This window comes from Sorex fumeus, unplaced genomic scaffold (genome assembly GCF_029834395.1).
Source record: "Sorex fumeus unplaced genomic scaffold, SorFum_2.1 ptg000111l, whole genome shotgun sequence".
NCBI lineage: Eukaryota > Metazoa > Chordata > Mammalia > Eulipotyphla > Soricidae > Sorex > Sorex fumeus.
This window is the reverse complement of record NW_026606168.1, coordinates 6,537,630-6,609,718: the sequence shown is the minus strand read 5'-3', so window position 1 is coordinate 6,609,718 and position 72,089 is coordinate 6,537,630. Positions and strand designations below refer to the sequence as shown.

General features: G+C 41.2%; 1 non-coding gene across 1 annotated transcript; it reads left to right on the top strand.

Moving 5' to 3' along the window:
• Positions 1-408: 408 nt before the first annotated feature.
• On the top strand, positions 409-512 carry LOC130043124 (U6 spliceosomal RNA). Its single transcript, XR_008795319.1, has one exon. It is a non-coding gene; the product is annotated as a U6 spliceosomal RNA (small nuclear RNA).
• The last annotated feature ends 71,577 nt before the right edge of the window (positions 513-72,089 follow it).

Sequence of the window (72,089 nt, the reverse complement as noted above, 5' to 3'; positions counted from 1 at the left end):
CAGGTGGTTTTGAAGGACTGACTTACTGGGGAATCAGGAATGAAAGAAAGTGACACCTTTGGACCTGAGGCCACTTGGTTTTTAGAAGTCTGAGAAGCTGCTTCCTTTCTGGGGTTTTCAAGACGGGGTCATTTTACCCAGTACCTCCCTCCCCATGACTAAAGGCAAAGATAACGCTTGTCTTTGTTAGTTATCAAACAATGACCCTAGCTGTAGGAAAGAGAATGCTAAGGGAGGAGAACAGGAGGGTCAGGAATGAAGATGCAGTCTGCCTTTGAGCAAGGCTTTTGGACGTTTTGGTGGTTTGTAGAGGAGGCAACTACATACAATAAAACCAAGAGTCAATACTGTTGTGCACGTGACCCAAATGATAAGAAAAATATTTTTTTCCAAAAGAGATAGTTTGCTGTGCTCGCTTCGGCAGCACATATACTAAAATTGGAACGATACAGAGATTAGCATGGCCCCTGCGCAAGGAGGACACGCAAATTCGTGAAGCGTTCCATATTTTTTTTTTCAAATTTGCTACCAGTGTACGCAGTAATTAGACAAAGAAACATTCAGTAGAACATTGTATTGCCTAGTAAACAACATTGCTTGAGTGCTGGTGGTTCTATTCCTTTGACACTACACAGTTTTCTAATATGTGTTAATGCTACTATATGACAAAATGCCCTGATTCCTAGTGCCAAAGCTTCAAGTTAATGTATATACCTGAAAACCCATGCATTTGTGCTCTTTTTATGGTGCTTGAAGTAAAACAGCCCATGCTCTGCAAATTCTTTTTTGTTGTTCTTTAGGCATTCTATCTTTGTTCAAGTTGTTAAAGGTTGGTGATTTGTTTCTTGGTTTTTGTATTTGAGTCTAATGCATGTTCTAATATGATAGAGGCAATGCATTATTGTATAGCCACAGTTTTCTGGAGAAGTGATATTTTAGGAATTGTATTTCAGATCTTAAATAAAATTTGTTTCTAAATTTCAAAGCAAAAGAAAGATCGTTTGCTAAGGAGGCAGAATGGGGAGACAGAGGGGGCTTGGGTCATAGGTTAGGGGTGCAAACACTACTGTGATAGGTTTGCAGTGGAATTCTGAATGCCAGAAACTCTGTTATTAAAAGCTTTGTAAATTACTGTGTCTAATAAAAATTAATTGAAAACAAAAATGCCATTGTATTCTGTTGTTGGAAGTGTCTGGCATGTTCTTTTCTATCTTGTTTGGGAAGGCTAGGCTGCAGCCCTCCTGTCTTGCAAACTGTGTGACTCTACCTGCATCATTCCATTACTTCACCATCAGATTTGTAGACATTCCCATGTGAAACTGAAACTCAAAGCATAGTTTGCACACATTTAAGATCACTCAAGTTCAGTGGGGAGTCTAGGAATGATATAACTATATCTATCTATCTATCTGAACTAAGGACCCTAGGTACTTTATTTTTACTTATTTATTTATTATTTTGTTTGCTGAATAAACATACTGAATCATATTCAATTGATGGTCTTGCCTGACCGATGTCACTATTGTCCCAAAATTCCAAACAGGATCGGACCATCGTCTCCTTTGTGCAAAATTCTACTTCACAGAGCGGGGAGAAAGGGCTGCAAAGTTTAAGTTTAAGAAGAAAACTCCCAGAACAACCACCAACTGGGAGCTCTTTGGCACTATTGCTGTAACATGAGAAGATGCCATTGTTGACAACATTGATGAGGCATATGATTGACTGGTTCAGCACCACCATGATTGTGTGAAGAACATTGAGAGAGAGATAGCCACAAAAAGACACCTGTCTTCGAAAACTATCTAGCTCATTTGCCAACATAGCTTGGCACATGCCTCAGGCAACCACAAGTGAATGTCCGAGCTTGCAAAGCAGTGCAGAGAAGCGATAAAGGAAGACCTCAAAGAGAGATGAGCAGCAGTGCTGGCAGATGGTGCAGAAGCCAGGAAAAGCATTTGCAATGACCGACTGTCCTTCACCAACTAGAAGACCAAGGTAATTGCCCTCCAACGTCCTGATGGATCTATCACATCTTCCAGAAGGGCAATGGAGAAGATTATCCATTATTTCTACTTGGATCTCTTTGATAGCCACTTCCACCTGCCCTCATACCAAATTCCACAGGATGGATATGTCGTTCCCAACGTACTCCCTTCCAAAATCCGACACACCATTTGTTGGTAAAAAAGCGAAAAGCACCTGGTCCAGACAAGGTCATACCTGAACACTTGAAGAACCTGTCATCAGTACTCATCAATACACTGGTTCAGCTCTTCACACGCTATCTGTCTGAATGCAAGGTTTCATCCCAATGGAAAACAGCAGGACTGTACTACTGTACAAGAAGGGAGACATCCATGACATTGTTAACTATCGCCAGATAGTTAACTGTTGTCTGTTATCTACAAGCTGTTCACTCGAGTCATCCTGAATAGGATTGGCAGAACACTAGATGAAAGACAACCATGCAAGCAAGCTGGTTTCTGAAAAGCATTTAGCATAATCGACCATATCTGCACAATAACCAAGCTCATTGAGGTTTCTCAGGAGTTCAAGATGCCTCTCTGTCTAACATTCATTGATTTAAAGATGGTCTTTGATTCTGTTGAGATTGAAGCGGTCATCGAAGCCTAGGCCAAACAGGGTATTCAAACTCAGTACATCAGGATCCTCCATGGGCTATATTACGGATTCACTACCAGGATCTCACCATTCTACTGGGAGGTGTTCATTGATGTCAAGAGAGGGTTTGACAGGGTGATACCATTTCACCAAAACTCTTCAGTGCCACCCTTGAGAACGTCAAGCAATAACTGGAATGGGGAGGAATGGGAGTGAAGATAGACAGTCGGCAACTACACCACCTCTGCTTTGCTGTTGATATTGTTCTTATAACACCAAACATCAGCCAAGCAGCACAAATGCTGGCCTACTTCGACCATTAGTGTGGAAAGGTTGGACTACAGCTGAATCTCACAAAGACAATGTTTATGAGACACAGTCTCGTTCCTGATGTTCCATTTGCTCTCAACAGGATGAGCATCTCCGAATGCAACAGTTATGTGTACCTAAGTCGAGAAGTCAACATGACGAATGACCTGGCAGTTGTGCAGGAGGAAGAGAGTGGCTTGGAACACCTTCAAGAACACCAAAGAAATAGCTAAGAGGATGATAAAACTCCAGCTCCAGGCACATCTCTTTGATTCCACTGTTCTTCCTGCATTAACATATGCCTCAGAGATGGGCCCTATGAAAACAGGATGAGAATGCCATTCGGGTCTCCCAAAGAGGAATCAAAAGAATACTTGGAGTATCATGCTTCACTTAAATGAGAGAAAGAATCTGGAGTTCTAACCTCTGTCGACGGTCAAGAATTAGGGATGCTCTCTCATTTGCCAAGGCGTTGAAGATCAGGTGGGTTGGACACATAATGAGATTTGCAGAAGACCGCTGGACTAGAGCCATTACCGACTAGATTCCATGGGACATCAAAAGATCGCATGGCCGCCCACCTATGAGATGGTCAGACTTCTTTGTCAACACCTTGAATGATCGGTTTGAGGATGCTCATGTTCCTAGAATGAGCAGATGTCATTGGGCTACATTAGCATATGACAGGGACGAATGAAGACTTTACTGGTGCCCACTTGAGCAAATTGATGAGTAACAGGATGTCAAGTGATCAAGTGATTTTGTTGATTGAATCATGGTGAGATATGGCATTACAAAACTATTCATGATTGCTTTTCAGTCATACAGTGTTCCAACACCCATCCCTCCACCACTGTAATTTTCTAGCACCAGTGTCCCTAGTTTCCCTCCCACCCCTTCAAGCCATCTCCCTCCATTGCCTGCCTTTATAGCAGGCACCTCTCTTCTTTCTCTCTCTCTGTCTCTGTCTCTCTCTCATTTTAGTCATTATGCTTTGTAGTATAGATGCTGAAAGGCTATCATGTATCTTTATCTACTTTCAACACTCAGTTCTCATCCAGAGTGATTGCTTGCAACTAGTATTATCATAATGGGCCCTCCTCTATTTTAACTACACTCCATCCCCCACATCTTTATGGTAATTGGGAGTGTGTATTTTTGCAGATATAGGGGCCTTACAGCAGTGCTGGTAGAGGGAAGGGGGTATAAAAGGGAGGACCACCGGCACCACACCCTGAAGTGCTGGGTAGAAGGGGCATATTTGGGGCCTCACATGTGCAAGGCATGGTCTACTCATGTGCTCCAGCCATTGGAGCTGTTTCCCTGACTTAGGGAATGGATTCTTTTGTTATTCAAGCTTCTGCAATTTTCAAAAGACAAACTGACCTCTCCTATTATAAAGAATCAGTAGACACTAATTTATAGTCACTTAACTTCCTATCCAGTAACCATTAGAAGCAATAAAAGACTCGGATAAAGGTCATTCAGAAACTCTTAAATTGGAAGTATCTGTGACCAATTGTCTTCAGACTTTAAAATCCCAGTTAGCAGCTGGTAACCATTCCTGTGCATTATGTTAGATGTATTCCCATCATTCTGTGCTTCCTGAGAATTGAACACACTGATAGAGATAGACACAGACCTATATAGAGGCATATGGTTTACTCAAAGTTGAGTGAAAAGAGCTGTTTGGTAAAACTGCCAGAGTAAGGGTGAACACGCATACTGAGCTGGGAGAGATTTTCCCAATACAGCTTTTCAATCTTGACTCTTCCCCTTGCCTTAAGCATCCTTTCATGGGCACACCATGACCTTGGAAAGGTTATAGTACTATGGGCAGCAAGGCGTGGTCTCCCTGCAGTCAGGGCTCCTCCCTCCCTCCGAAGGCCAACTCTCTTTGCTGGGAGAGTCCTTGGGCCTGGAGTGCAAGGACAGGAAAGCAGGAAGGTGAGAGAAGTGGGAGGACATTGATATTCAGCAAGCCTCGGGCACTGATTCTAGCTGACAGGATCATGGGCAATGCCTAGGTACAGCCCTGCAAGCAGGGTAGGCTGAGGAAGACAAATCACATGGGCACCTACGGCTCACTCTTCTTCGTTCACTTGTTTCCTTTGAAACAAGTGTGCTCATTGCAGGCACACTCCTTGCTGCTTCTGAATCTGAGGCCATGAGGCAGGAAAAGCAAGGCTCTGGGGAAAGATTCTTGAGGATTAGAGGATGGGTGGAGAGGATTAGATTGAGGACTAAGGGCAGGAAGAGTATTCAAGAGAGATGAGACATGTGAGGCATCCAATACATTTGGATTTTTTTGGGGGAGGTGGCCAGGGAGGAGGAAGGAGATTTTTTGGGGGCGGGGAGGAGATCTTCCAAGCAGTGCTCAGGGGAGCCACAGGGCCTTCCTACACTGACCAGGATTCAGTGTAAAACTCAAGCATGCAGTGCTGCTTCGATTTCTGCATGAAAAGCATTTGTCTTAAGCCCTGGACTATCTCTTGGGCTCTGGAGATGGAAATCAACCCATAGGTAACTTCAATAATGACAACTCAGGGCAGTCTGAAGAAATCCTGGGCTGAGGGTCTAATAGCTGTTTCTCTCTCAGATATTTCTTATTTGTGTAAACATGAACAAACCATGTAGCATCCTTGAGCCTCAATCATCTGAAGTATAAATACTCACCAATAATAGTATTCCACGATATTACTGTAGGAATCAATGATATGGTGCAGAGCAAAGTATTTTGTAAAATCAGAACATGAACTAATGTTAGGGATCGTTGCTTACCTGCTAAACACTCATTATGTACATGAATCTTATTAGAGAATGGTTGGCATTACAGTTTCCCCTCAAGAGTGAATATTAGTTAGTTACTACTTCCTAGTAACTTGGACTGTATCAGTCGTGTCACATGCTGGATAATCTTGAACTTTTCTCTTAAGGGTGGTAGTAGACTTTACTACCATAGTCAAAAAATGTTAATCTTCATGCTTCATGAGTAGTTTTAAAGTTTTGCTGTTCTCATTGACATCATTGGTTTACAACATGAAGATATTTCAGAGGTGTAGCTTCATTCATGTGAATATGAGTATAACCTCACCATTTCTACTCCCAAAGTTCTAAACTGAGCTCACCACCAAAATATCATATTGCCCCCCTTACCCCCTTCCCTCTGTTAATCATCACCAAGTCTAAGAGTTAATTTGCACGTGACGTATTCAATATGCCAAACACAGTAACAACAAAGTCTCCAATGGAGACGTTACTGGGCCCGCTCGAACAAATCGATGATCAACGGGAGGGCCTTTACCTTGACCTTTACCTTTGTTGTAGTAGTAATTGTTCATATTTGACATATGAGCGAAACTCTCTGCTGATTGATTTTTTTCTCTTATTTTGTTGAGCATCAGCACCTCGAGATACCACCTAGACTACTTTATGACATGCATGTGTGGAAGCAGTGATATTCTGGCACAGTGAAGGACTGAGTTCAAGGTTACCATCACACCAATTTCCATGATATCTGGAATATTGGTTTTACTCTCAGTCATCTTACATGGAAGCTGGGGGACATTGGGAGTGACTGTACTTTCGCACTCCATGGTTTGTGAGAAGATAAATGAGAAAGTGCAGTTGAAAGGGTTGGGAATTATGTCATGCAAGGACAAGTGTGATGGGCATATTGCTATTGTAGTTCACAGTGGCATATTGTTAAAGTGGAAACAAATGAAATTGTAGTAAGAAGGTCAGATGTTAAGTCCTTACTCTGTTGCTGTCTTCTTGCATGACTTCAGACCAATAAAGGTTTCAGGTCACAAGGCCTAAGATGTGTTACGAATAAAAGGCAGAAAATGTGGGAAATGCCTTTCTCACAACCACACAGAATGTGGGATGAGGAAATGCATGAGCATGGGTTTTCAGAAGAAAGGGTTAAAATGATGTTTTGATTTGATTGGGAAGAACTTTGGCCATCTAATCTCTCTCCTTGTGGTCCACACTATCTCTCTGGGAAAGCCTGTTGTGTCATTTTGTGTAGTGTCTGTGATTGGGGGACTGGAGCGATAGCACAGCAGGTAGAGCACTTGCCTTGCACGCAGCCAACCTGGCTGGGTTTGATTCCCAGCATCCCATATGGTCCTCAGAGCACTTCTTCAGTGAAGAGTCAGGAGTAACTCCTGAGCAAAAAAAAAAAAGTCTGTGATTGGGTTACATTGTGTCTGAATCCCAACAACTTCTGACTGATGATAGTTGTGATCTTTAAATCTTTCAGTGGTTTTTATAGGCCAAAAGGCCATGAAGAGGCAAGGGTGTTGTATTGCTGGGTGGAGCTCAGGCTCTAGGGGTAGTTCAAATGAACTTTTATCATCTTTGTCCTTGAATACCTGACGATACATTTTCCACCACTTTCATGCTATCTTCATAGTAATTGCAGAGCTCTGGTTAAAGAATTTCTTTCCCTATTCAAAAAGATTTTAGTGGCACTGTTCTTCCTTCCACCATATAGTCAATTTTCTTCCAGACCTCAATACATGAATGTCATCTTTTGAACCTAAATACTGCCTTTTAAAAGTCTCTCAAACATGAACAAAAACATTTGTTCCCTTTAAAGTATGAGATTTTCCATGGGCTGGCCTAAATTTCTTTTATGTCTGTTTCATATTAGCCAGTCACAGAATATAATTCCTTTTCCACTGCTTCTTCTGGAGTATTCTGCATGGTTATCAGTTCAGGTACCCAGAAAAGTGCAGAGCTAGTTTGATGGACAATCTTTAGGAACTTTCAGCCCAGCATTTTAAATGAAATGGAGTTGGCATATAGTATGATGTCACACAAACTGGTGAAAATTCGTCTTAATATGACCCATTATTTGTACTGAGAAAATACAATGACTTTGAATATTTATGCCATATTTCTTTCTTTTTAAAACTAGTACCCACTGGCAAATACTATTACTCAGCTGATGCAACATGAGAGAGTAGAGAGTCTTTTGTTTTGCAGGGCAGATGATCCTCTTTTGAGACACATGAGTGTTATTTTTCATAGTGCTCAATTTTTAGAATTGGTTATAATTATACACTTGAAATGTTAATTTAATACCATTATGACATAAGTGTGATTTTTTTCTGCTAGGCAGCAGAATGTTGTAAAGTGAACCCTTGTTCTGAAATCCGTAGATCTGAAGTTGATTCCGAGTTAGTCTACTAATTAGCTATCTGACCTTGGACTAGACATTTGACCTTTGTAAAGTCAATTTTTCTCTTTTCGAAGTGGAGAATAATAAGGATTGCTGGAATTTCAAATGAGCTAATGAATATGATTGTGAAGTTATAGATTAGTAAAAAGGTATCATAGAATCTTAAAACTTGCAAATAGGAGTTGGAGGAAGGTGCATTTTGATTTTATTAAATTTGGCTTATAGCTTTTCAACTATCTTTGCTCTTATAATTTCAGAGGGTGGTGAGAATTTTCAGTACTTCACACCAGCTTCTTTCCAACCTCCTTTTTCAATGGGGTTGCTTGATGACAAGAAGGTAGAAAAGATTTCTTGATAAAGGAATGTTCACTGATTTAGATGATTTCCTAAAATCCCTTCAACCTTGATTCTTCTTATTATAATATTCTAGTCCTAAGAGGTACAAACGTCTAATAAATTCTCAGAACTTGGATATTTTTTTCATTCACTTACAATGAATAGGTGACTCTTCATTCAGAACATGACAAATCATTATGCTTTTTTGTTTCAGTTGACCACCTATCAAGGTAGTCTCTCCTTAGGCCTTTTTGTGTCAATACAGTTTAGTTGATATTAATGTATGTAGAGTCCAAAAGCTAATCAAGATGCAAAAGTTAAGTCTCTGTCCTCTTGTTAACAAGTATGTTAATTCCTTCCTTTGTGCCATCTCTCTCCCATATGTATTTCTGTCTATGTATCTCTCTGTGACTATGATTGGATCTATCTCTATCTTTCTTAATGAAAGTGGAGTGTATTATGAAATCTTTAGAGAAAGAGTTCCACTGCTTCCAGAACCTGACCCACAAGGAAACAAGTCTCTCTGGCCTCACTTCATTGGTTGTGGTAAGGATTGCATTCTGTAATCTGAAAATGTGGATTAAATGAGATCATTTTCAGTGTGTGCTTAGCTCAGGGGTGGATTGATGGAAGACAGGGTAACTCCTGCTTTGGAATCAGGGATTTCTCTTCTGTGAAGGCCCATCCTGTGACAGGTGCAGCTCAGCATCTGCTGGCAGGCAAGACAGCACCTTATGCTTCGCACTACAGGTTCTGTTTCTATCATATAAGAAAGGGTTATGATGCAGTTCCTGATGCAGCTACAACATCAGGCACTGTCCCCACAGAGTCATGAATGTCTCCAGTTTGCTCCTTTAGTCATTTGGTCTTCGTTTGTCTGATCATTCAACGTGTTAAATCATAATAAACAATCTAATGTTTATTGACTGTCTTTTCTGCCAGTGTCTTTTCAACCTAGTATGAATAAAACGGTGAGCAAAAGCAAATAAATCTTTGAATTAATCATGAAAGAAATACCTGGCTAGAAGTTAGTTCCATGATGCACATACTATAGGCACCAAGTGTGGATAAAAAGAGGAAGCAAGATGTCTTGAGGGAGAGACTGAAAGGAGTTGAAGGGGGGAGTAGTGAAGTGAAATGGGCCACGAAGATCTCTCTGGCAGAGGAAACACTTCATGCTGTGATTGAATCTTCGTGCATCTGCAGAAAGACAGTGTCATGAGGGCTGGGAGTGAGACTCAAAGGTGAGAAGAAATGGAAAGAAAATGGCCTTTGCAGTTCGGGGTTGAGATTTCAGATTTTAATTTGATAGGCAAGGAAAAGACAGAAGTTTTTTGGTCAGCAGTGGATAAGGTCAGATTTGCATTTGGAAACCCTCTCTTTCTGCATCATGGCAAAGGACCTGACTTCTCAGTAGGGCATCATGAGGGGACTCATTCCTGGGTCCTTCCTTCAGTGCTGAGTCCTACCTCTTCTGGAATGTGACTTTCAGGGCTGCCTGCACCCTTCCCCCAGACCCTTTCCTGACCATTCCATTCTACGTGCACTCACCCATGACCTAACAAGTCTAATGACCCCTGAAAGTCTTTCTAGTTTTCCTTTCCAGCTCAATGGCTGTGTTCCCCTCAGGCCCTTAGTTTGGCTGATTCCTGGCTGACCAAACTTGACCCTAGGGGTACTGTCAGGAATTGGAGTGGGGAGTGCACTGCATTCACAGTTTGCCCATTCAATTAAGACAATACAGAGTTCGGTCTATGGAAGTTCCAAATAGTTCTACAATGTCCATGCTTATTTACATACTGTAATTTGGGGCATATTTAGTATGAATATAATTAATGCCCCTAAGTTGTGTATCTACTAACCTAATTAACATAATGCCCCTAAGTTGTGTATCTATTAACAAAATTAACATAATATCTATTAACCTAATTAATATAATGCCCCCAAGTTTTGTATCTATTTATGCAGTGATCATCACCAAATATAAATTTATTGATCTTTATATCTTTGTATGGACTGTATCCTAGGGAGCGATACAAACCTGAGGCTATGTTAACACTGATAATATTAATATTAATTAGTATTAATCACTGTCACTGTCCTCCCGCTGTTCATCGATTTGCTTGAGCGGGCCCAGTAACATTTCCATTTGAGAATTTGTTGTTACTGTGTTTGGCATATCGAATACATTACGGGTAGCTTGCCAGGCTCTGCCATGCGGGCGAGATACTCTCGGTAGCTTGCCAGGCTGTCCGAGAGGGGTGGAGGAATCGAACTTGGGTTGGCCATGTTGGCTGCATGCAAGGCAAACGCCCTACTGCTGTGCTATCGCTCCAGCCCATTAGTATTAATATTAATATAATAATATTTACAATGAATAAGACCTTAATAGGCAATGCTTCTTCAGCTTTTCTGGGAAGGCTTCTGATGATCAGAGAAGTTGAAGGAAAAAAGGAGGTAAATCTTGACAGTGGCAAGCAGCATAAGGATTGTCTTGTCATGATCCCTTTTTGGTATCTATTTAAAAGTTCTGGCTTTTCGAGAAGAAGGATAATCATAGATTCATACCACTTATATTTGGTATTCAGAATAACTGGTTGAGGAAATGCAGTTTTTTAAAGGGGGGGTGCCCATATCAAGCTTAGTCCCAAAGTAGAGGGAGGAGAAAGAAGGAAAGAGTAGAGGGGAGGTGGAAAAGAGATAGATGAAATACAATCGGGACCAGGTCAGGGGATTAAGTTACAAAAATGGTGTTAAGGGATGATAGGGCCAAATATCCAAACCACAGCGTCAAAAACAGTGAAATTAAGAGCCCCGAATTTTAAAACTGAACTTAGAAAGGTTTCTGTTAAGAACGCAGGTTGGAGAGAAAACATTGGTGGAAGGAAGTTGACACTGGTGGTAAGATCAATACTACAATGTTGTGTGTCTAAAACTCAACTATGAATAACTTTATAAATCATGGTGCTTTTTTTTTAAAAAAAGTTTTGGCTTTTGTTGAATAAGTCTTGCACATTTTTCATTTGTGTAAGCAATTCACCCATACTTGTTTGATATTAAATAGACCTACAACCTAAAATGAAGATTGTTGCTCCAAATAGGGCATCAGATTTATCCTATATATCCTTGTGATATGTAAATATTTTGTAATATGTAAATATCATGAGAAAGATGAGGCAAATAACTCAGAGCATCCAAACACATGCTCAAAATGATATGCACAGGTGAGGGAATCACAGAGCAGACAACAAACAGGGTTATAAGAAAAAGATTCCCTGTTTTAAGGGAGTGGGGAAAGAGATAGTCTAGGGCATGATGATTGCATGTTTGTATTGAGATTTGAAATAAAATAATTTGTGGAGGGAATGGTAAGGTTTCAAGTGTTCAGAGTGAGAGGAGGAAGAAGCTATGGAAGTGGATTATAGCCAGATTGAAAAGAACAGGGCACTGATTGCCACTCTGAGAATTTGAATCCAAGCCAAAGCCGTTGCTTCAGAAAGTAAGAGATGCTTTTCAAGTTTGTATAGAAGCAAGGTAAGGTATGGCAGAGTATGGAACTTTAGGACTCTGTGATGGGTTGGTTGAACGAGAGTGCAGCCCTGAGGGCACGCTTACCAGAATTCTTTGCCTCACTCTCTGACCAGAAGCAGCCATAAGATGATGGGTGGCCATTCATGCCTGATGCCAATAAATACTGGGCTATGCCTGTAATTTTCATGACGAAATATTCCACTTTAAAGTTGAGTGAAATTAGTCAGGTTTGAGGCTGAGTTGCTGCAGTCATCTATGGGTATACATGTAAAGATGGAGGTACCAGAGAATATGATCTACCCAACTCCTGCGTTCACTAATTTATGTGAGAACAAGGACTCAAATCTAGTTCTCTGCTCCCTAGATATCAATGGTAATAACCAGCCTCGGTTTAGAATTTTGACCAAAGTTAGAATTTCTCTGCTCACTTTCTCCTTTGCTCATTCCGTAGTAGCTGAAAGCATGTGGGCACACAGAGTTGTTTTGCAGGACACTGGAAGTTTTGTGTCCCAGACAAGGTCAGTTCAGCATTCTTATTAACATGCTGTATATAATGGCTATCTAAAAGTCGGAAGGCATAAATATTCTAATGGAGCCATACCATGTCGCTGCTTCTTTCAGACTTGCTCTTCCGTTTTTATTTATTTTTATATGTTGCTGGCATTGGGCCACGGGGTTTTCCATCAACAGAAATGGCTGCTGATGGCAACGATTTGCTCTCTCTTCCAGCTCCTAAGAGAAACCCATTCTCCAAAGCAGGTGTTTTTAGATCAAGATGGGCTGTGGGATGGCACAGTGGGGAATACACTTAGGACAGTGATGCCATCAATGGGACTGGTGCCGGCTTTCTGATTTAATGCCTTGCTTTATTTTGTCATGAATTATATATTTTTTCTTCAGATTGATCACTTCTCCTGCTGATAAAGGGACAGGGTTCTACCAAGTGGATTGGCCCCTAACCTAAGAAATTTACTGATGCATCAACATTCTCTGAGCTGACAGCTTGGATGAACTCTGGAGACTGTAAATCTGCAAAGGCAGAGAGGGGGCAGGTAACCCTTCCTGAGAGAACTCTTGTCTCACTTAGTAAGCAACGACTACTGGGATGGTGGGCAATTCCTTGACTGCTTTTTACCCAGTGTAATTTGCAAATTGATTGTGCTTCCTTGGAAGTCTTTCTTAATTAAATAGGAACTGCAGCTATTACCCACCAACAAAGGGGGCATTTTAATGTCTTGGCAGAGGATGCATTGGCTCAGTGAATTTTCATTTGCTGAAGTGCCCACCGTGGACTGTGCGTGTGCAGAAATCAATTGGATGTCTCCTTGAGAGCTTTCTGCTCTCAAAAAACCAGAATTGAGCAACTCAACCAAAATGCTGGAGGAGACACCATGTAGAGAATACCTTTGCCTGTTCGATGCACTTATTTCCAACATGATCCCATCTTATTATTTTGCTTGGTCTGGAAAACACTTTCAGTCATCACTGGTCATATGAGGAAACTGAAGGAGACAGAATTCAGCTGTTTGACCAAATCTGTATAGAAGAGTAGGAGATAGCAGTAGAACCAAGATGACCTGTCTCCCTACCTGTTCCCATGCTGAGTTAGGTCCAAAATTTTCACTCAGTACCATGTGTCAGCCATGACTGAAACAGTGGTATTATGTAGATAGCCACATGTGAATAAGGGTCTGTGAGGGAAATCAGTCTTCTAACCAATGATCTCAGTTCTTGATACTAATCAGAAATAGTTGGGGAACCCATTAAAAAGTGCACCTACCTGGGTCACAGACAAGGGTTTGAACAAGGCTAAGATATGACCCCAGGATTTCTTTTTCAGAAATTCCCCATGTTAAAAAGATGGTCTGGAGATGGGAAACCAAGAAAAGAAGGCTTTTATTTTACCTTGGATTATACAAGAAAAGGTGAAGTAGAGCCAAGACATCCAACACATGATCTATTACAGAAAGAGGGCCTTCAGGGTCCTGAGAGGGGTCAATACAGACTCTCTGCAAATGTAGCAGAGCTCTTTGATGAAGTTCACCTGCATAAACCATGTCCTATCTATCAGGTAAGTATTAAGAAAGTCTCAGGAGCCTGGAGGTATAGTACAGTGGGTAAACTTCTTGTCTTGCATACATCTGACCCAGGTTCCATCCTTGGCACCCTATATGGTTCCCAAAGTCCTGCCATAAATGACCCCTGAGCTCAGAGTATGGATAAGCCCTGAGCACTGCCAAGTGTGACCTAAAAACCTAACCAAACCAAAGTAAAGCAGAAAGGCTCTCTCTATCACTTTACTAGTTATTTCTTTCCCACTCTCTTCCAATACACACTTAAAAATCTTTTCCTTCAGAAAAATAGTTCTCATTCACCCAAGACCCATTCGCAAACTGCCTTTTCCATTACAGCTTTAATTTCCTTTCTCAGAGTGACTCCTTGTCTTGGTTCTCTGAGGATTGTCCCTGCGTGCCTTTTACTTAGACATCACATGAGGGCAGATTTCTGACATAGGGATAGATAAACTATTCATTCTGTCCCTTCTTGTAAGCTAATACATGATCTGACCATGTAGGGGACCACTCATGGACTGAATTAAATTGACTTCTTGAAGTGTTGCGACTTCTGGGCCTATCACAAAATAACAGATGGTTCAATTATAACAAATATTCCTACCAATAATTTCTATACTTGGACATTTACCCCCCCCCCCAAAGCCTTCCCTCTAAGATTGGGTACAAAACAAGTTTGCCCACTTTCACCACTCTTATTCAATATAGTACTGGAAGTCCTGGCCATGGCAGTTAAGCAAGAGAAAGGTATCAACGGGATAAAGATAGTAAAGGAAGAGGTCAAACTGTTACTATTTGCAGATGATATGATACTATACTTAGAAAACCCTAAATATTCTACAGAAAAGCTCCTAGAAACAATAGGTCTGTTTAGTAACGTGGCAGGCTACAAAATCAACACCCCAAATTCCATGGTTTTCTTATATACAAATAAAGAAAGAGAAGAAAGAGACGTTTAAAAAATAATCCCGTTCACAATAGTACTGAAGAAAATCAAGTACCTTAGAATCAGCTTAACCAAAGAGGTGAAGGATCTATACAAGGAAAATTACAAAACACTACTTCAAGAAATAAAAGATGACACTAGGAAATGGAGACACATCCCCTGCCCATGGATAGGGAGGATTAACATTATCAAAATGGCAATAATGCCCAAAGCACTATACAAATTCAATGCAGTCCCTATCAGGATATTCATGACATTTTTCAAAGAAATAGACAAAACACTCCTGAAATTTATATGGAACAATAAACCCCCACGAATAGCTAAAGCAAACCTTGGGGAAAAAGAAGATGTGTGGCATCACCCTCCCCAACTTCAAACTGTACTACAAAGCATTAGTAATTAAGACAGCATGGTACTGGGCTAGAAGCAGACCTGCAGACCAATGGAACAGAGTTGAATATTCTGTCACAGATCCCCAAATATATGACCACTTAATCTTTGACAAAGGAGCAAGAAATATGAAGTGGAACAAGGAAAGCCTCTTCAACAAGTGGTGCTGGGAAAACTGGATAGCTACCAAGGTACATGAAAAAATGCTCCACATCGCTAGGCATCAGGGAGATGCAAATCAAAACAACAATGAGATATCATCTCACACCACAGAGACTAGCACACATTCAAAAGAACAAAAGCAAGCAGTGCTGGCCTGGATGTGGGGAAAAAGGGACACTCTTTCACTGCTGGTTGGAATACCTTTCTGGAAAACAATATGGACAGTCCTTCAAAAACTAGAAATTGAGCTTCCATATGGCCCTGCAATACCACTTCTGGGAATATATGTCGAGGATGCAAAAAAAAAAAAACCACAGTAGAAATGACATCTGTACCTAAAAATTCATTGCAACACTGTTCATAATAGCCAAAATCTGGAAACAACTCAAGTGCCCTAGAATAGATGACTGGTTAAAGAAACTTTGGTACATCAAACGTTCCACTTAGCACCATTTCAAGTGTCACACAACAGCTCTCCCAAGAAATACTATTTATAGAAATTACTTTTTCCTGTAAAAATGATAAGATTTGTTGGTAGTACTGGCAACATTTTTATTTGGAATATTGATTTTAAATTTGCTAAATTCCAGTAAGCAACAAGTGACTATCAAATATGTAATGTCTTGAGTATTTTCTCTATATCCAAGGACTATATTTTTCAGGGCTTCCAAACAAATAAATAGAATGCTTATACGTGTGCATATGGTATGTAACATTTTTTGAAACTGAATAAATGTCAAAATGCCATAATTTACATGAGTCTGTAATACACTGTATTTTGTTACTGGCTTGCTTCTCTGAAACTACTAGATTTTCAAGTCAATAAATAATACAAAAATCTTTTTCTTTGTTTGTGGTGATAATTTTTTTAACATATTGATATTTACATTTATATATTTACTCATATATTGGAACTGATCTTATTTTAAGTATAGGACCATAGTAGTGATAGTTCTCTACATCCTAAGTATTTTTATTAAAACATGCCACATAGATCTCTCTATCATTTGTAATTATTCCATATTTTATGTTTTCATGAATATTTTGTAAAATACTATATGCTATAGTAAATAAACTGGTTGTGCAATCCAAAAAAAAAAAAGAAACTTTGGTACCTCTACACAATGGAATATTATGCAGCTGTCAGGAGAGATGAGGTCATGTACTTTGCTTATAAGTGGATAGACATGGAGAGTATCATGCTAAGTGAAATAAGTCAGAAAAAGAGGGACAAACAAAGAAGGACCGCACTCATTTGTGGAGTATAAAACAACATTATGTGGGGCTGACACCTAAGGATAGTAAATACATGGGACAGGAAGATTGCTTCATAGCTGGAAGCCTGCCTCATGAGCAAAGGGGAGAAGGCAGGTGGAATAGAGAAGGGATCATTAAGAAAATGATGGCTGGAAGAATCGGTTGGGATGGGAGATGTGTGTAGAGGGTAGATAAAACACCAAACATGATAACATCTGAGGATCTGTATTGCAAAGTATAATGCTCAAAAGTAGAGAGGGATTATGGGGAATCATATCTGCCATGGAAGCAGAGGGAAGGTGGGAAAGGGGGGTATACGGGGGATACTGGTGGTGGGGAATGTGCACTGGTGGAGGGATGGGTGTTTGATCATTGAGTGACTCTAACCCAAACATGCAAGTTTGTAACTATCTCACGGTGATCACTTGATCACTTGACATGACATAACTCATCGATTTGCTTGAGTGGGCGCTGGTAACATCTCCATTTGTCCCTGTCGTGTGCTAGTGTAGCCCAGCAGCGTCTGCTCAATCTAGGAACATGAAGAGCCTCAAACCAATTGTTCAGGGTCTTGACAAAGAAGTCTGACCATCTCATAGGTGGGTGGCCACGTGATCTTTTGACTTCCCATGGAATCCAGTCAGTAATGACTCTAGTCCAGTGGTCATATCTAAATCTCATTACATGTCCAGCCCATCTGATTTTTGATGCCTTAGCAAACGAGACAGTGTCCCTGATTTTGATCATCAACGGATGTCGAAACTCCGAATTCCTTCTCTCATTTGAGTGAAGCATGATACTCCAAGCATAGCTCTTTCGATTTCTCTTTGGGAGTCCTGAATAGAATTCTCATCCTGTTCTCATAGGGCCCAGAACTCTGAGGTATATGTTAATGCAGGAAGAACAGTGGAATCGGAGAGATGTGCCCAGAGCCAGAAGTACTTCATCCTCTTAGCTATTTCTTCGTTGCTTTTGAAGGCATTTCAAGCTGCTCTCTTCCTCCTGTGCAACTCAGGTGCCAGGTCATTCGTCATGTTGACTTCTCGACCTAGGTACACATAACTGTTGCATTTGGAAATGGTCATTCCACTAAGAGTGAATGGACCATCAGGAACAAGATTGTTTCTTATAAACATTGTCTTCCTGAGATTCAGCTGTAGTCTGACATTTCCATACTCACGGTCAAAGTAGGCAGCATTTGTGCTGCTTGAATGATGTTTGGTGTTATTAGAACAATGTCATCAGCAAAGTGGAGGTGGTGCAGTTGCCAACCATATACCTTTATTCCCATTCCTTCCCATTCCAGTCATTTCTTGACGTTCTCGAGGGTGGCATTGAAGAGTTTCGGTGAAACGGTATCACCCTGCCAAACCCTCTCTTGACATCAATGATCACCTCCCAGTAGAATGGTGAGATCCTGGTAGTGAATCCGTAATATGACTCACAGAGGATCCTGATGTATTGAGTTTGAATGCCCTGTTTGGCTAGGGCTTTGATGACTGCTTCAGTCTCAAAAGAATCAAAGGCCATCTTTAAACTGATGAACGTTAGACAGAGCGGCATCTTGAACTCCTGCGAAACCTCAATGAGCTTGATTATCGTGTGGATATGGTCGATTGTGCTAAATCCTTTTCAGAAACCAGCTTGCTCACGTGGTTGTCCTTCATCTAGTGTTCTGCCAATCCTATTCAGTATGACTTGAGTGAACAGCTTGTGGATGACAGACAACAGGCATATCTGGTGATAGTTGACAATGTCATGGATGTCTCCCTTCTTATACAGTAGTACAGTCCTGCTGGTTTTCCATTGGGACGGAACCTTGTATTCAGACAGGTAGCATATGAAGAGCTGAGCCAGTGTATTGATGAGTACCGATGGCAGATTCTTCTGGTTTTCGGGTCTGAGCTTGTTTGGGCCAGGTATTGTTTACTTCTTTACCAACAAATGGCTTGTCTGATTTTGGGAGGGAGAACATTGGGAACGACATATCCATCCTGTGGAATTTGGTATGTGGGCAGGTGGACGTAGCTATCGAATAGCTCTGAGTAAAAGTCATGGATAATCTTCTCCATTGCCCTTCTGGAAGATGTGATAGAGCCATCAGGACATTGGAGGGCAGTCATCTTGGTCTTGTAGTTGGTGAAGGACAGGCGGGTGTTGGGAATGCTTTTCCTGGGTTCTGCCACATCTGCCAGCATTGCTGCTCTTCTCTCTTTGAGGTCTTTCTTTATTACTTCTCTGCTCTACTTTGCCACCTCAGATGTTCGCTTGTGGTTGCCTGAGGCTTGCACCAAACAATGTTGGTGAATAAACTCAAGAGTTTTCGAAGACAGGCATTTTTTTTGTGGCTATCTCTCTCTTGGCATTCCTTGCACAATCATGGAGGTGCTGAACCAGTCGATCGTATTCCTCGTCAATGTTGTCAATGACGGTATTTTCCCATGTTTCCACAATCGTGCCCAAGAGCTCCCAGTTGGTGGTCGGTTCTGGGAGTTCTCTTCTTAAGCTTTGCAACCCTTTCTCCCCTCTCCGTGAAGTAGAATTTTGCATGAAGCAGACGGTGGTCTGATCCCATTTGGAATTTTGGGACAACACCGACATTGGTGAGGCAAAACCGTCGATTGAATATGATGTGGTCAATTTTGTTGTGAAACAGTCCACTGGGAGACTCTTAAGTCTCCACGACCTCCGCTATCTCCACTACCCCCACCCCACCGTCACACTCCAGGATGCTTTCCAGAAACTCGGGCCAAGACTCACGCATGAGTGAAGCCTCACAGAACCAGGTAAGCAGAACTCTGAGACCTTGGACTTCAGGCTCAATGGACCCGGGAACAGAGATCCTCTGCCTGCTCCCACCAACCTCAGGTGACAAAGGGATTAAAACCAGGATCCCCAACCTACCCTGCCCTGTCTGCTTCCACCAACCACCAGTGACCCAGGGATTACACACAGAAGAACAACCCTACCGATTCCAGATAAATACCTCACCAATAGACCTCCACTGCCTCCACTAACTCCACTACCCAGCCGCCTCCACGCTCTAGGATGCTTTCTGGATCACGCAGCCGCAAAGCAGCTGCATGACACATCATAAAACATTTAATACTCATCTTCCAAAATTACTGCACCATATTTGATAGGGTTCAAATATGGTTTTAATCATGGGTACACCTGCAAGGTGATTAGAGACTGCTCTAAAAGCCTCTATTCCTCTCAGAGAGCCTGGCAAGCTACTAAGAGTATCCCACCTGCACGGCAGAGCCTGGCAAGCTATCCGTGGCATATTCAATATGCCAAAACCAGTAAATACAATGGGTCTCATTCCCCTGACCCTGAAATAACCACCAATATGGCGGCATTAATAAGGATGAGGAAGGAGAGGCTGATAAAATCTCAAGGTCGAACTAGGTTGCCAAAATAAAGAAAGACAAAAATGACTGTCTCTACTTTCAATGCAAGTACCCTGGCATCGGATGCATCCATCAAGGATGGTACAAGCTTGAAAGATCAAGTATGACATCATTGGTCTGATTGAGATGAGAAGGCATCAATCACATCATGCCGTTTTCAACACTGGAGAAGAACTCTTCCTCAGAACATGCGACAAAAGAGGTGTCAAAGGTGTTGGTGTCCTTGTGAACACGAACTTTGCCATAAGCATTGATTCATTCGAATGCCTAACAACCCAAATTGGATGATTACACTTGAATATATGTGACACATTGCCGGCAGTTTCTATCTTCATTGTCTATGCACCAACATCCAATTATGATGAAGGAGAAATTGAGAAGTTCTATATGGAGCTGGAGAAGTTCTGTAAAGAAGACCACACCTTCTACAAGATCATTGTCGGTGATTTTAATGTAAAGATAAGACCAAGACGATCAGCCGAGGAACTCCACATCAAGACCCATGGCCTAGAATGGAACGAACAGGGTGAGAGACTGTCTGAGTCATCATCTTGACCAAGACCATCCATGGTAACTCACAGTTCCAGAAGGCTGAATCTAATCTCACGGTGATTCAATAAAATTTAAAAAAAAAACAAAAATATATTTAACTCAAAACACTAGAAGAAGGAATGGTTGGTGTTGACACTGATGAACCCAGTGGTAAATTTGCTCAGAGTATGGAGGTAACTGGATACTGTAGCTGTTAGTGTGAACAAAGGTTGTCCTGCTTGGCTCCTTGTAACTAAGTTCCACTGCTTCTCACAGGCAAGCTGTTTGTTGGTTCCTTTGCATCTAGAGGTGACTTTGGTCCAGCCTTTCCCACATCAGGAGAAGGGACATATTTTGTATAGTCTAGCCTCCTACCTTGACTCCCTTTCCATCTTCTAACTCACTCTGACTCCTCTGTCTGCCCTCACTAACACCTCACTGATCAAGAACTAGGCATTTAGCAGAATTTCAGCATGGAGGTCGAAGTCCAGATGAGTGCTCCTTTTGGGAGAAGAAGTTAAAGTTCAGTTCCAGTGTCAGGAGAAAGCCCTCCTTTCTTCCTGCTCCTGGAGACAGGTTTAACGACCTGCATCTGGCTGGCATGCACTTCTCGCACAGAAGGACAGGGCCAGGAATCCTCAAGTTCATGTACAACCAGGGTTCATGTTCCATAAGTGATCTGGTATGCTTTCAAGTTGAAGCATTCTACTCAGCAAAGCATCCACAGGGAAATCATTTCAACAGAAGAGAGGGATTCACATATTCCCATGCCCATCATACTACAACTGGTGGGTTTCCTTATCATCAGGATGGTGCTGAATACAGGATACAGGCAAATGAGATGCAATTGAGATTTCAAGAAGCATAAAGCTCTCTGTTAGAGAATTATCAGAGAGTTTCTAGAGGAAAAAAGCACCAAGGTCAAAGTGAATTGAACTTAACTTGAGAGATCATGAGTGCAATCAGTTCACAAATTCAGTTCAAAAGCTACCTTCCTTCTCCAGGCCCTGCCATGCTGGACATCCAGCTCCACATACAGTCACTATGACTGGAGTATGGTTTCTGGATAACAGTAACCCTCCTTTGGGTAATAGCTTCCCTTTCCCAGAGTCAGAGACCTTAAACCCTTTAGCCCAGTGGGTTTTTAATCACTGTTATTCAGATCAGTGTGAAAACCACTGGTTGAAAACCACTTCTGTAGGTCAGATACTCAGAGGTACTGGTTCATTCTTTGTCATGGAGAGCTTGTGTATTGTACAGACTCCTTGACTTCTACCCACTTGATGCTGGAACCATTCCCTCAGTTGTGACAATAAACAATGCCAGGTTTCCAGGGATATAGTTAGGAGCTTGTCTTTCATATGGAAGACCCTGGTTTGATCACTGGCATTACATAAGGTCCCCTGAGCACTGCCTAAGAGTGATCCCTGAGCTCTGACCTAGGAATAACCCCTATTCACTGCTTCTTGTGTCCCTAACCAGCCCTCTACGAAATGTCTCTTTGGGCTGGGGAGATGGCTCAAAGGGCTGATCACATGCTTTACATGTAGGAGACAATTGACTTCCTAGTTTTGTGACATGGATTCCCATTTATGCTATTTCACCTATTGTCCCTTGGACTATCCCGGGGTTCCTCAGAGACCTTATAGGCCCTTGTTGAGATCTGCTTGTCTTGATGACTATGCCCAAGCATGGTCCTGTGCCCTCTCTCCCTTCACAGCACAGAGCCTAGTGGTTCCCAGGGCCTGAATCATGTGTCTTCTTCATTTCTACTCTCTGGTGGCAGTAATGGCCTCCAGGTTCTCTGTCCTCTCAACAATTTGAGACCCATGACCTATACTGCTGAATATCAATGATCATTTTTTATTCCACTTAAATACATTGCAAATGCACTTTTCCCCAGCTGGGCTTGGAAGAGATGTCTGAACTCTATTTCTACCAATTAAGGAGGAATTTTTCTTAGAAGATAAATTTCCTCTACGACAGAGTAAACTGGAATTTATGTACTCCGGCAGTGGACTCCTTTTCTTGTAAATGACACAGTGGTGAGATGAATTGACTGACTTAAACAGGATTTGGGGCAACACAAGCTGTGCACACACAAACTGTTACCAACTCCCACAGGTGACTCCATTTTCTTGTGCCTGGCTGGGTCTGGGCCAGGAAGGGGTCACATGCTGAGGTCGTCATAGAGGAGATCTCAGCCTTTAGTGGATGATCTTGGAGGTTCCTTCCGGTTCGGGAGTGAGTGGAATGTGGGCTTGCAGCCAACCCCATTGTGGGTAACTAATTAAATCACAAGGAAGAGGCCAAGTGCCTGCAACACAGTCAGGTGCTCCGTGTTCCCAGGAAGGGGTACAGAGCCAGGGTGTGACCTTTCAGTGAGCTAAAGGCCCATGAATATGGAGTACCCTTTTCTTTCCTTTCTCCTCTCCTCAGAGGTCATATGACTCATATTCTCAGGGACAGGGTCATGCTTGAATGGTTTAGAAAATACACTTCCTCCTCTCTGTGCCCCTCTGCACAATAGCACGGTGGCCCTCTATGGTGCAGAAAGGGAAGCCCACTCCGCTGACCAGAGCAGGAGTTGCCTGGGGCCACGTTCTTAGACTTTGAAGGTTACAGCACATATGATTTATTGCTCTATTTTCCTTTCCCTGTAACCCCTTTTCCAATGGGGCAGAGAACTGTAAGCAGAGACAAATGGATGTCCTCTAGGCCCAAGCTTGCTTCTCAGGACTTGGGAAAATCTGCTTCCAGTATGGTTGGCTGTGAACTTGTGTGCCTGGCACAGTGTCTTCACTCACAGGCACCATCTCATTCCATCTGCATATCCTGATGAGGGAGGGGCACTGAATTCTCTTTCAATGAAGCAATGGCAGCAACCTGGCCACGTCACATTTCTAGGAGCCAAGACCCTGGGGCAGAATTCATCCATGCCTGAAGTTGAAGGTGAAAGCCTTCCACTCTGAGCTTCTGTTTCACAGTCCCTGGGTGTGGGCACATGAATGTGGTAAACTCCTTGAACCCAAATGCTGGCTGCTTTTGTAGCTGCAGCTTATGATTGTGCCATGATTGACTTGAGGATGCATTGCAAATCACTTCCATCTCTGCGGCCCATTCTCCCTAAATCATTGAACTTTTGACTTAAACACAGTGCAATGAATGTGTGTATTAAGTTTTCTCTAGAAATGAAAACAGAGGAAGTAAAAGCTGACAAGGACAAAGGAAAGGACAATGAAACTCAATCAAAAACTGGAAGATGATGGGTAAATAAATGATCTGGATTAGCAGCATTTTGTTTTGTTTTGTTTTTGTTCGGGGGCAAGACCTCAGTGTGCTCAGGGCTCACTCCTAGCTTTGTGCTTACAGGACATTCCTGATGGTGCCAGTGGACCAAATACTCTGAAGACAATATGATGTACTGGGGATAAAACTGGGTTAGCCGTGTACAAGGCAAGGGCCCTACTTGCTGTTACTTTTTGTCTCTTTCTCTCTCGTGCCCTTGGCAGTAATTTGAACCCAAAATGTCTCCAACTAGGGTCATAAGGGTGGCGTTATTGGATTGTACAGGAGTGACAGGGCAGTCAACTACCACTGCAGAATCTCTGAGAATAAAGCAAGAGGTGATTGGGGCCAGAGTGATAGCACAGTGGGTAGGGCATTTGCCTTGCACGCGGCCGACCTGGGTTCGATCCCCGGCATCCCATATGGTCCCCCAAGCACTGCCAGGAGTAATTCCTGAGTGCAGAGCCAGGAATAACCCCTGAGCATTGCTGGGTGTGACCCAAAAAGCCAAAAAAAAAAAAAAAGAGCAAGAGATGATAATTATTGTTGAGGATAAGAAAAAGCAGTGAGGATCCCCAGTCCTGTGCATCTTCCAATTCTGGAACTTTGTAGGCTCAACAAACTGGCAGAAGATAAATATATTCTGCAGAAAATGACTCAGGAACACTTCGGATTCAAACATGCCAGGTGTGGTGGCATAAGGCTGAAAAGAGACTCTGATCGTAGCAGAGCCTTAAAGTTTGTACACAGAAGAATAAGGTCTCACTAGCTCCTTTCTACTGATTGGTTCCCAGATTTCTGCTAGTCAGACCACTACGCAATACCCCAGGTAAGGAGATTGGAAAAATCTTCTGAAGGGAAATGGACCTAAGAATAAATAACTAAATGTGTGCTCATTTCTACTCTTTAATCGAAGATCATAACCATTTCACCCTATTAGGTGGACCATGTATCCATGGGTGAATGAGATTAATCCAATAACGCAAACCAACTTGTTAGTGGTTAAGATCCTCACTAGAAACACTAAGTATCTTAGGAGTCAGGAGTACAAGCCTTGAGAAATTCAGTCACTGACAGGGTCCCTGAGCACTGTGAATCCCGCTACTTTAAATCACCTGTCCATCCATGTTGGCCGAGTATAATTGGGAGAGGCCTTGGGGTCTCCTCTCTGAATCCTTCCTGTCTTCTCAAAAAGGATCCTAATTAGAGGGCCAAGGATGTAACTCAGCACTTGCTCTCCATTTGTGAGATCCTGGGTTCCATCTACAGTAACACACATATCCCTAAAAGATCCTCATTAAAGACCATTAAACTATGATGTTGATAAAATTGGATTTTTCTTTGTTACCAAATAAGAAAGATAATTATTACTGAGATGTTTCTGCACACTTAATATTGGAATTTGTTCATCTTCCATTCTTGTTCTCTTATAAATTTCAGACTCTTACATACAAAGCTGGTTTTGTCTCCTACTTTCTACCCGATGGTCCAAGAGTTGAATATATTTGTTTTTTATTCTGTTATATATTAAAGCTTGAATGCACTTTATGGGGCTAACTGATTCTGATTTTATGTTGCTTAACTCTAGTTAGTTCACTAGCTGTTTTTATTGGATTGTTCTTTTGTTTGTTTCTTGTGTTTTATGCCAATTTTTCTCATTCTACTCCTAGAATAGTCTGATCCTGGTATCCTAGGAATAAATAAGTGCTTTAGAGCCTTTTGTACTGTTGCCAGATACCATTATCTAAAAATATGTTGGCATCTTATATAAACACATATTTAGATTTCTATAGCTAACTGTATTCTTATATGTGACTTATTATTATAATTAAATGCATCTATCAAAACAAAACTTTATTTACAGGTGTTACTATAAGTGTCTACATTTTCAGTGGATACACGTGTCCAACAAAAAAAGTGTCATTTTTCCTTAGTAATAAAATTACATTACTTGTAATAACTTAGTAGAGTTTAAAGAAATACAAACAATATTTACCTTATTAAGTAGGTAATCTCAACTCTCCTTGCCACAGGCCTATATATTCAAGGATAATGTAAGATATGTCAAAGTGACCTTTCCAGAGCTAAAGCAAATTAGGTGATGTGGTTAAATGTTGTTGATACTTTTTGGTACTTTGCAAAAGAAAGCAACGTGGGAGCGGAAATGACAGAAGAGTGAAGCCAGAGAACCGGGCTTAAACTCTCTTTATAGTTTGTGCAATCTTGGGTCTCTTTACCCAGGAATGAGACTTAGGTAAAGCAGGGATTATATTTATCACTTTGAGGTCTATTAAACATTGAGTTAATGTGCATGAGAGCACAACTGTAAATTGTTAGGCATATTTAAATTGTTGTATATCCAAGTCAGTTTTATCACTCTGCTGCCTACGGTGCCTTGGGCATAGTACTCATTCAATAAACATTTATGATATAATAAATTAATGAATGAGTTTGTGAGCCTGGGTTTTCAGCATATTTTTGTACCCTTCTGAGTCATTTATAGACATTTATAAAATTGAGAATTATAAGCTGCTCCTGGATAAGCAGATATCTTGATACAGTGGCAAAAGGAAACTGTACAGGTTTTCATGTCTTTCTTGCATATGAGACACTAATTGGCAGTGCCGACTGAGAGAAATTGTCATCATTCTGCTCAAATTTAACATCATGGATATGGGGAATCTTGAGATAATCGCCTTCTTCTCAAGTGTGAGTAAAATTGAAACCTAGAAGCTCTTTGAAATCAGTGAGTTTATCTATAAAATCTCCCCCTTCTATTTAGACCCCTAGAGCTATCAGTGATAAATGGGTCGAAGGTACATTTTTAAAATATATTTTTAAAGACTGTGCTAATCACTGGGGTAATAAACCAGACAACACCCCTCTTCACAAAACTCATAATCTTTATAGATACAGAAACAGTTATGTGTATTATTCTTTGTTAATGATAATATCATTAGTATTATACTTAATACTAATAGTATAATAGTTAATAATACTATCTTTGTTAATAATAATTAATGTTATCGTGGCACCATAGGGGTGGAAGGGAGCTACCAAAAATCAAACAAACAAAAAACTTTGAAGGAAGATGGTATTTCTACCGTTTTCCCTAGAAGGCAATCCGAAGGTGAGTGTCAAGTGGTTCATTAAGGAAAACCTGACTTAATACTTCAAGGAAAACCTAAAAGGAAGTGTAGAGGGGAAAAGAACATTAGGAAAAGTCCCAAGTGATATCAACATTTCTGGTTAAGTCCCATGTAGAGTGTGTTACCTTCATCCTCTAGGATCTCATAGAACACATCACATCTCATCTTTTGGCTCTGGCTTTGAGGCAAAAAACAATTGGCCATTTACATCTTACATTGGTGGGCCGTTGGCTATGAACTATCTTGGGCAGGGTTGGGATGATATGTTGGTCCACAAGATACTTCTAGTCTTTGAAGTTACAGTTCCTTTAGTCAAAGGGTACACCACTGGAAACAGTAACTGTATAGAACATTAATTAGACACAAAAGAAGCTGTAGTCAGCTGTACAGACATAAAGATAGGAATTGAGTAGAGCATCGGCAGTGTCTTCTCCACCTGAGGCCACCTAGAATGACTAGCACGAACAAAAGTCTGGGGGCAAGTGGCTTAGGATGATTGTAGAAAGTAGAAGAGGTTGAGATATCCTATATCTGATAAAAACTAAGAAGGTGAGATATGAGTTAGAAAGGTCCACTTGAGTCAGATTACTTTTGTTATTGGTAGTGAGATCCATTCAAGGCATCTCAAATAGTAGATGACTTAGTGTAATGATTCATTTGCTCATAAATCTGGGAAAGTCCTCATCCAGAAAAGAAACAGGCTTTAAGGAACTATTATCCAGAACATGCAGGACTCAGGAATCTGCCCTAAAGCTGTGCTCCACATTTCTGCTTGAATCTACCTTGCATAGCCCATTCAGAGTCTGGACCTTTCTCCTCGTATACTGTATGCCTTTTATATATTTGGCTTTTGTGTCTATCTTCTTGCAATTTTAATTTGCCTAAAAGAGCATCTGGAATAATTAAAGACCTCAACATCAGACTGGAATCCATAAGGTTCATTGAAGACAAAGTTGGCAAAACCCTCCATGACATTGAAGCTAATGATATCTTCAAAGATGTCATGACACTGGCCGGGCAAGTGAAAACAGAGATAGACAAATGGGGCTATCTTAAACTAAGAAACTTCTGCACTTAAAAGAAACAGTGACCAAAATACAAAGACAGTCTACAGAATGGGAAAGGATATTCGCACAATATACATCTGACAAGGGGTTGATATTAAGGATATACAAGGTACTGGGTGAACTCCACAAGAAGAAAACATCCAACCCCATCAAAAAATGGGGTGATGATTCTGCCTATTGTAAAGAGTGCTGCAATTAACAAAAAAGTGCAGATGTCACTTCGACTATACATTTTTGCCTCTTTGGGATATATTCCCAGGAGTGGTATTGCTGGGTAAAATGAGAGCTCAATTTCTAATTTTTTGAGAATTGTCCATACTGTTTTCCAAAAGGGCTGAACCAGTCGACATTCCCACCAACAGTGAAGGAGAGTCCCTTTCTCACCACATCCGCGCCAGCACCGGTTGCTTTTGTTCTTTTGGATGTGGGCCAGTCTCTGAGGTGTGAGATGGTATTCATTGTGGTTTTGATCTGCATCTCCCTGATAATTAATAATGTGGAGCTTTTTCTCATGTGCCTTTTAGCCATTCGGATTTCTTCTTTGAGAAAGTTTCTGTTCATTTCAATGCCCCATTTTTTGATGAGAGGCCACCCCAAAAGCCTCTATCCGTCTCGGAAAGCCTGGCAAGCTACCGAGAGTATTCTGCCCGCATGGCACAGCCTCGCAAGCTATCCGCTGTGTATTCGATATGCCAAAACCAGTACTTACAATGGGTCTCATTCACCTGACCCTGAAGGCTTCATCAATATGGCAGCATTGAGAAGGATGAGAAAGGAGAGGCCGATAAAATCTCAAGGCTGAACTAGGCTGCCACAATGAAGGAATACAAAAATGATCATCTGTACTTTCAATGCACATATGCTAGCATCAGATGCATCCATTGAGGACCTGATGGTACAAGTGTGAAAGATCAAGTACGACATCATTGGTCTGACTGAGACAAGAAGGCATCAATCTCATCATGCTATTTTCGACACTGGAGAAGAATTTTTTCTCGGAACATGCGATAAAAGAGGTGTCGGAGGCGTCGGTGTCCTTGTCAACACAAACTTGGCCATGAGCATTGATTCATTCGAATGCCTAACAACCCGAATTGGACGTTTACATTTGAATAGATGTGGCTCACTGCCTGCAGTTTCTATCTTCGTTGTCTACGCACCAACATCTCATTATGATGAAAGAGAAATTGAGAAGTTCTACATGGAGTTGGAGAAGTTCTATAAAGAAGACCACACCTTCTACAAGATCATTGTGGGTGATTTTAATGACAAGATAAGACCAAGAAGATCAGCCGAAGAACTTCACATTGGGACCCATGGCCTAGAATGGAACGAACAGGGTGAGAGACTGTCTGAATTCATCATCTTGATCAAGACCATCCATGGTAACTCACAGTTTCAGAAGGCCGAATCTAAACTTTGGACATGGGAGTCTCCCAGTGGACGATTCCACAATGAAATAGACCACATCATATTCAATCGATGGTTTTGCCTGACCAATGTCGCTTTGTCCCAAAATTCCAAACGGGATCAGACCACCGTCTCCTTCGTGCAAAATTCTACTTCACAGAGCCGGGAGAAAGGGCTGCAAAGTTTAAAAAGAGAACTCCCAGAATGACCACCAACTGGGAGCACCTTGGCACTATTGCTGCAACATGGGAAGATGCCATTGTTGACAACATTGATGAGGAATACGATCGACTGGTTCAGTACCTCCATGATTGTGCAAGGAACACCAAGAGAGAGATAGCCACAAAAAAAAACAAAAACAAAACAAACAAACAAAAAAAAACGCCTGTCTTTGAAAACTCTTGAGCTTATTTGCCAACATGGTTTGGCTCATGCCTCAGGCAACTGCAAGCTAACATCCAAGCTCGCAAAGCAGTGCAGAGATGTGATCAAGGAAGAGCTCAAAGAGAGAAGAGCAGAAGTTCTGGTAGATGCGGCAGAAGCCAGGAAAAGTATTTGTAACCTCCGCCTGTCCTTCGCCAACTACAAGACCAAGAAGATTGCCCTCTGACATCCTGATGGATCTATAACATCTTCCAGAATGGCAATGGAGAAGATTATCCATAACTTCTACTCAAATCTCTTCGATAGCCATGTCCACTTGCCGACATACCAAATTACACAGGATGGATATGTCGTTGGATGGATATGCCATTTTGTCAGTAAAGAAATGAACAGCACCTGGCCCAGACAAGGTCAGACCTGAACACCTGAAGAACCTGCCGTCAACTCATCAATATGCTGGCTCGGCTCTTCACACACTACCTGTCTGAATGCAAGGTTCCATCCCAGTGGAAAACCTGCAGGACTGTACTACTGTACAAGAAGGGAGACATCCATGACACTGGCAACTATTGCCCGATCTGCCTATTGTCTGTCATCTACAAGTTGTTCACTCGAGTCATCCTAAATAGGATTGGCAGAACACTAGATGAAGGACAACCATGCGAACAAGCCGGGTTCCACAAAGGATTCAGCACCATCGACCATATCCACACAGTAACCAAGCTCATTGAGGTTTCTCGGGAGTTCAAGATGCCACTCTGTCTAACGTTCATTGATTTAAAGAAGGCCTTTGATTCTGTTGAGATGGAAGCGGTAATTGAAGCCCTAGTCAATCAGGGCATTCAAGCTTAATACATCAAGATCTTCCATGAGCTATATTATGGATTCACTACCAGGATCTCACCATTCTACAAAGAAGTAATCATTGATGCCAAGGGAGGGCTTTGGCAGGGTGATACCATTTCACCGAAACTCTTCAGTGCCACCCTTGAGAACATCATGCGACGACTGAAATGGGAAGGAATGGGAGTGAAGATAGATGGTCGGCAACTACACCACCTCCGCTTTGCTGATGACATCGTTCTAATAACACCAAACATTAGCCAAGTGGCACAAATGCTGGCCGACTTTGACCGTGAGTTTGGAAAGGTCGGACTACAGCTGAATCTTATGAAGACAATGTTTATGAGAAACAGCCTTGTTCCTGACGCCCCATTCGCTCTCAACGGAACGACCATCTCCAAATGCAACAGCTATGTGTAGCTAGGTCGAGAAGTCAGCATGACAAATGACCTTACACCCGAACTGCGCAGGAGGAAAAGAGCAGCTTCGAACGCCTTCAAGAGCGTCGAAGAAATAGCTAAGAGGATGAAGAACCTCCGGCTCTGGGCACATCTCTTTGATTCCACTGTTCTTCCTGCATTAACATAGGCCTCAGAGACCTGGGCCCTATGCAAACAGGATGAGAACGCTATTCGGGTCTCCCAAAGAGGAATTGAAAGAGCTATGCTTGGAATATCATGTTTCACTCAAATGAGAGAGAGAGTCCGGAGTTCCAATCTCCATCGACGATCAAGAATCAGGGACACTGTCTCGTTTGCCAAAGCATCAAAAATCAGATGGGCTGGTCACGTAATGAGATTTAAAGACGACTGCTGGACTAGAGCTGTTACCGACTGGATTCCACAGGATGTCAAAAGACAGCGTGGCCGCCCACCTACCAGTTGGTCAGACTTCTTCATCAGGATCATGAACGATTGGTTTGAGGCTCTTCATGATCCTAGAATGAACAGACGCCATTGGGCTACACTAGCACGTGACAGGGACAAATGGAGACGTTACTGGCACCTGCTCGAGCAAATAGGTGATTAATGGGAAGTCAAGTAATCAAGTGATTTTTTGATGGGGTTGGATGTTTTCTTCTTGTGGAGTTCAACCAGTACTTTATAGATCCTTGATATCAACCCCTTGTCAGATGTGTATTCAGCAAATATCCTTTCCAATTCTGTAGACTGTCTTTGTATTTTGGTCATTGTTTCTTTTGAGGTGCAGAAGTTTCTTATTTTAAGATAGTCCCATTTATCTATCTCTGTTTTCACTTGCTCAGCCAGTGGCGTGACATCTTTGAAGATACCATTAGCTTCAATGTCATGGAGAGTTTTGCCAACTTTGTCTTCAATGTATCTTATGGTTTCCGGTCTGGAAAAAACCTGAGTGCCCAAGAACAGATGACTGGTTAAAGAAACTTTGGTACATCTACACAATGGAGTACTATGTAGCTGTTAGAAAAGATGAAGTCATGAAATTTACATACAAGTGGTACTACATGGAAAGTATCATGCTAAGCGAAATGAGTCATAAAGAGAGGGATAGACATAAAAAGATTGCATTCATCTGGGGGACATAAAGTAACAAAATAGAAGATTAATGCCCAAGAATAGCGAGATCAGTTCCAGGAAGATTACTTCATTGCTTAGAGGTCAGCCGGGCATTCTAGGGGAAAGTGCAGCCCAGATACAGAAGGGAGCACCAAATAAAGGGTGTTTGGAGGATCCTCCCAGAATAGAAGATGCATGTTTAAGGTAGACTATGAACCGAACATGATTGCCACCTGCCTTGCACGCAGCCAACATGGCCGACCCGAGTTCGTTTCCTCCGCCCTTCTCAGAGAGCCCAGCAAGCTACCGAGAGTATCTCGCCTGCATGGCAGAGCCTGGCAAGCTCCCCGTGACGTATTCGATATGCCAAACACAGTAACAACAAAGTCTCCAATGGAGACGTTACTGGACCCGCTCGAGCCTCTTTTGCAGACCACAACACCTAAAAGGAGGGAGAAAACAAAAGGGAATGCCCTGCCACAGAGGCAGGGTAGGATGGTGGGGATGGGGGTGGGAGGGATACTGGGATCCATGGTGGTGAAAAATGGGCACTGGTGGAGCGATGGGTACTTGATTGTTGTATAACTGAAACCCAAGCACACAAATTTGTAAGTCTACAACTGTACCTCATGGTGTTTCATTAATAAAAATAAATTTTAAAAAATGTAATAAAAATTGGGGTGATGAAATGAACAGAAACTTTCTCAAAGAAGAAATCCAAATGGATAAAAGGCACATGAGGAAATGCTCTACATCAATAATCATCAGGGAGATGCAGATCAAAGCAACAATGTTATATCATTTCACACCACAGAGACTGGCCCACATCCACAAGAACAAAAGCAACTCGTGCTGGCACGGATGTGGCGAGAAAGGGACCCTCCCTCACTGTTGGTGGGAATGCCGACTGGTTCAGCTCTTCTGGAAAACAGGATGGACGATTCTCAAAAAATTAGAAATTGAGCTCTCATTTGACCCAGCAATACCACTCCTAGGAATAAATCCCAGAGAGGCAAAAAAGTATAGTCGAAGTGACATCTGCAATTGTTTGTTCATTGCAGCACTCTTTACAATAGCCAGAATCTGGAAATAACCTGAGTGCCCGAGAACAGATGACTGGTTAAAGAAGCTTTGGTACATTTACACAATGGAGTACTATGTAGCTGTTAGAAAAGATGAAGTCATGAAATTTACATACAAGTGGTACTACACGGAAAGTATCATGTTAAGTGAAATGAGTCAGAAAGAGAGGAATAGACATAGAAAGATTGAACTCATCTGGGGAACATAAAGTAAGAAAATAGGAGACTAATACCCAAGAGTAGCTAAGATTAGTACCAGGAATTTTGCTCCATGGTTTGGAGGCCAGCCACACATGCTAGAGGAAAAGGCAGCTCAGATAGAGAAGGGAGCACCAAATAAAGGATGTTGGGAGGATCCTCCCAAGATGGAAAAAGCATGCTGAAAGTAGACTATAGACCAAACATGATTGCCACTCCATGCCTCTTTTGCAAACCACAACACCCAAAAGGAGAGAGAGAACAAAAGGGAATGCCCTGCCACAGGTGTAGGGTGGGATGCGGGGTTTGGGGGGTGGGAGGGATACTGGGATCCATGGTGGTAGAAAATGGGCACTGGTGGAGGGATGGGTGCTTGATCATTGTATAACTAAACCCAAGCACAAAAATTTGTAAGTCTACAACTGTACCTCATGGTGTCTCACTAATAAAAATTAAAAAAAAATAAATAAAACATGTTAGTGATATTCTAAAGAATGTCTTAATGGCTGCTGCCAAAATGGAACAATCTTCACACTGTTTCCTCTATGGATACTTTTCTGTAGCATTTTCAGCAATTTTTCATAACCGATAATATAAAATATATTATTTCAGTTATGCTTTGGGACAGAGATTGGGGCTTGGGATGGAAACATCCCAAATTTGGTGGTTGGAAGGTATAATGGTGGTAGGATTGGTGTTTGAATATTAAATGTAATCAAATATTGTGAACTACCTTATGAAATAAATTTTTTTTTAAAAAAGCATCTGGAATAAACCAAGTTTTTCTCTAAATTAACCACCAACTTCTTCTTCCATGACTATCCACTTACTTCTTTCAGTCTGCCTTATTTCAAATCTCCAGGATGATGGGATGATGTGAATTGTGTGAACTAGAAGACTTTCATAATGGCCCACAGCATATTTTACTGTCTAATATCTGAATTTAATTCTGCTCTAGGTTCACATATACATCATTCCAGTTGGCCATGTCTGGGTCAAAGAGTAGTAATAATATTATGACAGTAGCTAAGGTTCACTGAATAGTTTTTAAGTAAATGTAAAGTAAAGGCCCTCCCTTTGATCACCGATTTGCTCAAGTGGGTGCAGTAACGTCTCCATTGGAGACTTTGTTGTTACTGTGTTTGGCATATCGAATACATCACGGGGAGCTTGCCAGGCTCTGCCATGCTGGCGAGATACTCTTGGTAGCTTGCTGGGCTCTCCGAGAGGGGCGGAGGAATCGAACTCGGGTCGGCCATGTTGGCTGCGTGCAAGGCAAACGCCCTACTGCTGTGTTCTATAAATATTATTTTATTTCATGATAGCATGAACTCAACTACTATTCATTTCATTTACACTTAAATTAATTTTATTAACCCATGAGGCTCTTGTGTGATGATTGCTTCAGTTTATATATGAAGAAATTGGGTGTTATGAACTCACCTAACTAATACAAGATGACGTTCTGAACCTCTTCTCACCAATGGATGAACCCATCACCTTTGCTTTGAAGGAGCTGTGGATGAGAACTCCCATGTCTGGTCAATAGCTTTGCTTCTGCCTGGAGAATGTGGAGTGTTTTTAATGATATTCAGTAAACATGGGTCTGTAAAGATCACTCTTAGGTGTGATCTTGTGTCACACACTGGATAAAGTTGTAAAGTTGATTAAATCTTCTAAGTACATTATATATATATATATATATATATATATATATATATATATATGTGTGTGTGTGTGGGGCTGGAGCCATAGCACAGCAGTAGGGCATTTGCCTTACAAGCGGCCAACATGGCCGACCCGAGTTCGATTCCTCCACCCCTCTCGGAGAGCCCGGCAAGCTACCGAGAGTATTCGATATGCCAGACACAGTAACAACAAAGTCTCCAATGGAGACGTTACTGGGCCCGCTCGGGCCTTTATATGTGTGTGTGTGTATTCTAAGTACATTATATATGATATTATGTACTTTTAATATTTTTTATATATAAATATATATACGATATTTGTATATATAATCTACTTAGAATATACCAGAGCAACAGCACAGCGGGTAGAACGTTTGCCTTGCACGCGGCCAACCAGGCTGACCCAGGTTTGATTCCTCCACCCCTCTCAGAGAGCCCTGCAAGCTACCAGGAATATCTCGCCTGCACAGCAAAGCCTGGCAAGTTACCCATGATGTATTCATATATGCCAAATACAGTAATAACAAGTCTCACAATGGAGACATTACTGGGCTCACTAGAGCAAATCTATGAACAATGGGAGGACAGTGCTACAGTGCTATATTATACATATATATTATATATACACATACATATATCATTCCAACCATGTTCTCAATCAGCAATCTAATTTAATATAAAACAATTGAGTGCAGAGGTTTGGGTACAAAGATTGGGTACAGACCAGAGATCATATAAAAGTTAAGGCACATTGCTAACAAAAGACCAACCTGCTTTGATCCTTGATCCCTGGCACCACAGTTCCTGGGAACTGTCAAATGTGGTCCTGGAAACCCTGGAGAATGGGGTTGTCTGGGTAATCCCCAGCACAAGAGGGCTGAGCAGCATCACCAACATTCTTGATGGCCAAGAATCACTGGGATGCACCCTGGGCCTCCTGAGGCCCCTCCCATGAAATGAAATGAAATGAAATGAAATGAAATGAAATGAAATGAAATAATCAGGCAAGAAGCATGTGTCTCCATCAGCAGAACAGGAAGGTCATAAGGTCCACACAGTGGCCCTGGTTGCCATCAACAAAGGCCCTAACTTATGAGATACCTCTGCATTTCTAGGTTGATATGCAGATATACCTGGCTGGATGCTTGAAACTAAAGATTTGGTGGTGTCTTTCTTGGGTGAAATACAAAATTTACAGGACTTGTGGGAATGCTAAGCCTACTTATTCTTGGTAACCTGGAAAGCGGAAGATGGGTGATGGTATTTTTATGCTTTTCCTTTAAATGATTGGCTGAGTACTTTTATTTCTCATTAAGAGGAGGAATCACAGGGAGAGAAGACTGCTTGGGACTAATTTTCTCATGTTCTCAGTCTTAGCTGGCTGGTATAGCATTAACAGTGCCAAGACTATTAGGGAGGAAGCAAGAAAGACCCTAACCTGATCTCTCAGAGTAACTTTTTCCTCAGGAACTCAGAGCAGCACTCTTTCCCACCAGAAACTGCATCCTTAATCTGAGTCTGGACATGCATCTGAGATATGAACCAGCTAGTTGTTCTCCAAGTGGACTTTCTATTTATTTATTTATTTATTTATCTGCACAGCAGAGTCTGGCAAGCTCCCCGTGATGTATTCAAATTGCCAAAAGCAGTAACAATAATGGGCCTCATTTCCCTGACTCTGAAAGAGCCTTCAATACGGCAACATTCGGAAGGACGAATAAGGAGAGGCTGCTAAAATCTCAGGACTGGGGTGAATGGAGACATTACTGGCTCCTGCTCGGGCAAATCAATAAACAATGGGATAACAGTGATTCAGTGATACAGTGATTTATTTATCTATTTATCAATACATCAGAAAGAAAAGCTAAGAAAAAGTCACTAAAGAAACTTTGAGAAAACCATCCTGAGTACAGAGGAGAGTATGAAAATTTTGTTTTACAGGTTTTATGGGATTGGGTGGCAGGAGACTGTTTGGAAAGAACTGAAATGGGATAGTTGACCTCTTCACAGATCTCAGATTTGTTCCACAGCTCTGGGTCTCAGTTTCTTTTTATGCAAAATTAGACTTTTGGACTCAGACTCTAAAGTCCCTCCAGCCATTCTGTTTGGTGACTAGGGGCAACACCAATATCCTAACAAACAATGAGAGCTGCAGAGAAATGGGAGAAAGTACTGCTAAGACTGGTCTAGAATTTTTCATACTTCAGCTTAGACTTGGGGTGATTATAGTGGAAAGCCTTGAAATTGCTTTATGTTTTTGTTGAGTTCTGCTAGTCTCTCTCAGGGTTATATCGGTTCTTTATGGGCCACTTTGGGTCTCAACACCCACTTTCTAGCTCATACCTAATACAGTCTAGTACATATGTGCATACATACTACACCCAAATCTGACTAAAGCATTGGAAGTCATTCTTTGCAAGTGGAGGTGCTAGTTATTAAACCCAGGGTCTCTTGCATGGGAAACTTGTGCCTCTATACTTGAACTATAGCCCCAACACCCAACCAGGTAAGGGTGCCACTTCTCATTTCAACAGAAACAAAGAACCAACTCATAGAATTTGCAAAGGTCTTTCCAAGGTTCTTGTGGTTCTAGAGTCTTGGGCTTCCTCCTGAGATGTAATTAAAAACACAGTTGGCCTCTATTTTCTGTTCACTAAAGCTCTTCCCAATATAGCCTCTGGGTATGGATGGTTCCCGCTCCCCAGAGGACAGAGAAGACAATTTGAACAGATCCACATATGTCTTTGTGTGACCTCCACTGAACTGGACTTTTCCCTAAGGCAGGAATTTTTTTATACTTCCTCTCCTCATTATTATATTGAACCTTGGTGATTTCTCTCTGGGAGCCTGTAACTCTGGGAAGTTTATGTGTTCTTTTCAGATAGTTGGGAGTAAAGAAGAAACTATGAAATTGATAGTTCTATGGTGAACTGAGGAGTACTCCAGTTATTTTAGCCACCTCCCTGGCCCCTATAGTTGTTTTCTTGGTATAAAGATACATAATAAAAAGAAAACACTATGGCAAATAGTCACATCTTTACTCCTTGTCCACCTCTTCAAGGTATTAAAAGATCTTGGGACAGATATAGATGGTACAAATATTAACTTGCAGATCCTTTTTGTCCATCTGATATTTTAAATTAAAAAACAAAGGAAAATTGCATCCTCATGGGGAATACAAGGTACACTGGTAGTTCTAAGTTCCTTTTCTCTCTTCAAGATTATGAACTAGGAATATACTACTCCAAAAGCTGCTTTTGGGGCAGTTATATAAAGTTTTATTAAACTTCATATTGAATTTGCAGGGCTACAAGACAAATACAATAGAATAATGGAGTCACCACAAAGAGGTGGTGACTCCAGGAAAATTATTTGTACCCATAAAAGACCTGTTTGAGTGAGGATTACCTTCTCTTGCATTGTCATGGTGGTTTGGGTGCTGTTTGTTACCACAGTGTGACTAGTCTATCCTGACACAGAGAACCTTTCTCAAATATATGTGCCCATATTTCTCAAATATATGTGCCCAAATATATGTACACTGAGAACCTTACTCAAATATACGTACCCATCAACATCGTCTTCAATGCTTTTAAGCAGACTCCTAAGTAGAACAGAAGCAGTGTCCAGGAATATGGATGTTAGTGGTGTGTTAAATCAATCACAGAAATTCTTGCAATATAACTGCAAACCTGCTATTTTCTCTGGATCCCACATGAAGAAATTAATGTAGATACTGACTGTCTGAGTAGAGTTGTATTTTTCCCTCCTTTTGATAGCCTACATGACTCTCTTGACACCAGAAAAACAGAACAATAGGACACAGGTGGCTGTCGTGAAGGAGGGCTCATTGTGAGATTGAAGATCTCAGACACAGAAGTAATACCTACTTCATACGTAGGCTTGTTCTGGGACCTGAGGGAGATAATTTGACAGAATACATAAATCATTTGGCCTCTTGTTTGAAAGGTGGATGATGGACGTCATTTCTTTCAAAAGGAGGAGGAAAAGCTAAGTTTCGGAAAAGGTTTAATTTCAGCAAAACAAACAATTATGGATAGTCATCATAGTGCCAAGCACAGGAGCTAGTGACAGGAAGGTACACCTGTCCCAACTGTCACTATGTTGAGTCCAGAAGGAGCTGAGCTGTTGCTTGCAGAAATAGCTACAGGACAAAGCTATGCATGATAAGGGCTGTGAGAATTATAAACCTAAATATTATGTGAGTTCAAAGAAGAGAGCGATTTCAATTTTCTTTGAATATCGACTTGCTGCTGCATAGTAACAGTAATACTTTCTAAGAATGACAGTCAGGCATTTCTCACAAAGCCTAATGAATCACTCCATTTAGCAATGACAACAGTGAGGCAAAATATCTTCAAGGGCCCAGACATTATTTTTCCAGTCTTGCCCTGGGGATATAATGTGCTTAGAAGTTATGACAAATTAGTTGCTTGGGGCAAATCTACCAAGAACCCTTTTATGAAAATGAAAGTTTGGACCTGTATTAATGGGTTATTATTGGCAAGGGAAACAAACTTGGGTAGTTAGGGTGAGCCCTGGCTTGGAAGGACTTTAGGAAAAAATACAAATTAGTTAAACTCAGTTCCAGAAGCCCAGAAATGAGCAACTGTTAAAAAGATGGGACCAGTAGGTGCCATGGTCTGGTCTCAAGCCTTTGCTGCTCTGGAAGTCCCAACAAAGATTGAGGACAGAGTAATTACATCATCAGATGAGGGATGGGAAGAAAGCCAAACACAAGAAATTAAAAATAGCAGCAAACAAGTCAAAATGAAGCTGTAGGCAGGAAGATCTCTTGGCGTATGGCAATTTTCAGTCATACTAATTAATTTTTTCACCCATATTGGTTTTTCAAGGATGGAGGAATTCTCAATCTCACAGTTCCCTCTTTATGCTTCTGCGTGCCTGGGTGCTCTCTATCCTTTAAGAAACAGAAACTGCCTCTAAAGTTAGGATGCTTTGGAAACACAGTCTGTTTTGGCAAAAATATGTGTCCAGATGTTCAAGGTGTGCTGTTTTGAGAAAAAGAGCATAGCTGACCTCAAATGACCTTGTGGATTGGCCTGAATATCGAAGTATGACAGGCCATAGACCCCAGATGGCCCTTGTCTGGTGACCTTCAGCTTAATCTCCAACACTAATGAGACTCAGACACCTCTAGTGCTTACTTCCTCCTCTCTGCCAAGCACTTCACTCTTGCTCCTTGTGCCTTCCAGCTGTGCTCACTCAGGTTTTGCCTCCTATAACTTGGCTTCTCTATGGTCCAGAATGGTGGCTGCTCAATTATATCATAGGTGTTTGTACAGGTCCAAACTTACTGAATTTGAGCACATGGAATATGTACTGTTCTCATTATAACAATCAGAATATAATTCCCTGCTCTCCCCTCCCCCCACCATGCCCCCTTTTTTGAAGTGAAACATTTTGGAACAAAGCATTTGGGATTCAAATATTGGTTGGTGATAGCTGACATGTAATAGTGAGGTGCAAACTCACTCTGGTTGATTTTTCTTTTTTGGAGGGGGGTCACACCTAGCTTTACTCAGGGTTGACTCCTGACTCCGTGCTTAGAGATCACTCCTGGTGGGCTTGGGGAACTATGTGGTATGCAGGGGATTGAATCCAGTCAGCCACGTGCAAAGCAATTATCCTACCTACTGTACTATCACTCTAGACCCAGCTCTTTGTTTTTTTTTTTTTTGGTGGGGGGGGGGGATGTCACACCTGGCAATGCACAGGGGTCACTCCTGGCTCTGTACTCAAGAATTACCCCTGGAGGTGCTCAGTGGACCATATGGAATATTGGGAATCAAACCTGGGTCTGCCATGTGCAAGGCAAATTCCCTACCTGCTGTGCTATTGCTCCAGCCCCTAGACCCATTTCTGTCTTATTTAATCTGAGAATACTTGATTAGATAATGTTGGGAAGCTCAGAGATCCTTCTGGAGGCATTAGAAACTAGCTCTCCAGTATAACTAACTTGGATTTAGAGACACCTCTTGCACTGCTGCTGGGCACCAGGGCTCAGCATACTCTTACTGCTGGTAGTGCAGTCACACTTACTGCTGAAAAACAGGCACAGGTATGCCTGTTTCTCCCTTCCCAATGTGCCTGTCCTAGAAGGACTCTCTAAGGGAGGCCTAGGATTTTTCTAGTAAAAAAAATTAGACATGTTTTCTAGTGTTGGATCAGACTATCTTCTCAGATTAAGCCAGCAGTACAACTTCCTGCAGTGATTTTGCATCTAAATGTAGAGGATTCCCCCGAAATAGAATAGTGTGTAAAGTATAAACTGGGCAGTAAAGTAAACACTCAGGTTCCCTAAGGTCTTGTCCATTCTTTTAACAGGGAATACAAGAGAGAAACTCTGTTATGCATTGCATGTTTGTCTATCTCTCACTCTCAACTCATTTGCTATAAACCTAAATTCTAATGTGACGGTGTTTTAGAGATGAAACTCATACAGTAACTAGTGGAGAGGGTGGAGTCCTCAGGAGAAGATTAATACCCTTATAAGGCGAGTCAAGAGAGAGTTTGAGGATCATAAAGATAGTTCAGCATACATGGTGGCTGCCATATACAAAGTCCATCCTGGGTCCATGCCCGGCACTATAGCCTGTGACCCAAAAATGAGATGAGAGAGAGAAAGAGACAGAGCGAGAGTGAGAGAGAATGAGAGAAAGAGAGAGACAGAGAGATGTTATCTCACCTCTTTCCATGTGACAATACAACCAGACAATACGTTTTGCAAGCTAACAAGAAGGCCATAAACAACCCCAAATCTTCCAGCATCTTCATGGACTTTCAGGTGTCCAGAGTTGCCAGTAATAAATATTTGTTGTGGAAACCACCCAGACTATCGTATTCTGTCATAGCAGCTCACTCTGACTGAAATACTGTCTTAAGGAAGCTGGTCTGGCACAGGTGGCAGAATGGATGTGTGAGAGAGTCAAGGACCAAAGGGACTCTCTAGGGAGTGATCCAGAATGATGTGCTGACTACTTGCACTGAAAGCTTTGGATATTGTTGCCTTATGATCATCAAAACCCACTAAGGTGAGAGAACTGTAACATAAGCAATGAATTCTAAGCAGATTCAATTTGGGGGGAATGAGTTGAGATAAGTAACTATTGGCATATGGGAAGATATAGAGATAGACAAATGCATCAAAAATGCAAGAGGTAGAATTATCTAGTCATAGATGAGGACTTTGGCCCCTTAGAGTCTGAATTTGAACATCCCTTCTCTTATAAGATTGCTGGCTAATTATAGAAACTTTGCTATCTGAACCACAAACTTGTCTCCTATAAAAGGGGCAAATTATATACTGTGAGAAGAACTAGGAAAGTTAATGTCGAAAGAACTCTTAGCAGAGAGTCTTATTAAAATTAGGTTGTCAGTAAATTTCAGGCATTCCTAATATTCTCACATTAAGAAGTGAGGGCTGGAGTATTTAGTTGGATGGAAGTGTAAAGAGGAATATGAGACAGAAAGACAAGGTAGACTCAACTTGCGACAGATGAGCTAAAGGGGATAGGGGAGAATGACAGATGAAAGATTTCATCAATTATTGATAAATTATATTTCTCATGTTCTTCCTAGCATTCAGGCTATTTTGACTTGAGCTGGCATTTTCCAGATATGATAATAGGAAAAGAACAGGTGAGAATTGGAACTGATACAATGAATTTTCGGAGACTTTTAAGAAATAAATCAGTACACATGGGGATGCTGGAGCAACATATCCCACCCCCACCCTGTGAACTTTATTCTGCCTCTCCCTTTCATCTTTATAAAAACAGGACAGCTGAAAACAGAAAATCTTCACAGTTGACTTTGCTAGTCACATAGCATAATCTTTAATCAGACCTCTCTGCTCTCAAGCCATTTTAGAAGAAGATGGGATATAAATTACAAATAAATAAATAATTGAGTCAACTCATCCCACTTGGGATTTGAATCTTTCTTTAGCATGGAGGTCAAGAGAGTGAGAAATGGTCTTAACTTCAGAATTCTAGTCATGTGCTCAGTCCTTGACTACAAGCCCCCACTGCGACATTTCTTGAATTGTTACAGCAGCCTCCAAATTTCTGCATGTGTAGGATGTTAGTACCAGGGACAGGGGTTGGTTGCTCATACCATAACGCTGGCAGTAGTAGATGTAATTTTTCTATTAGAATATGGTTTCACCCAACAGAAGAGTAAGTAGGAATGAAATATTGAATTTATAGATAATATTAAGAAGTCTGGAAGTATTTCATGTCTGGAAGTATTTCATGCTTTGATACCAGAGGTGAAGTCTGGGAGATTGTTGCAAGTGTAGTTACAGAATCCTCTCAATTAGGTCTGAACATCAGAATATGCCTTCATTGTATCTGTTGTCCTATTTTATTGAGAAGGACAGACTGAAAGAGGGAGAGGGCAGAGAGAGAAAGAGTGTGTGTTTGGGGGGTTGTGGGAGTTGATGAGTTTTATAGAAGGTAGAAAGGTAAAGTATGGAGAAGGTGAATGAATAACAAAATCCTCACTAATTGATGGCCGAGTTTGGGCTTTTACATGGTGTTCAGAACAGTGACTCAGAACAAAATCATTTGCAAGGGATGGAAACACTAGCCACCTTGGCAAATGTTCACTGAACCTGTAAACTTCACACCAGTTTTGTGCCAGGCGCAGAGCTGCCTGTCGACAGGTTTATTGAGCTCAGCGCATGCAGAACACTTGCCCTCTTCCTTGAAATTGGAAACAGATTGCAGCACCATGGGCAGTGTCATTGAGAAGGTGGCAACTGTCTCATTCCATCTCCAAAGTCACTGGAGTCCAAGTAGTGTCTAATAATCCAGTGCCACTCTGCTGGACTTTCAGGTCATCATGTAAATGGTATTTCTAAATAAAGTCACATCTTAGTGGTTTTCAATTTCCTTTGTCTTTGGTCCTCAAGACAAGCACCAGAAACCTCAGCACCATATATAATTCCCCAACCTATAGAATCAGAAATTCTGGGGGTAGGCTCAGTAACCGAAACAAGCCCTGAGCAGTTTATAATTGAGTTAAAGTTTGAGAACTGGTGCCATTTAGGTTATTTCAAATAACCTTGATAGAAATTTTAAGAAAAAAATCTCCCTTTATATACCTCTCAATGATAGAATGAGGATTTTCCTCTTTGATGACTACTGTGATTCTGCACTATTTTCAAATAAGAAAGAAAATTCACGTTCTATATTTCAAACATCACTTTTGTACATCGGAATCCCTGTCTTCTGACAAGAAAACTGTCCCCAGCAACCCAATTCTTCCGTTCCCAGGACTTAGGGTGATCTGATTCTATGTGGCCTCATCCTGCTCCTTGGGGGCACGACTTTTTTATATGTTTTCTGAAGTTTTATAGCCTTATGAAGAGCTTTGGAAGGGTCTGGAGAAGAGGTAGTTTAGGTCCCCTCTTCCTTCACACGTTCCCTTTTATTATGGCTCAGCAGAGTTGGTGTGTCTCCAGACCTTTCCAAAGAACAAGGTCAAGCACCCAAGTCTGACTTCCTGTTTCTTTCTACTTAAAGTTGGAGCAGCTACTCCAGGTCCTGGGGTGAGGAGTAAGGAGCTCCACTTAAAGAGGCAAAACTCATTGTTCTTTGACCATATGAAGGTGCTAGTTAATGTGACATCCCTGTTTTCTGTACTGTCACAGGTGCATATTCATTCCATAGGAAAGCTGGTGCGATCGCCAGAAACCAGGAAGAGGGAGGGAAGGTGGGTCCGCAGGCAGCTCTCCGTGACTAACCTGGTTGTAGATTAGGTGAGAGAGTCACGAGCAGCTCGCTTGCCCTGGCGGAGAAGAGTGTCAGGAAGAGAAGAGATAGGTCTCCAGGTTCACTAGTAGCCTGAGTTTAAACATGTCTTAAAGCTTAAGGGCCCCTTCTTCCTGCTTATGGGAGAAAAATAATATCTACTTCCAGGATTTCCAGAGGTGGTGCAAGACTTACGTGAGGTCAGCCTCTGTAAAGAAGCTGCAACTTTGGAAATGGGGTACAGTGTTAAAGGATTGATCATCTGCACAATCAATATATCTGGTCATGTGCTTTCCATGCTTGGCCCTGGGAGCTCCTCAACGGGAAGAGTGCAGAAAACATCATAAGGAGACCACATAGGGTTCTCACAATCCTGCATGGGAATTCTTTAGCACTGCTTTTGCAGTCAGAGTCACTCAGAAGAGCCAAAAGATGGTCCCTTGCCCCTCTGCACCCATGAGTATCAGCTGCCAATGTCCTCTCCCACCCAAAGTACAGAACTTGACCCAAGAAGCCTGTCTCTGTTCTGCCCTCCACGAAGCTGAATAGAGTTCATTCTCTGCCTTCTGTACCTTTTATCTCAAGGATTTCTGAGCACACAATACACTGTAAAACTTGGTCTTTTGCCACTATACAATGAAAGGTCTTTATGAAAGGTCTTTCACCAACCAGCTCTGTGAAAATGCCACCACCTCCGCCATGCAGCTGCCTGGTAGCTGTTTTGGACTGCTCAGAAACATCTGTCTGTGCTAGGTCACTTAGAATGTCAGATGTTGATGAGAGTTCAGGAGCACACAATGAGGGCCTGCTAGTTGGGAAGAAGTTGTTTAAAGTATTCAATAAACCCAAGCAACCTCATTACCAACCTCAAGTAGGCCAGACTGAATCCATTAAAATGTTGCTTTCGGTTTTGAAATAAAGATTTGTACTTTGACCCTGTCCATTTTTGTTCTAAGCAGAATAAACTTCACTTGGTCTTGTCTTCAAATAACTGGATATGACTACAATTTGCCTATATGAAGGGTGGGTTTGCTATATGCCAGAACTGCATTAGGATGTGGAAATCTCACAGGAGTTGGCCAATTTCTGTCCTTGAATTCAAGCACATCACATGCTCACGTACTCTGGAAATAAGGAAAGTGCTTGGTGGGTATTTCAGACTCTCCCACTCCTCTTCAACAAATATGGGTCTCTCAGCAGAGTTTGGCACCCAAGGTCACCCCAGTCTGCTACTTAAAATGGAAAAAAAAAACAAAAAATTCAAGGAAGATTTCAATAGTTATTGCATAAACAAACTCAGTGTCTCTGTGCCATAAGTGCCTGCTGATTCTTACATATTTTTTTCAAGGGTGCTAATTAATCCAGACACACCTTCCGTTAAGTTCTTTTTGAAAAGCTGAATTGCGCTTTCATTCAGTTCTGGTTTCAATTTCACATTTTAGCTGCCTAAATAAATGCCACACAACAGAGGAAATTTCAATTGTAACTATTCAGTTGACTTATAAATATCTCGATTTATAGTACTTAATACAATACTTGGCAGGAGGAAGGCTGACCCTACTTAAAAATAAGTTCTGGTTGGAGTTATAATATAGCATGTAGGGCACTTCTGAGTTTGGTCCCTGGCACCCCAAAGGATTCCCTGAATCGGCCAGAAATGATCCCTGAACACAGAACACACAGAGCCAGGAGTAAGCCCTGAGCAACACTAAGTGTGGCCCAAAACCATTCCTTTTAAAAGAAAAAAAAAAGAAAGAAAAAAAACCAAATTCCTCAAGGATTCTACTCTAGAGTAAAAAGTATTGAAAGACATCAGTAAATAATTAAGCATCATAACTTTACTTAATGACTGTGACAAAAGAAAAATTCTCATTACAAATATAAGTTCGAAAACACACACACACACACACACACACACACACACACACACACACACACACACAAAACCAAGCAGAATATAAAACTTCCTGTTGCTAACTGTTGTTTATGAAAAGCAATTTAGGGATCAGGGGCTCGCTCAAATGCAGAGATTTCCCCTGAGAGCTTTAGAGATCACATTTTCAATCACCAGAACTGTCCACAAACGATCCTAGTGGCTCGGTCAAGTGGGATCCATTATGTCATAGCAAACAGTGTGCCATGTGCAGAGCACCATAACTAAAGTGTGCCAGCATCACAAGTATGACCCCCAATAAGCACTGAAGTCAAGTATATATGCACACTAGTGTGAGAGTCCTCTGGTGAGGGGGGCAGCCAAGTGTGCGAAGTCACAGCAATGGGAAAAAAACAGTTCATAGCGATTTACTGCCATGATACTCAGCCCAGCTGTGGGGCTGATGTTTTGAGGGGTCAGGGCTAGGGATGTAGGGCATGCTATGCCAGGGATCAAACCCATGGGCTATGCATATTCTTTGACCACTTGAGCTATCTCTCCAGCCCTTTGATTTTTTTATTTTTAGAAACTGTGTATGTGAAAGCATCTGTACCACTAGATATTTATGGTAGCCTTAATGTGTTTGACAGTATTTCCTAGTTTAAATGCGATAGCACAGCAAGTAGGGCATTTGCCTTGCATGCAGCCTACACGGCTGACCCAGGTTCAATTCCTCCGCCCCTCTCAGAGAGCCCTACAAGCTACTGAGAGTATCTCGCCCTCAGGGCAAAACCTGGGAAGCTACCCCTGACATATTTGATATGCCAAACAGAGTAACAAGTCTCACAATGGAGACGTTACTGGGCCCACTCGAGCAAATCAATGAACAATGGTAGGACAGTGCTACAGTGCCACAGTGCTAATACAATACTTACAACTTTAGATCAAGAAAGAATTTAACTTGGTGTTTAGCAATCCCTAGCCCTTGCTCTTCAAGGCTTTTGTGACTATGAAAATGTTCTTTTTTGTGGGCTTCAGCTGCTTTTGAAATCAACATGACCCTTTCACAAAATCCTTCAGGAGGACAATCAAAGAAGGAGGAGAAAATCTGTGATGGTTTAAAATTTGTTCAGTGACTCAAATTTGTGTTTTGAGAGAATCATATAAAAACCAATCATCCATTTGTAAGACACTAATTTGGGTCTGAGCTATGCAGAATTGCAGGAGTGAGTCTATGAGCCATAGAAGCAAAATTCCTTAGGGAGGTATGGTGAGATAATCATGGCAAACAATATGAGAATGCTCCAAAATGATATGTCATTATGCACTGAATTTTCTGCTCAAGACGTCAGGGCTCAAAGGAATTCAGATGCTTAGAGGAAACTATGGACTGATTATTGTTCACAAAATCTTTATGCAGAAGAAAGAATAAGCTGGATATTGAAAGGTTGTGTTTGGTGGCAGGGAGACATTAATGTAGAAAAAAATTAGAAAAGCAGAATGCAGGCCTGGCTCATTCACATGCTGATGGCATAGGATAAAAAAAAGCATTTGTTGAAACAAATTGTTTTTCTACATTTAATTCATTAGACAATAATGTTCATCATGGTCCTTCAATGATACAATAAGCCTGCCTCTTCAACTTCGACTTTTCTTCAATGTCTCCCTCCTTTTCCAACGTGCGCAGGGGTTCAGCTCCTCCAAGACAGGTATTTGGACTATAGTTGAAATCACATCAGTGATACAGAGTTACTCATGGATATTTCTAGATCATCTAATCCAGACACTTCACAGGTTTTTGTATGTGGCAAACACCTGGCAAACATGTGAATCACGGATTGCTGGATCCTGCCCATGGGATTTCTAATTTTATAGAAATGAGGCCTAGGGACAAAGAAGGAAATTTCAAATTTGACAAATCCTATGATGCTCTTTTTTAGGTCCTGGGACTACAATTTGATAACCATCAATCTAATCTGTTGCTTCAGAGCACAAATAAAGAAATAGAGGCCCAAAAAGTCATGAGTTGACCCCGCACATCATAAGACAATTATCCACCACCTCTTCACCACCTACTGCATGCCAAGTCCAGTCAAATTCCAAATTCGTTCAGTGAGTCTGACTTTGTTGAGACTTTAATTGTCTGAGAGCAGAGGTTCTCTAATCTCAGTGAAAGTTCTTTCACATTTAGAAACAAATCTACTGAAAGGCAAGAGGTTAAACCTGCTGACATTTAGGCTTTTGTGACTATGAAAATGTTGTATCAATCAAATAAATTTTTCCAACAAATTAAATATTAATTTTGTTATAGCCCTGATCATACAACCTGTAGGTGGCAGTGCTTTCCTTCTTTATTCACAACTACTTGTCTGACCAGTTCCATTTCTCTGGAAGTTGAGGAGGTTGCAATGCATGGTATTAGCATAAAACCATCTACTCCTGCCTTGACAGCTCCTGGGGAAAGCAGAACTGGTTTATCAGAATTTGACTTTCCAATAACTGCACCATCCCTGATTGGCATGTGAAGTTTGATTAATTTTTAATATTTGTATTTTATTTCAATTCTTATGTTATTTCCTAAAGTTCTAAAACTTAATTTCTATGAAGAGAGAGAGAGAGAGGAAAAGAAATAAAACTATTGAAATACTCTGAATTTATTGTAAGAGAACATTCTTCACTGTAGAGGTTTATAGACAGCTCTATTGGCAAAAATTGGGAGTGGGAACAAAGAGAAAGAAAAGTATGAATCTAGAAACCACATTGCAGAAATGCCGAAGGAGGTTCAAACAAGTAAGTGATTGTTCATTAGCTACTGTCAATGACTAAACATGAATTCCTCATTTCCATATGACCCAGTACTCGCAGATGACCTCTTACTTAGTACGTGCTTTCCCTTTTGCCAGCAGCCATTGACACGAATCTGACATTCACTGTGGTCAATCTTAAAACAGAATCACGTTGTAAGAGGTCAAGGCATAAACTCGCACAATTCAGCACAACATCCTTGGGCACTCTGCCTCCTGAAGACCCTGAGGCAGACCCCCTACCCTATCCCACCTCCTACCACCATGGCAGCTTCACTTGCTCTTGAAAGCCGCCAAAAATCACTGAGGTTGCCAGGGCAGGGAAACCCATAATTTTTTTTTAAAATTTAATTGAACCACCGTGAGATAGTTACAAGCTTTCATGTTTGGGAAACCCATAAATTGATGGACATTTTTTTTTTACCATCAACCCTGTCATTTCCACACAGGGATCCTTGATTTTCTGATACAGTCTTGTCTATTTTAAGACATAAATAGATCAATTAATACCATCCAGTTTGTTTTCCTACTTGTCTCAACACACTGTTACCAGTTGCAGCTCCTGTCTTCAAGGTTCACACGGAATTGAGAAGAAGGTCTCCTTTGGCCATCTAAAACATAGGTTTCATTTCTAGTATATTTCTTCAGCCCCCTCTCCATTTCTGGTTCTCCTGCCCTGCCTTTCACTCTGAACCTCACATCATTTCCAAAGTGATTTTAAGCCTGTGCTTTTGTACATTCTGTTCCTTCTGAAAAATATCCCATTCACTTTTGAAGATTAACTGTCATTTGGGGAAAGAATTTCCAGACTCCTCGAAACAGCACTTTGCTCATACTTTAATATAGGGTTTAAATGCATTTATGTGTCTACTGTCTGTGCTTTCTCCCAAATTTTGCCTAATGTTGTTCCACCACCTTCTGCTGTAGGACCACGCCAATGAGTTTTCAGTGTTTCTTGGATCCCTAAATCCCAACATGGTTCTGGGCAGAGAGTTAATGCTCAATACACAGGTTTGGGTCTTTATGCAATTAAGTCTATGCAAGAAGTTTCTTCCTTTTGTTTCCTTGAAAAGGCCACTTTTACCCCCTCAATTCCAACCTTTTCTCTATAATTTCACTGTGAGCCAACAAGTAACTGAGTTTCGCAAGTGATAGATTTTATCAGTGGAAAGACAGAAGTGCTGAAGAGAAAGGCTTGAATGATGAAGGTTCTCCACTGCTGTTATTAGAGTGCCAGCTTCATTAGTATTCCAAATCCTTGAAAGTTGCAAGAAGTCCCATTCAGAATATTCAGTTTTCACCTACCTTATCCTCTCTCCCAACCAACTGATTCTTACTAAAGTGCCAGTATTCCCAAGAAAGATAATAACATGACTTTCTATTTACTACTGTTTGTTTGGTATGCAATTATCAGTGTCGAAACAATGTTGTAAACTACATATTTTTATGGTAATAGTATGTTATTTCTGTTACTTTGTGGTTATGTGAGGCAATGGGCCAAATATGTGGTCAACACTAACACTACCACATTGTTTTTTACAACAAAATAGATACAATAAAAAGGATTAAAAAAATTCAGAACCTGACCTAAATATAGACTTTATTTGAACATGGCCTATGTTTCAAAGTAAGACATTGCGTTCCACGTACACGGGCCCCAAGTGGTAATTGTGGTTAATTCCTCAATAATGCTACATGTATAAGGCAAAATACAGGGCTAGAGACAAGTGTACCTGAATTTGTGCTGGAAAACATTTTATGATTCCTAGGTACACATAGCCTTGATAATCCCCAGTGGCTTTCTTTGTATTTGCTGTGACAACAGAAATGCAGAGAGAGAAAAATCAGTAAGAAGCAAGTGATTTTTTAGGGCAGGACTCTTGAGCTCCTGGAAAGTTGATAGGATGTAAATGAGGCTTGGTAACACAATCACGAGTCTGATAATGAGTGAAAGGGGTAACTTATTTTTTGCTGTGTTAACACAAGACAACAAGTGATATCATACATTTTTTAATTGAAGAAGGATCCTATTACTCTAGTAATTCTCAACAGAGAGTTCATTCATTTCTTTAAAAACGAGGGAATTATTTTCTCCTAAACATTTCAGGAGAAGACGAGAAGGGGCTATGAACACCATCAGGCAGTTTGCAGGATTGGGTCAGCTGGAAGACCTAAAGAGAAAAAGAGATCTGAAAAAGAAGATCTAAAGAGATCCAAGACTAAAAAGAAAGGGAGAGCAGGATTCTCAGTAGTGATCTGGGGAGAGACCCAGACACCACGACATGGCTTTTCCTAGGAAGATCTATTTGGAGTAGGAATTAAAATATTAAACAGCACAAACCCAGTGAGAGTGCAAATGGATAGGTTTTATCCACAGCTGCTACAGCCAGGTGGTATGTTTGATAGTCTGACACAAGGAATCACCATAAAAAACTTCAGAGTATGCAGGAAGAGCTTTCTAGATAGCACTCATGTTCGAAATTATTTTCTTTTCATCCTGAAGTTAAGATAATTTATAACACCTTCCCTCCATAGCAGTGCATAAGGGAAGACATTTTATAGCAATTATTTTGCAGAAGCGTTTTCATGTTGGAGTAAAATAAACCTGGAGAATTTCAGTTTTGCATAGTTATGAAGTAGCAAATAGTAATCAAAATACCCTGAGCAAGAAAAATATATTAAAAACAAACTCTACTTTGAATGCAGGTCTGTTAGCACTAACAAATATTTAAGACACACACATAATATCCACATTTGTTTTTAACCAGTTCAACATCTAGTTTATATGTACAGTGTAAAGAATAATAATGAAGTGGACTCCAGTAGATATCAATAAGCTTAAGGAACCTGACACCCATTCCTGTATATGCATCGTGCTTTTATCACAATCTTAAATTTTATGTTTATTATTGTCTTGTTTTTCTTTCCAGTTTTTAGCCAAACTTCTATCCCTCAGTACTTTGATTTTAAACAATATACAAGTGGAATGTAAAAATTATCTGTATTGTTCTGAAACCTTACCCCTCTCACCTTTGGGCCTTGGAGATTTTGCTTTAGTGCTCTGTGATAGTTTACTAGAAGACATCACTGTTTATTTATCCAAGAACTTACTGATGGGCTTGTAGGCTTCTAGGTACTGCAATTCTAAATATGCTGACGCTAACATTACTGTTTGTGTTTCCTAGAGTACACCTACAGGTGTTTCCCAAGATTTGAATAGTTCTATAGTAGAAGTTTCAATCTTCTTTCTGACTGGGTAATGCTGCCGACAGTGCTTTCCTACTACAGTGCTTGCATCATTTTACACTCTTACTTATAGTTCTTATATAGGGGTTCTGATTGCTCTGCATTCACTTCAACATTTTTTATAGACAGGCTTCCATAATTTTGCATCTGGATAGAGCAAATTAGTTGTTTTTTTAATTTCCATTCTTCCTTTTTTAATTTCCATTCTTCCTTTGAATACATTTACATGTTTATTGGCCATAAGTATTCTTCATCCATGAAATGCCCATTTTTTTCTAGGTTGTTTTGTTGATTTTATAGATTTTTGAAATATTTAGCAAATTAACCCTTTTGTCAATTATAATGGGTAGCAAATGTCTGGACTGGTTGTGAGTTAATTTTTTATTCTTTGTATAGTTATTCTGATTTTCAGCATATATCATACATAAATGTAAACCTAGTTCCATAGGCACGGAAAAAAGGACAGATTCTTATTGCTGTGTGGCAAAATAATATTTTATATCCTATTGTCTGGCTTGCAGTAACAGTGTTTTACATAGTTGGCCAAAATAGAATAGAAGTACAGCCTACCTAAGGAAAACACTTGATTCATTTGGTTGTTGTAAAAGAGGCAAAAATCAAGGAAGTCTCTGACCTATTCTCCTATTGCTGTTAAGTTCTAATTCTCTCACCTCTCAAGGCTTCTTTCATTTTGTCTCCTCTTTAAACATCTTCACATTCTCCCAAAGACAAAATAAGAGATAAAGAGACCCAGTAGCTACAAAGCTGAACTGAATGGGGATGATGAATATATTCACTTCAACCGTCTCTACACTTGCTTAAGAGCCTGAATTCTTCCTGGTATCATTTACCACATTAGGTGTATCACTTATCATTATTCTGATATATAAACTGTTTGTTTAATGTCGGTTTTCCTCACCCCACTCCAGACAATAAATCTCCAAGAGTGCAGGGGGTTGTCTTTCATTTGCCAAGAGCCTGCTCCACCTAGCACAGTACCTAGCACCTCAAAGTTCTCAAAATAATAGGTGAAACATAAATAAAATAGCACTCCTGTTTTATTAATCCTCATCTTTCTATTCTCGATATTTGTTATTTTATTCTGCTATCTGACAAGAAGGTTTAATATGATCACCTCTACTTTTCTGATTAAAAGAAAGAGTTTTCATCTTGTTGTTTGAGATATATGTGCCTTAATATTCTCTCACATTTAGCTTATTTATAAAAATATTATATATAGTTTGGGCAAAAGCATTGGTACTGTCTCAATTGAATATATGCATAAATCTGCAGGATGGAGATTGTGAAAGGCTGAGCCTATCAATATGTGATCTATAAATGCAAATATGAAATATTTCAGTTACAAAAAAGAAAGAGTTGTGTGAAATATATAGAAAATATATGTTTCAGTGGAACTACGCTCTATTTATAGCACATTCCTCTGGCTTATGTCATCCAGAGTCTATGGAAATTTTGGACCTCTCATTGTCTTAGTGAGATTTTACAATTATGTGAATTTTAGATAAGCTATTGCTGTGCAAAATAATTATTACAAATAAATTTAGTCAGGCGGAAGGTCAATTGACACTTCGGTCAATTTTGTATTTATTTGCAAGATTATTTCAATAATCCAAATCTATAAGGGTGTATCTTTTGGATTTTCTCTTGACCAGTTAGCAGCATCTGCTAGATTCCCCCACTAAATAATGAGATCAATAAAATTGAATGGTGTTCACTTCATATTTTTATGAGAATCAGGTATTTTGCCTTATTTTGAAAATTATCCTTTACTAAAATAGAGACTGAGAAAAACTTGCATAGAAAATAGTATATGTGAAGAAAGATTTGAAGTCATAGAATTCAGCATAAGCCATCAGTATACTATGGCTATTCCTTTGGCTATCTGAATATTAAATACCTACTTTAGAATCACTATTCACAAGAACACTGGTCAGCTTTTCTTATTTTTAACCTGATAGCTGTTTGTTTTACTAGTTGTTACCATAAATTATATTTTAAATATTATCTAGCATGCCATTGTAACTTCAGTTTTTACCAATTTGGGCGCATGATCTAAATACTATTAATTATTAAGTTTCAGGTATTCAGTGTTATCAGAGTATCAGTGTACATTCACTACCCAGTATCTCAAAGTCTCTTTCTACCTGCCTACCCCCTTAGCAAACAGTTCTGTGGGCCGGCTCTCAGAATCTGTTACCATTGACCACTAGATTGTCTCTTAGAGTGTTTCTTTATTTTCCACAGGTGAGAGAGGTCATTGTGTAGTTTTCCCTCTCCCTCTGACCCACATCACTGAGCATGATCTCTCTAGTTCCATACATATGGTAACACACTTCAGGATATCATAATTTCTGATAGTGGAGTTGTATTCCTTTTTGTATGAACTTGGACACATCAGTTGTTTCCAGATTATGGCCAATGTGAATAGTGCTTCAGTGAACATAGGAGTGCAGATATCTTTTAAAAATATCATTTTGAGAGACTGAAGAGACAGTACAATGGGTCAGGCACTTGCCTTGTATATAGCTAATGTGAATTCAATTATTTGTATTCCATATGGTCTTACTGTCCTGCCAGGAGTGACCCATAAGCGTAGAGTGAGAAGTAAGCCCTGAGAGTAGCTGGGTGTGACCCCAAAAATATGATTCAGGGTCTTTGGGATAGATGCCAAGAAGTGAAATTGCTGGAGCAGTTTATATCTTAATATTTTGGAGCAGTTTCCTTAATATGATGTTATGTGTAAGTTTGTAGTAAACGACATTAACTATAATGAGGAAAGATGCTTCTATCCTAATTTTGTTGAGAGATCTTTTTAAAATCTTAAATGGGCATTTAAGAAATGGGCATTAAATCTTGTCAAAGACTCCACTTTCATGTATTAATATTACTTTTATCATTCCTTATTAATTCATGGCATATTAAATTTATTGACCCGCATATATTAGATATGTTTGCATCCTTGGGATAAATATCACTTGATCATGATGTATCATTTGATTTGGTTCACTAAAATATTTCTGAGAATATTTATATCTATGTTTATGAGAGATTTTGGTCTGTAATTTTTTCTTTTAGTGATGTCTTTATCTGCTTTTGGTATCAGGGTAATATTAACCTCATAAAAACTGGGATAATTTCTGTTTAATTCTCTGAAAGAGCCTGAGGATAGGAAGTAGATATTTTTTGACGGTTTAGAAGAACGTAGTAGGAAGCCCAGCTGGATTTTTTATTACCAATTAGAATCCTTGCTAGTAATTGGTCTTATCAGGTGTTCAGCTTCCTCCTAACTTGCTCTTGTGATGTTACAGGATTCCAAAATTTATTCATTTATTTCTAGGTTCTCCAATTTAGTGGCATATATTATTTTATAGTAGTCTCAAATCACCTTTTGAATTTTGTGGCAACTTTTGCAACATCTCTGCTTTCATTTCTGATCTAGTTTATTAGAATTATCTTTCTTTTCTCCTTTGTGAGTGTATCTAATGTCTCGTAGGTCAAAGGTAATCATGGAGTTTTAATTTATTTTGAAAATTATCTTTTTACCAAAATAAGAATGGGGAAAAACTTGAGTACATAACAGTATAAGTGAAAAAATATTTCAAGTTCTATTTACATAGAATTCAATGTAAGTAAATCAGCATAGGGCTGGAGCGATAGTACTGTGTGTAGGGTGTTTGCCTTGTATGTGGTTGACCCAGGTTTGATCCCCGGCATCCCATATGGTCCCCAGAGCACCGTCAGAGGTAATTCTTGAGTTCAGAGCCAGGAGTAACCCCTGAGCATTGCCAGAAGTACCCAAAAAGAAAAAAAAAGTTATTAGTATATTATGACTGTTGCTTTGGTTATTTGAAGTTAAATACTTAGTTTAGAATAACTATTACAAGTTCAATGTTTCTTATTATTAACCTAATAACTGTTTTAATACTATAAATCATATTCTTTATTCTTGTATAGCCAGACATTATAATTTTTTTAAGTAACACTTAAATATTCTTGGTAGCTTATTCTTCTAGATGAATTATAGTGTGAATTTATCAGAGTCTATAATGTATTCATTTGGGATCTTGGTTTTTGCATAAAATCTATAAATATTTGCTTAGCAATCATTGTCATTGCTACTGCATTTGATCTTTCCACTATAAGAAAATATATATATATAAAAACACAAAAAGTATCCAATTATCTTTCTTCTCTTTTATTTTTCCATTAGTAGTCTTCAATTTTATTTGAATAATTAAATTCATCTAGGTCCTTAATGTCTTAAATATGCATTTAATAGTTTCAATCGTATTCTTTTTATTGTATCTCAAGTGATTTGTCATGAATTTAAAAGAGTAGAGTGATTGCTATTTATTTTTTCTAAAGAGTTACTATTGGTATTTTGGGAAATGTTATTACTTTTTTCCTCAAATGAGTACCATTAGTATTTAGAGAAAAGTAAAATGAAAAAATTTAAGGAATCCTTTTCCTTACTAAAAAATGCATAAGGAATATTATACTCTTTAGGTAAATATTGAGGCCAACTCCTTAGAACTTAACACAAGTTATAAACATTTATAGTTCATATTTTGTCGAAAATTATTTAGCATGTGCCATGGGTTCAATCAATGTCTGCGTATGTAGCCCAGGACCCAGAATATCTACTCAAATACTAGAAGACTGCACAATATCTCTTCAGCATTCTGTTTAGTGTGAGCAGCATGTGAAGGATATCAAAAGTTTGACAAGAAGGGGCTGGAGCAATTGTGCATTTGCTTTACACATGGCTCACCCAGCTTTGATCCCTGGCATCCCATATGGTCACCCCAGCATTGCCAGGAGTCATTCCTGAGTGCAGAGTCGGGAGTAATCCTTGAGTATGGCCAGGTGTGACCCAAAAAACCAAAAAAGAAAAAGAAAAAAAAGTCTGACAAGTTTAAAAGACAAACCTGAAGATAAATTATTTTCTTAAATGTTGATATGCTTTCATTTTTTTAACCTGTTAGAATCTTTAATTAATTTTTTTTTTTTATTGAATCACTAGGCTGGAGCAATTGCACAGCAAGCAGCCAATCCAGGTTCATTCCTCCGTTCCTCTCAGAGAGCCTGGCAAGCTACCGAGAGTATCTCACGTGCATAGCGAAGCCTAGAAAGCTACCCGTGATGTATTTGATATGCCAAAACAGTAACAAGTCTCACAATTTGTTGTGAGACGTTATTGGTGCCTGCTTGAGCAAATCGATGAACAATGGGAGGACAGTGGTACAGTGTTATTGAATCACCATGAGAGAGACCATTACAAAACTGTTTATAATTCGGTTTCAGTCATCCAGTATACCAACACCCATCACTCAATCGGTGTACATTTCTCAGCACCAATGTCCCAGTTTCCCTCCCAATGTCCCCCCAACTCCACCCCCAGCCTTTCTCTACAGCAAGCACCTCTCTCTCTCGCTCTCTCTCTCTCTCTCTTTTTCTCTCTGTCTCTCTTGCTTGCTTGCTCCTCTCTCACCTCATTCCCTTTTTCACTCTCTCTTTTTTTGAGCACTGTGGTCTGCCATATCCTTTTACTTACTTTCAATAATCAGATCTTATCCAGCGTAATCATTTCCAATTATTATTGTCATACTCATTCCTTTTCTGTCTCACCTACCCTCCACACCTCACAAATTTGTGATAGATTCTAACCATTGACCATGCTTTCTATTTGTTTCCAAAATTTCCTTTGTTCTCTTTTGGTAGTAGTTGCCTTTAATTATGACTCCATTTAATCCTTAGTATTTTATCATTTTTTCCAGTTGCTTGACCCTAAGAAATTAAACAATACCCCCTGAATCTACATTTTTTTTATTTGAAAACATGAGAATGAAAATGTGCTTTGCTTATCTCTAGGCAGTTGTTTGGATCCAATAAACTGATGAGGACACCTTCTCCTTTGTTACAGTGGTTGACCATTGAAGACCGTTTCAACTAATTCATAAAAATGTGTTTGATACTTTGACTTCATGGCCTCCATGGATGCATGCAATCACAAAGAGTTGTAAATGCAAAATGAAGTACAAAATAAGTCTCTGATCTCAGAGACAAATACCTCTTAAACACTGTGTGCACACAGACCTCCTTACTGGGAGTATTTATTAATCGGCCTGAGATTCTTTATCCTAAGTGATACCTTAAATCACCTACAGGTGACGAGATCTCTACAGTAGGAGTCACACACATGGGATAAGACATGCAAATTATGGGTTGACTGCATGTGCAGTAAGCACCTCGATGTCAGAAAACAATTAATTATCAAATATATAGAAAATGAGAAATATCTGTGTCACTGAGAACATGGGACAAAGTTTTCATGTCCAAGAGAGATGGTACAGTACTAAACATGAGACTGCTTCCACTGTTGGTGAGGGGTCAAGTAGGCTCTAGAATGCCATAGTCTCACACAGGAGAATAGTGACTCATCATTTTAATGTCTCCATGAAATTCATGCTTTTTATGATGTTTAGCATGACTCCTAGAAATTTTTATTTTTTGCTTTGTGGGTCACACCCAGTAATGCTCAGGGGTTACTCCTGGCTCTGCATACAGGAATTACTCCTGGCTGTGCTGGGGTGACCATATGGGATGCTGGGGAACCCGGTCGAACATGTACAAGGCAAATGCCCTACCCGCTGTACCATTGCTCCAGCCCCTTTGACTCCTAGAAGCTAAAAAAGCATGAGTATATCCAAGAATCAGTACTGTTAGGTTACTGCTAGAGCTCAATATCACATATGAACATTCAAATGGCAGTCAAGATCGCTCCCACATCTATGTAACACCGATGGATTAGTGCTCTCTCACACAGGCTCTTCTTAAATATAGGAATTGTTTCTGTGCTTGTCTGAATGCAAGTCACATGTTCTGCATTTGCAATATTATCAAAGCCATCTTTCAGCCTTCACCAAGCATCAGTTTGGCAACCAATTTGGAAGCAACTTTTTTTGGTATGCTGACCTACTTGCTTGGAAATTCATGTGTTGCTGACTTCTCACCCAAAGGGTGGGTCTGTAGCAAAGCTACAAAAGTGGGTAAATTTATTGTCAGGACTCACTTAAGTTTTTCTGATGCCTCATCTTGGGGAATGAGGAGGTCCCCCTGACAGTATGCTTCTTCCAGATGGTTCTGCTAACCATCACTTTAGTTCCTGTATTTATACCCCTTGCTGATATAAAATTCCTTCCATGTATAACTCTTTAGATGGGAGCTGTAGACGGCCATAATTCATCTCCCACAGAGGCTCCACCTGAGCACGCAGCACAGCACGATATACTCCTGGATCCCTGAACACAGCTTCTGCAGTACACTTTAAATATTTATCAGCTTTCTCTGGGACTGCCCCAAAACAGCAGGTCCTTCCGATTGTAAGAACAACTCAAATTAAGTCCACGTTGTTACAGTCTCCCAATACTTTTCTAGTATGAACTTTTCTGTAAATGACTATTTAAACAAGTCATTGACATGTGCATCTGCTTTCCTAACACTTCTCTATAGTTATCTCCTTTGTCATTGTCACTTATCTTTATCCATTTCAGATTTGGCATTGTGGCTCCCCTGCCACAAAAGCTTCTTAAAATTAGAGGTTGGTTATTAGATAGTTTGGATAACATATAAAGATTCTCATAAAAGTAACTTCTGCAAATAGTTAACATTTTCTTCATAAGCTCACTTAAAAGAGTTTCAAGATGATCATAGTGAATATAAAAAGCTATTTAGTGAAAATATTTGTTGAATCTTCCACTAACTTTGTGGAGGAGTAACCTGAATTTAGAAACTCACATAGGATCTGAAGATGCCTGAGACCCTATCAAACATATCTTAAAGGGAACCCCACTCTGAAACTTGCTTCTTCTGTTAGTGTGATCCTGTTGCAAGGGGAACAGCCCCTGAATTCCAAGCAAACATCAGAGATGGAGAGGAAAGAGGGTGCTGATGAAGTCTTCTTGGTTAGCCTTGTCATGAGTATGCAATTCAGAGACAAACAATACTGGAGTATACATGTCACTGAGTGCACAGGGACACCCCCACAGGGGTTTTTGAATGCACGTTCTTCCATCAGGGGTCTTTGTCCATTATACACACAGGACTCACATACCCTCTCTATCCTCAGGACCCTTGGATCAGAGACATTTGTGGCCAAGTCACATTCTCTTCTCTGAAATCTTGGAGTTGTGGTCTATGTGGATGTTAGCTCTGGTCAGTAGGGCTGAACTCTCTGTTCCTCAAGAGAGATTAAAAGCACCCATTTTGCTGTGTGTATCTCTTTGGGTAGGATAGGACATTGGTTTGGAAATACAACTGTGCCTCTATCTTCCTTGAAAAGAAGGAAGGACCTTAGCTTAAAGTATTCAGCACTGGCTTCAGGTCATCTTTCCTTTCCCTCTGCCTGAAAAAACAATCTATGGTACCCAGGACTAGTTACATCACCAAGTAAATGGAGCTTTAAATAGCTGCCTCTGATCATACTTTTGATGTCTGCCATACTTTCAGTTCTGAGAAACTTTAACTGTCACCCAAGAAAATGACTGGAGGAAAGCCGGCTCTTGCCTCTGCTTTGTTCTCTGCTGGCAGCTGCAAGATGGGACACAGCCATCTTGCCCCAATGAGGTCAGTGCTGGACTTTATTCCTTGCAGCCACACCCTGGCTTCTCCACCCGCTGGCTTAGCTGTCCTTTCTTCTGTCCACTGCCTGATTTGAGCCTCAAACACTATTCCTAGAAAGAAATCCTTCCAAATGCACCAACTTCTTACTGATGGAGAGAAGATATAGAAGAAAATATTCAAGGGAACAGAGAAAATATAAAGGATAGGATGGGAACAAATGGGCCTTAAACAAAAGAGGAGTATTCTGATTTGATCACCAGTGCCCTTCGCCCATCAACAGGGATGTTTTGAGAACATGGTAAAGCATGTAAGTTAGAAGAGCTGGAGGGTAGAGATAGAATCTGTGATTACACTCCCATGGACAAGGGGCTGCTTGGAAGATTGTTGACTGTTCAGAATCCAATGTGTTTTCCTGAAGCAAACCAGCATGATCTTACATAGGGGCGGGAAATACATTTTCAGCCAGGGATCATTTCGATATTTATAAAATGAATCATGGACCATGCAAAACAGGCAGATGGGCTCTGGGCAGCTGACAAGAAGCATATGTGTCTGTTCAGTCATGTACCAGACCATATCACATGACTTTTCCTGGACAGACATTTTCCAACCCTGATCTCAAACTTCCTTTATATGGCAGGTTTGGGATGCTGCTTCAGGATATTACAACTTATTATCTTGTGCTCCTCTTTCTAAGTTTGATCTTCAGTGCAGAAACAATGAAGTCAATAAACAAACTAAGGGCCTTGTTTAGAGCTTGCTTTGGATGATCTTAGAGATATTGATAAATATTCCTTCCAACCACCTTCTCTTCCCTTCAAATAAATGAAATGTAACCCACCACTAACCACAGATTCTGAGAATTGCATGATCACATCTTTTTAGGGTTAAGATGTCTAGTCTCCAGGTGACTGGTTAAAGAAACTTTGGTACATCTACACAATGGAACATTATGCAGCTATTAGAAAAGATGAAGTCATGGAATTTGCATACAAGTGGTTCTACATGGAAAGTATCATGCTAAGTGAAATGAGTCAGAAAGAGAGGGACAGATGTAGAAAGTCTGCACTCATCTGGGGAATATAACAGAAGGGGAGACAAGAATAGTTGAGATAAGTACCAGGAAGTCTGCTGCACAGCTTGGAATCTGGGAGCAGGCGCTTGGGGAAAAGGTAGCTCAGATAGTGAAGGAAACACCAAGTAAAGGGTGTTTGGAGGACTCGCTTGAGATGTGAGATGCGTGCTGAACGTAGACTATAGATCGAACACGATGGCAACTCAATATCTCTATTGCAAACCACAAGACCCTAAGGAAAAGAGAGAGCAAAAGGGAATGCCCTCCACAGCGATGAAACTTGTCGGGCCTACGGGATGGGGGTGAAGCTGTTCCTGTCCTCCCTGTCCCAAGGAGACCACATGTCATCACCCACGAATGGCTTCTCGGGCTCCTGATCAAGCTGCTTAACGGTCATGATCTCAGAGACTCAGAAACAAATCTGGAAACCCAGCGGCTTTTGGCAAAAATGTGTCCAGACCATGCAGTAGGTTACTGTCGCTGGGCCACCCCAGGGGGGAAAAGATGTTGTCCCTCCGCCTGCTTCCCCCTGGCTGCTTGGTGGCTGTCATCCTCCAGAGGCCATTGGACAGTCAGGTTTGGGCCCGCAGTGAGGAGACATTTTGGGCCTCACGGGATGGAGGTGGAGCCGGTCCTGTCCTCCCCACCCTAACAAGACCCCAAGTCATCATCATCGCCCACGAATGGACTCTCTGGCTCCTGATCAAGCTGCTTAACTACCATGATTCCAGAGACTCAGAAACAAATCTTGAAACCCAGTGGCTTTTGGCAGAAATGTGTCCAGACCCCGCAGTAGGTCACTGTCGCCGGGCCACCCCAAGGGGAAAGGGTGCTGTCTTTCCACCTGCTCCCCCTTGGTGGCTAGGTGGCTGCCATCCTCCAGAAGCTACTGGACAGTTAGGCTTGGCCCTGCAGTGACAAAACTTGTTGGGCCTCACGGGATGGAGGTGGAGTCAGTCCTGTGCTCCCCACCCCAACGAGACCCCAAGTCATCGCCCACGAACTGCCTCTTTGGGTCCTGATCAAGCTGCTTAACGGCCATGATCCCAGAGACTCAGAAGCAAATCTCAAAACCCAGCAGCTTTTGGCAGACATGCGTTTGAACCACGCAGTAGATTACTGTCGTGGGGCCACACCAAGGGGAAAAGGGTGTTGTCCCTCCGCTTGCTTCCCCCTGGCGGCTCGGTGGCCACCATCCTCCAGAGACCATTGAACAGTCAAGTTTGGGCCTGCAGTGATGAGACATTTTGGGCCTCACGGGTTGTGAGTGGAGCTGTTCCTATCCTCCCCACCCCAATGAGACCCCAAGTCATTGCCCATGAACGGCCTTTCTGGCTCCTGATCAAGCTGCTTAATGACCATGATCCCAAAGACTCAGGAGCAAATCTTGGAACCCAGCAGGTTTTGGCAGAAATCCCTCTAGATTTAAGTGTCAAAATTTCGGAATTTCAAAATCGCATGGCCACTACTGCAGCCACACGACATCATATTTTATTCATAACCAGCAATAGAAAACAAATTGTCTACTGTTGCCTTTTCAGCAGATCTGAGTGTTGGAGTAAAATATCAAATAATAATACTGGGTCTGGTGTCAAAATATTGAATGTGATCAATGTAGAGAGAGAGTAATGTGGAAATCATCTGCCCCACAGGTACGGGGAGGGTGTGTGATGGGGGTCTACTGGGATTGTTGGGGGTGAAAAATGGGCGCTGGTGAAGGTACAGGTGTTTCATTGTATGACCGAGACTTAGACCCAGAAGCTTTGTAGCTTTGTAACTGCTCTCACAGTGATTCAATAAAAAAAATTATAAAAAATGAAAAAAAAAAGTAAGGTGGAATTCATGCACAATTCAATCAGCTAATCAGTGGCTGACTAAATAGCAGTGCTCCTACATAAAAAAGGGGGGAAATGCCCTGCCACAGAGGTAGGGCAGGGTGGGGGGATGGGGTGGGGGGGTGGTAAGGCTACTGGATTCATTGTTGGTGGAGAATGGGCACTGGTGAAGGGATGGGTACTCTATCATTGTATAACTGAAACCCAAGCATGAAAGTTTGTAAGTCTACAACTGTACCTCCAGGTGTTTCACTAATAAAAAAATAAAAAAAGATGTCTTGTTTTCTGAAGTCTTCAGTTAAAAGACCATGTCTTAAAGACAAGGGTGGGGACATTATTCAGAATTATTTAGATATTAGGAAAATAATATGACTCTCCCTTAGAAATTCCACAAACAAATAATGGTCTAGTATAGCATTTAAATGTAAAAAAAAACACAAGTTATAGAACACAAGAATATCAATTAATTTATGTTTGGTTCCAGTCAGAGCGCAGTAGGCAGCGTGTCAGTCTCACCTTAAATTAATGTAATAAAATATGAGTGTAAAAAGCTAGATTGAATGACACACTGATTATTTCAATTAGAATATATTACAAGTACTATTATATTGTTAGTGTCAAACTGGGGACTCTTCACTAAATATGGCAAGAGACTGATACCATAAATGTCTAAAGAATCCTGAAACCAGAAAATTTCTAAGACACATACTAGAAAATCACTTAAAAATATGAAGATAGGAGCTGGAGTTATAGCACAGCGGGTAGGGCGTTTGCCTTGCATGCAGCCGACCTGGGTTTGATTTCCTGGCATCTCATATGTTCCCCCGAGCACAGCCTAGAGTAATTCCTGAGTGCATGATCCAGGAGGAACCCCTGTGCATCACCAGGTGTGACCAAAAAAAAAAGCAAAAAAAAAATGAAGATAATTCTTATATGAGTAAATGTTCAATTTCACTAGAAGTCAAATAAGTGAAAAGCAAAGAGTTGGAGGGATGTTGGTTTCATGTAAAAAGTTGACACTTAGAAGTCAACCACATGGATCTTAGGTGATGACAAGAAGTTCCATCTGATGTCCTGCTCTCTCCCAGCAAACCCCTCTCAGTGATCTTCTCTGCATCCTATGAAGGGCAGAAAATGTGCTCAGAATTTCTGGGACTTCTACTACCCTGGCAGAGTTTGTCTTGTTTGGGGTGAGTTTATATGTCTGGCTAGTATTGAGAAGACAGAAACAGAGAATGAAAGAGCTGTAAATCTTAAATAACATTAATCCTATTTCTATAGCCATTTTAATTTTAACACAGAAGAGTATCTCACACCTACTCCAGGACAAACAATCTTCTGTTCCTTCCTGCCAAATTAAATCGACACTTCAGTAGAGGATAACTACATAAGAGTTTAAAAACAATTAGTACTAGCTTTCCTAAATGAAAAAGAATTCCTTCCTGGTCAAGAAATTTTTTTCAGAATGAGACCCATTGTATTTACTGGTTTTGGCATATCGAATACGCCACAGGTAGCACTATTGTGGCAACATGGAAAGATGCCGACATTGACAACATTGACGAGGAATATGATTGACTGGTTCAGCACCTCCATGATTGTGCAAGGAACGCTGAGAGAGAAATAGCCACAAAAAGACACCTGTCTTCGAAAACTTTTGAGCTCATTCAACAACGTGGCTTGGCTCAAGCCTCAGGCAACCACAAGCAAACGTCCACACTCGCAAAGCAGTGCAGAGAAGCGATAAAGCAAGAGCTCAAAGAGAGAAGAGCAGCAGTGCTGGCCGATGAGGCAGAAGTGGGGAAAAGCACCCACAACGCCCACCTATCCTTCACCAACTACAAGACCGAGATGACTGCCCTCTGACATCTGGATGGATCTATCACATCTTCCAAGAGGGCAACGGAGAAAATTATCCATTGCTTCTACTCGAACTCTTCAATAAGCCACGTCCACCTGCCGACATATCAAATTCTGCAGGATGGCTATGTTGTTCCCAATGTTCTTCCTTCTGAAATCTGACACCTGTTCACTTGAGCCATCCTGAATAGGATTGTCAGAACATTAGATGAAGGACAATCATGTGAGCAAGCCAGGTTTCAAAAAGGATTCAGCACCATCGACCATATCCACACATTAACCAAGCTCATTGAGGTTTCTTGGGAGTTTAAGATGCCGCTCTGTCTAACGTTCATTGATTTAAAGAAGGCCTTTGATTCTGTTGAGACAGAAGCAGTCATTGAAGCCCTAGCCAATCAGGGCATTCAAACTCAATACATCAAGATCCTCCATGAGCTGTATTACAGATTCACTACCAGGATCTCAGCATTCTACAAAGAAGTGATCATTGATGCCAAGAGAGGGGGTCAGCAGGGTGATACCATTTCACCGAAACTCTTCAGTGCCACCCTCGAGAACATCATGCGACGACTGAAATGGGAAGGAATGGGAGTGAAGATAGATGGTCGGCATCTACACCACCTCCGCTTTGCTGATGACATTGTTCTAATAACACCAAACATTAGCCAAGACTTTGACCGTGAGTGTGGAAAGGTTGGACTACAGCTGAATCTCACGAAGGCAATGTTTATGAGAAACAGCCTCGTTCCTGATGCTCCTTTCGCTCTCAACGGAACCACCATCTCCGAATGCAGCAGTACGTGTACCTAGGTCGAGAAGTCAATATGACAAATGACCTGGCACCTGAGTTGCGCAGGAGGAAGAGAGTGACTTGGAATGCCTTCAAGAGTGTTGAAGAAATAGCTAAGAGGATGAAGAACCTCCAGCTCCAGGCACATCTCTTCGATTCCACTATTCTACCTGCATTGACATACGCCTCAGAGACCTGGGCCCTACGCAAACAGAATGAGAACGCTATTTGGGTCTCCCAAAGAGGAATCAAAAGAGCTATCCTTGGAGTATCACGTTTCACTCAAATGAGAGAAAGAATCCAGAGTTCTGACCTATCAAGAATCAGGGATGCTGTCTCATTTGCCAACGCATCAAAAATCAGAGGGGCTGGACATGTAATGAGGTTTGGAGATGACTGCTGGACTAGAGTCATTACCGACTGGATTCCACAAGACATCAAAAGACTGCATGGCCGCCCACCTACCAGATAGTCAGACATCTTTGTCTCGACCCTGAACGATCGGTTTGAGGCTCTTCGTGTTCCTAGAATGAACAGAGACCATTGGGCTACACTAGCACGCGACAGGGACATATGGAGACAATACTGGTGCCCGCGCGAGCAAATTGATGTTTAACGAGAAGTCAAGTGATGAACTGAAGTGTGCTTCCTTCCACAGACATCTATAAAATGACATACATACCCAGAGACATGAAGCAAATCCCTGGGTGGTGGTGTGCTTTGGTTTCATAAAGGAATTAGTATTTGATCTATGTGTTGAAGAAAGAATAGAAAACTTCTTATTGGGGTTATAGGGTGATCAGGGGAAGAAAAGTAACCCCTGAGAAATATACCAGGACCAAGAATGGTGAAAAACTACACAGAGATTCAAGACTACAAAAATACTTCCAGATCACAGTTGAAGTTTTGGGACTGAGGAGACAGTACAGTGGGTAGGACACTTGTCTTGCCAGCAACTGATGCAGATTTGATCTCCAGCATCCTATATGTTTCCCCCCACAAAACTACCAGAAGGCAGCAATAGCACAGCATGTAAGGTGTTTGCCTTGCATGCAGCTGAACTGGATTCGATTCCCAGCATCCCACATGATCCCCTGAGCACCACCAGGCGTAATTCCTGAGTGCAGAGCCAGGAGTAAACCCTATATGTCGCTGGGTGTGACCTGAAAAAGAAAAAAAAAAAACACCAGAAGTTATTCCTGAGTGTAGAGCCAGGAGTAGCTCCTGAGCAGTGCTGGGTATGGCCCCAAACTAATAAATAAATATTTCCAAATCTAGCATGTAGGCAGCAGAATGGAAGGCTGGAGAGATGGCATGAAGCTCCTTAGATAGCTACCATATAATAAGCGTGATAAGATAAATAAATTTTATTTTTTGTCATCCCCAATGTACCTAGCAAAGGGATAACACTCATACATTATCCAAACAGTGTTTTTTTTCTAATGAAACTACTTTACAAATAAATGAAATATGAGTCAGGAGGCTCTTGAACCAGAAATTTTTAACTTTCTGATGAGCTCACTGTTTTAGCAACCAGTTTATTAGCTTTTTTCTTCACCAATTATTCTATGGTTTCTGTGCCTTTCATCTTTTCAGAAAACAATTCTTCTATTTCCTGTCCAGTTTGAACCTTTTCTTTCCTACACAAGAAGATGAGGTAATCCAAAGAGCTGTTTGTTCTATTTGGAAATAATGCCAGACACTAATGTCTTAAATCATTTTTTTTTCACTTTTGTGTGTCTAAACAGCCGTATGTTGTAATGGCTTTGATGATCCAAACAAGTGTGGTGCTGGGTGGGGAGCAGAGGGGAGCATGAGGCCAGCCGCCGGGCTATGGTCCTGGTGCTCTATGTCTCAGTATCACCAATGTCACTCACTGAACAGCCAGTCCAGCAGCTTGGGCAGGTACAGGCTTGGGCTACAAAACCATGCAGGATGAGGATGAAAATAAGGACTCTGCCTGGAAGGCTATTACTCAACCCTCCTTGGAAGCTGTAACTAACCCACTCTAGATCTCTGTACATAGCTCATACCCCATGGAAAACTCTCTTTATTCACCTGGTTGGTTTCCAGCAAAAATATCAGACAGATCTTTTCTAAACTGTGTTCTACACAAGCTTCATCCCTCAGGATATAAATCAAGTCAGGCTTCCAGAGTCAGATAAAGCAGTTTGATTCAGACTTCTCCAAGTCCATAACAAACTAGGATGCTTTCCGAATGTTTAAGGGTGGCACTTGTGAAAATGATTTTTGTTATAGATAACTTTTCTTCTTGGGACAATTTAGAGTGTTACAATGGAAATATTTTCAAAGAAGTTGCTCAACACTGTTATAGGCACATGGTGAAATGATATTTATTTACTTAACACAAGTAGGAATGAACTACATAGCCGTGAATTTTCCAGAAAATTTAAAATTAATTCTCATTTTTTTAATGTTTTCTTGGGTTATACTTGATGGTGGGCTAGAGTGACAGCATAGTGGGTAGGGTGCTTGCCTTGCATGCGGCCGACCCGGGTTCGATTTCCCTCTTGGGAAGCTCAGCAAGCTACTGAGAGTATCCTGCCCACATGGCAGAGACTGGCAAGCTCCCTATGGTGTATTTGATATGCCAAAAGCAGTAACAACAAGTCTCACAATGGAGACGTTACTGGTGCCTGCTCAAGCAAATTGATGTACAACAGGACAGTGCTACATACTTGATGGTGTTCAGGATTTATTCTTGGTTCTTTACTCAGGGATCACTTCAGATGGGGCACTCAAGATGGCATGGGGTGCTGGGATATGAACCTGGGTTGGCAGTATACAAACAAGGGCCCATCAGCTATTCTCCGACCTAGCCTTACAATTAATTCTTTCGAATATCATTTAAACTCCTTGAAGGCAGAGGAATCCAACTCGGGTTGGCTGTGCTGTAGAGATCGACCGAAAAGCCTCCATCCTCCCCCCAGAGAGCGCAGCAAGCTACTGAGGGTATCCAGCCCTCATATCAGAGCCTGGCAAGCCACCCGTGATGTAACAAATATGCCAACAACAATAACTACAATGGGTCTCATACCCCTAACCTTGAAGGAGTCTCCAGCTGAGTTGGGAAGAACAAGGGCTCGTATTAAAGCAGCCGGCATGCAAGTCAACGGGCAGGAAGGTGCCCCACAAGCAGCTGGACACCAAGGTGCCCTGCAGGAGCACACCAGCCACAGGTGGCGTGAAGAAGCTGCACTGCTACCGGTCAGACACCTTGACGCTGCGTGAGATCCACCAGCTGCTGTTCTAGCGGCTGGTGCCACTCAGGACTTCAAGATCGACCTGCTGCTCCCAGAGCTTGGCCATCATAGCTCTGCAGGAGGAGTGCGAGGCCTACCTGGTGGGACTCTTTGAGGGCGCTGACCTTTGTGCATTCCCCACCAAGCGCATCACCTTTGTGCCCAGGGATGTCCAGCTGGCGTACCGCATACATGGAGGGAGAGCATGGAGTTTGTGATGCTGGAATCTCAGGGCTGGAAACAAATGGAGATGCTACTGGTGCCCACTCGTGTAATCAATGATTAATGGGATGGCAGTGGCAGTGACAGTGACAGCATTTAAACAACAGGTTTTCTGGAACATATCACACATAGTCACTGTCACTGTCACTGTCCTCCTGTTGTTCATCGATTTTCTCGAGCAGGCCTGGTAACGTCTCCATTGGAGACTTTGTTGTTACTGTGTTTGGCATATCGAATATGCCACGGGTAGCTTGCCAGGCTTTGCCATGCGGGCGATACACTCTCGGTGGCTTGCCGGGCTCTCCGAGAGGGGCGGAGGAATCAAACTCGGGTCGGCCATGTTGGCTGCGTGCAAGGCAAACGCCCTACCTGCAGTGCTATCGCTCCAGCCCATCACATATAGTATGATATTCATTATGCTTTTCCTTTTTTCATAGTTCCTCTTTACCTTTCCCTCATCTAAGTATTCACCTACTTTTGGAACATTGTCACAGAGAAGGAATTGTCAGATCTGAAATCAGAAGTAGCCTCTCCATGTAGCTCTCTATTCCAAAGCCCGGGTTCTTAGAATAGCATAGATTTGCAGAGGAGGTCAAAGAAAGAAAATTATAGATATGAAAATGTGAAAGGAGTATAACTCGCCAGACTAAAAATAAATGCATGCTGGGGCAAGGGGAGGGGGAGAGGCAGAGAGGAGGATAGGACGGTGAGAGGTGCAAGGGCAGGAGAGGTGAGAAGAGGTCAAGGCAGATAGACACTGCAAGTCGGAGAGAGAGTGCTCAAGGGGTGCTTTGAGGAGAAGGTCTGGCCCATCTCTGCAGGAAGTTTTTCACTCTCTGTGATTAAATCTAAAGCACCAGGGAGCCACAGCTAGGCTAACAGCCAGAGAGCTCACCTGTGCACAGGTTACTCATAGATTTTGTGACCAGCCAGCTACCTCACTAATGTTTTGACATTGTTGACATTGCTTAGCATAACAACCTTTGGCATAAGTTCTGGGTGGAGTGGAGGGGTGCCAGGAAAGTTGGAGTCTTGAATCTCCAGTCTGATCATTGGGATAAGAGGGCTAGACTCAAAAAACTGAAAACATGAGATCTAAGCTGCAACCGGGCTGGAGCGATAGCACAGCGGGTAGGGCGTTTGCCTTGCACGCGACCAACCCAGCCGACCTGAGTTCAATTCCTCTGCCCCTCTCGGAGAGCCCAGAACGCTACTGAGAGTATCTCGCCCGCATGGCAAAGTCTGGCAAGCTTCCCATGATGTATTTGATATGCCAA